The sequence below is a fragment of the Sesamum indicum genome, linkage group LG4, assembly GCF_026168435.1.
Source record: "Sesamum indicum cultivar Baizhima isolate 11 linkage group LG4, ASM2616843v1, whole genome shotgun sequence".
Taxonomy (NCBI): domain Eukaryota; kingdom Viridiplantae; phylum Streptophyta; class Magnoliopsida; order Lamiales; family Pedaliaceae; genus Sesamum; species Sesamum indicum.
In genome coordinates this window covers 3,205,864-3,277,952 of record NC_142660.1, presented here as the reverse complement: position 1 = coordinate 3,277,952, position 72,089 = coordinate 3,205,864, and the positions used below count along the sequence as shown (strand labels likewise).

Here is a 72,089-nt window from a genome sequence, read left to right as displayed (position 1 = left end):
CAAGACAAATTTGCTTGAAAAATCAACTAATTTAGATTAGAAACACAAAAATATTTATAATAAGTAGCATATAGGACCAAATTAGAATTTTAATTTAATTCAAAATGAAAGTTAAGACATTTTCAATTATTTACAAAACCTCACTCCACCACATCCCCATTGCACACTAATCTATTATGCTTTTCAGTCACATCGGAACCTCTGACGGCCTATCATTTATCTTGTTCCTTGTACATGACCCATTTAATGGGATCACCTATAAAATCAATGGCTAAAGCTACACAGAACCATGATGTACCGTTAAAGATTCTCAAAGGGTGATTCATCCATCCAACAACTTATGGATCGGCATTTTGTTATCAAAAGTGGTAGATCGTGAGTTTAAATCTCTGTTTGTCACTCAGGGAGAAGTGATCAACATTAACTCATTCCCCTTCTATCACTATGCCTTTGTGTACTTTAAAGAAATAGTGGGCACGAAGTTAGCGAGGCAGGGTCTGCAAGGCCACATTCTTCATGGGAAGCCTTTAATGATTAACTTCACTAAACTGATTAATAATTTATTAATTTTCTTATTTCATTATTTTCCTATTTCTTTTTTCTACTTCCCATGTCTGTAATGACAAATAAATTTCTTTAAAATAAATGTTGCATATCAAGTGAAAATTATTAAGCACTAATATATGAAAATACACAGAGAATGTTTATAAATATTTATGGACCAAAAGCTGAATGTATAGTTATCAAGTAATTCTAGATTAGAATCGTGTTACCTTTGGATAATAAGGTTAATTAGTGGCATCATTTTGATTTGAATATTATAAAGGCTCTATTGAAAACTTTTTGTCCTATGATTGGAGGTGCTTGGCGTTTTAGACCTTCAAAAGTGAAACTTACTATTTTATCTATCATCTTAGTAAATTTTTCAATTTGCTAACAAGTTTTGATAGAAATTTCTAAATTTGTCTAAAATTAGCACGTGCAATTTTTGTGTTGGCGTAAATTTAAGAATATACATGACTTGCACATGTGATTTTTCAACTAATTTCTAAATTTCTGGAAAAATATGTCATAGAATCATGAAATTTGACAAATTAATGGACCAAATCGCAAGTTCTAATATAGGACGAAAGTCACCATATTTTTAAATAATCCATAGTATAGTTGGAGGGCACCACACTAAATTAAATTCAAATAAATCCAAATTACAGTATCCATCACACCAATACAACCATCTACACTCGTGCCATCACCGTCCTTTAGCCGGTACGTACACAACATCTCTTTATAAGAAAAAATCTATATTTTTGGTACAATTATTAGCATTAAATTTCATCCTTTTTTTTATACATATAGCAATTTTAATCCATCAACTAGTGGAATTTAAAAATTGTCAAATACTGCAAAAATTGACTGAAAATATATCGATATTCAATTCATATATGAATATAAAGAATAATAAAATAGAATATAATAAACTCATATAAAGTGAGTCAAATACTCACACGTCTGATGGGATTTGAACCCATCATCTTACGAACCTAGATCACCTATAAGTGATAGGCTATGTTTAGAAGTTAGTTAGGAATTGGAAATTTTACATGATTTATGCTATAATAAGATATTTTATAAGGATTTTTAAGTGGCAAATTGCATAAAATCAATTAGACAATGAAGGATTTTAAGCAGTAAAATTGGTTGACTCTTGCAATTTATAAGAGTAATAATGATAGTAGAAAGTGTAATAAAATTATCATAATATATACAATCATAAAATGAGGACATAAACTTTATCATATCAATAGCACGGAATTAATAAATAATTTTAAATTTTCAAAGTATAAAATACAATGAAAAGAATAAAAAATGAACACTAAGTAATGCAAAAATAAAAGCATTAACATTAGTGTCTAACGAAATCCCAAGACAAAATTTTCTTGGCAAATCAACAAGTTAAGATTAATAACTCAAGAATATTTATAATAACGAAAGAGAAACGCACACAACCTTCTGTAAGTAATATAGAAAATGAACAAATTATTCTTTATGAAAAAAAATAGCAAAATACCTCCTATATTTTTTTAAACAAAGTAATTTATCTTTCTAGACAGGAATGCAAATATTGTTCTATTTAAAAAATATACGGAGGTAATTTGATTTTTTCCTCATACGGGATAATTTGACCAAGTACAATATCACATGAGGTAAATTGCATTAAACCCGATAATGTAAAGCCAAACTAATATTTCGTAGTGTTTATAGAAGAACACTCTAATAGATATATTATGTAATAGGACCAATCTAGAATTTTGATTTAATTCAAAGTGAAAGTTATAATATTTTCAAATAAAACATTTTATAACTAGGAGACACCAAATGCCATTAAATTCAGAGAAATTCAACAAAATACTATAGTAAGCACCCCGCCCATACACTTACAAAACCCCACTCCACCACAGCCCCATTGCACAAAAATCTATTTCTATTCAACTTTTCATTCATATTGGAACCTTTGACAACCCATCATTTATCTTGTTCTCTGTACTTAACCCGTTTAATGGTACCAAAAGTGACAAATTATAAGTTTAAAACTCTATTTGACGTTCATGGAGAAGATATCAGAATTAACTCATTCCCCTTTCATCACTATAACTTTGTGTACTTCAAAAAAATCGAGGGCTTGAAGTTGGCAAGGCCACATTCTTCACAGGAAACCGCTAATGATTAACTTCGCTAGACAGATAGGCGATGTATTAATCTTTTATTTTGAAATTTCTCTTTTTCTTGTTAGCATTAATACTATTTTTGAAGGCTTTAATATATTTCTTGTCCTACAAATTTGCTACTTTTCATGTTTGAAATGACACATAAACTTCTTTGAAAGGAATGTCGCATATCAAATGATATTATTAAATACTCACAACATTTTTAAAAATATTTGTGAACCACAAGCTAAATGTTTAGTTATCAAGCAATTTGAGATTAAGATTGTGTTGTTACCTTTCAATAATAAAGGTTGATTACTGGCATCATTTTGATGTGAAGAGTATAAAGGCTATATTGAAGATTTTTGTCCTATAATTGGAGGTATTTGGCTTTTTGGACGTTCAAAAAGTGAAAGTAACAATTTGATCTATTATCTTAGTAAGTTTTTCGATTCGCTAACACATTTTGATAGAAATTTCTAAGTTTATCCAAAATTAGCACGTGCAAGTTCTATGTTGACTCAAATTTAAGGATATACATGACCTGCACGTGTGATTTTTCAACTAATTTTTAAATTTCTGGCAAAATATGTCACAAATCATGAAATTTGCAAAACTAATGGACCAAATCGCAAGTTCTAATTTAGGACAAAAGTTATCATGATTTTAAATAATCCATAGTATAGTAAGAGGGAACCATACTCAATTAAATTCAAACAAATCCAAATTACAGTATCCAACGCACCAAAACAACCATCCACAGTCGTGCCATTACTGTCTTTCGGCCGGTGCGTGCACCAAATCTGTTTATAAGAAAAAAATCATATTTTTTGGTACAATTATTAGCATTAAATTTCATCCTTTATTTATACATATAGCAATCTTAATCCATCAATTTGTGAAATTTAAAAATTATCAAACAATGCAAATAATGACTGGAAATTAATTCATATTTTGAAAATTTCAGGGTTTATCTATTGTTTATATATATATATATTGAAATGATATATTACATGATAGTATCAATATCTTACTAAATTGATCGCAATGCATCAGTTTGACAATATATCGATATTCAACTCATATATGAATATAATAAAAAATAATATTGAAATAGATTATAATAAATTCATATAAAGTGAGTCAAATACTCATACGTCTGATGGAAGTTGAACCCATCACCTTACGCTTGTTCATGAAACCTAGCTCACCTATAAGTGATAGATTAAGTTTAGAAGTTAAGTAGGAATTGGAAATTTGATATGATTTTGGCTTTAATAAGAAATTTTTGGAGGATCTTTCAGTCAAATTGCTTAAAATCAATAAAACGATGAAGGATTTTAAGCAGTAAATTGCATAAAACTAGTCGCGAGTCTTGCAATATATAAGAGTTATAATGATAGTAGAAAGTATAATAAAATTATCATAATACAATCATAAAATGAGGACATAAACTTTATCATATCAATAGCACATAATTAATAAATAATTTTAAAATTTCAAAGTTTGATTTTATAAAATACAAGAAAAGAAAAAAAATGGAACACTAAGTAATGCAAAATGGAAGCATTAACTTTAGTGTCTAAAGATATCCCAAGATAAAATTGCTTGACAAATCAATAAATTAAGATTAATTACACACGAATATTAATGATTATGAAAAAAATGCACACAACCTACTGTAAGTAATATTGCAAATGAACAAATTATTCTTTATGAAAAAAATAGCAATATACCTTGCTACATTTTTTAAAATAAAGTAATTTACCTTTTCAGAAAGGAACGTAAAAATTGCTCTATTTTAAAAAAGTTATAGGAAGGTAATTTAAATTTTTTCTCTTAAGGAAGAATTTGATCAACTACAATATCACATGAGGTAAATTGCATGAAACCCTATAATGTAAAGCTAGACTAATATTTCTTAGTGTTTATAGAGAGCAAGTCTAGTAAATATCAATAAGTAGTAGGACCAATTTAGAAACTTAATTTAATTTCAGGGTGAAAGTTCTAATATTTTCAAATAATACATAGTATAACTAGGAGGCACCAATTGCTATTAAATTCAGACAAATTCAATAAAATTCTATAATAACCACCTTGCCATACACTTACAAAACCCCACTCCACCACAGCCCCATCTCACACAAATCTATTCCTATTCAACATTCATTCATATCGGAAACTCTGGCGACCTATCATTTATCTTGTTTCTGTACTTGACCCATTTAGTGATACCACATGTAAAATCAGCGGTGCAAGCTACACAGAACCACGATGCGGCCGCCAAAGATTTGCAGTGGGAGATTCATCAATCCAACAACTTGTGGATCGGCAATCTGTAACCAAAAGTAACAGATTCTGAGTTAAAACCTCTGTTTGCCTCTCCTGGAGAAGAGATCAGCACTAACTCGTTCCCCTTTCATCAGTACACCTTTGTCCACTTTAAAGAAATCGAGGGAGCGAAGTTGGCAAGGCAGAGTCTGCAAGGCCACATTCTTCACAGGAAACCTCTAATGATTAATTTCGCTAGGTAGGTGATTTTTTAATTTTTTATTTTGATATTTCTCTATGTTTTTGTTATTGTTAATACTAATTTTTAAGGCTTTAATGTAGTTTCTATCCTACAATTTCGCTACTTTTCATGTTTGAAATGACACATAAACTTCTTTAAAAGGAATGTATCATTTCAAATGAGATTATTAAACACACACAAACCTTTTAAAAATATTTAAAGACCAAGCTGATTGTTTAGTTATCAAGCAATTTGAGATCAAGATCGTGTTGTTACCTTTAGATAATAAGGTTGATTAATAGTATCATTTTCATTTAAAAATTATAAAGGCTATATCGAACTTTTTTTTATCCAATAATTAAAGGTATTTTGCGTTTTGGACGTTTAAAAAGTGAAACTAACAGTTTGATTTATTATCTTAGTAATTCGCGATTTGCTAACCCATTTTGATAGAAATTTTCAAATTTATCCAAAATTGGCACATGCAACTTATGTGCTGGTGTAAGTTTGAGGAAATCATTGACCGAAAGTTTAGAAGGTAGTCAGGAATTCGAAATTTGATATGATGTTGGCTATAATAAGAGATTTTAGGAGGATTTTTCAGGGCAAGTTGCATAAAATCAACAAAAAATGAAGAATTTTAAGTGATAAATTGTATAAAATTGGTCGACTTCTGCAATATATAACAAAAAAGAGTACAAATGAAAATAGAAAGAGTAATAAAATTATCATAATACGATCACAAAGTGAGGACACAAACATTATCATATTATTAGCATAGTTTGATTTTATAAAATATAATGATAAGAGAAAAATTGAAGACTAAGTAATGCAAAAATGAAAATTTTAACTATAGTGTCAAAGGAAGTTCCAGGACAAAATTGCTTGAAAAATCAATAAATTAAGATTAGAAACAGAAGAATGATTTTAATAAGTAATATATAGACCTACTTAGAATTTTAATTTAATTTAGGGTGAAAGTTATAGTATTATTAAATATTTACAAAACCTCACTCCACCACATCCCCATTGCACACAGATCTCTTTATATTCCGCTTTTCATTCACATTGGAACCTCCGACGACCCTTCATTTATCTTGTTCTCTATACACGACTCATTTAATGGCATCACCGATAAAATCAACGGCGGAAGCTACATAGAACCAGGATGCGGCGTTAAAAATTTTCAGAGGGTGATCCATCCATCCAACAACTTGTAGATCGGCATTTTGTCACAAAAGTGATAGATTTTGGGTTTTAATCTCTCTTTGCCGCTCAGGAAGAAGAGATTGGCATTAACTCATTCTCCTTCCATCACTACCCTTTGTGCACTTAAAGATATCGAGGGCACGAAGTTGGCGAGGCAGGGTCCGCAAGGCCACGTTATTTATGGAAAGCGTTTAATGATTAACTATGCTAAGCCGGTTAGTAATTTATTAATTTTCTTATTATATTTTTTTCCTACTTTTTTCTACTTTCCATGTCTAAAATGACACATATATTTTTTTAAAATAAATGTTTCATATCAAATGAAAATTATTAAGCACTAATATCTAAAAATACGCAGAGAATGTTTACAAATATTTGTGGACCAAGCTGAATGTTTAGTTATCAGGTAATTCTAGATTAGGATCATGTTACCTTTGGATAATAAGGTTGATTAGTGGCATCATTTTTATTTGAATATTATAAAGGCCCTATTGAAATTTTTGGTCCTATATTAAAGGTGTTTGGCGTTTTGGACCTTCATAAAGTGAAACTTACAATTTGATCTATTATCTTAGTTAATTTTTCGATTTTGTAACATATTTTGATACAAAGTTCTAAATTTGTCAAAAATTAGCACGTGCAAGTTCTGTTTTGGTGTAAATTTAAGGATGTATATGACTTGCACATGTGGTTTTCCAACTAAGTCTTAAAATTTTGAAAAATATGTCATAAAATCATGAAATTTGCAAAACTAATAGACCAAATTGCAAGTTTTAATTTTGGACGAAAGTTACCATATTTTTAAATAATCCATAGTATAGTCAAAGGGCACCATACTAAAAAATTTAAACAAATCCAAATTACAGTATCCAACGCACCCATACAACCATCCACACTCGTGCCATCACCATCCTCCGGCCGGTGCGTACATAAAATCACTTTATAAGAAAAAAAAACGATATTTTTGGTACAATTATTAGCATTAAATTTCATCCTTTATTATACATTTAGCATTTTTAATCCATCAATTAGTGAAATTTAAAAATTATCAAACAATGCAAATATTGACTGGAAATTAATTCATATCTTGAAAATTTCTAGGTGAATCTATTGTTTATATATATATGTATATTGAAATGATAATTACATGATAATATCAATATCTTACTAAATTGATTGCCCATGCATCAATTAGATATTATATCGATATCCAGTTCATATATGAATATAATAAAGAATAATATTGAAATAGATTATAATAAACTCATATAAAGTGAGTCAAATACTCACATAAGGTAAGTGTTGTACAATACGAAAATTTTATGCTTGGAGGTTGTCTTAATGATTCAAAAGCCTCATGGTTTGTTCTCTTGTTTCCATCTTACTACAAATTTGATAATAAAAGTATGGTCAATGATATTTGTCTTCACTTGTTCTCGTTATGTGCATATTTCATACTCTAAAATATTAGAACCTATAAAATGTTTGTCGTTCTTATATACACTAAAGGCATAGTCTGTTTTATATTGTTACTTTAATATATAAAAGTATTATTGTCATTAGTATATTTGTATATAGACATGTATGTATATATTTTTATATTTGTGTACAACAGATAAATGCGTATGAGTAACGCTAAATATTTCTTGCAGCTCTTAGTATGACTAAACTAACCTTATAGTTTATCTAATAATTGTATTGCATAGTTCCTTTTGAGTTTAGTTATTTGAGAGAGTTCTGGATGTAGTAAATTATGATAAAGTATGTGAATGTCATAGCTTGTTATTACTGACCTTTCCTATTTTGTGATTTGGATAAGCATGTGATTTGCTTTCGTCTAACAAATATGTTTGAATTTGATAAATTTTAACTTATTAGTTAGACGAGAATAAATCTTGAAGTTACTACACGTAATATTTTTATATTTAACAAATCTCAATTGTCTAAATACTTTGCTTAACAAAATTATCTTATTATTTTCTTTTACCAATTATGGGTAGGGAGTAGAAATTCTACCTTTTTAGTTATTTTGACTGTATAACATTTTGGCTATTTACTATTATGGTAGTATATGTCTATTATATTATATTATAATTGATTGATATTTTTAATTCATAATTATGATGCTGTTTAATTATCCTATTTATATGGTAATATTGCACTGTGTATATGGACTATCGTAATGGATAATTAGAAAAAGAAACAAAAGAGAAATTGATTTATTGTCTTTTTTTATAATAAGAGCATGAATATTATATTTTTTATGTCCCAACAATAGAAAATAATTTAGAGAACTTTTATTTACATTAATTATAATTTGTTGTCAAAGTTTACTAGAATATTTAATAAAAAGAAGGAAATATTAATCGCATGATTTATAATTTAAAAATTGCTATGTTATTATTTATTATATTTATTTTATTCCCTCTATTTTTTATTTCAATTATAATTATAATTTATTATTTTTTATTTCTAAAAATTAAAATTTCTCAATTTATTTTAATAATTTCATGTTGTTCAGCAAATGATTATTCAATGTCAGAAAGTAATAGAAAGAAGTTAATATTTCTCTCAAAGGGCTAAATACATACTTTAATTCTAAAGTAGTAGATAAAACAGTAGCTTCTGATTGGATAAAAACCTTTCAATGATAATATTATTATTAATATATTTTAGTATTTTGCACATTATATATATTTTTTTTATTAATATTACATTCAAAAGGTGAGGAGCTTAAATTAAAAGTGGTGAATTATTGTTTCTATTTATGAATTAATTTAAAGTTTTTACATATTCAAAATTAATTAATGAATGAGCGCAATCAACCTCAGGAAACTTTAGAGTAAATTTTTTATTAATTTTTAATAAATTTCAGTTAAGTATATATGTATATGTGAATTGTAGATTTCTTTTATTGGGATATTCGATGTGTACTTGTTTAATGTCTAAAATATTAAAATATATTGTGAAGAATATAATTATTCGCATATAAATTTTAATTTGATTCTTAGAAATAAATTTAGTAATTATAATATTTACAAAAAAACTAATATGTCATATTTAAAAAAATAATATGAAGGGGTTAAAAATATATCTCAATTGTTAATACTTATAATTATAATTTATTAATTATAAAACTAAAATTTCTCTTATTTTGTATTGAAAATGTCAGAAGAAGTTACACTCAAATAGAATTACGGATTCAAATTATAATTTATTATTAATATATTTTAAAAATGGTAAAATATATTTTTTAATCTTTTAATCCTAACAAATTATCATTAAGCATATATATATATATATTTACTGTCAATTTCTTTTCAATTTTATGTATAGAGTTCTTGGGATATTATACTAACATGTCTATTTAATGTTTAAAATATTACAACATATTGAGAATAATATTATTTTTCAAGTCGAGGGGTAAATTTATTCAACAAAGGATAAATTTAACATTTGATTGTTTAGGAAGTAAATGTTACTCATTTAAAAAAATACAGAGGGTAAAATTGTATTATTTAGATAAAGCTAAATTTTCTCTGATCTTGTAACATTAAAAGTAATCTTTATTTATCATAATTTATGATTGGTTTATTAAATATTTTAAAATCAAAAAATAATTCAATATCTATGTGAGATACAAGTAATTATATTTATTATCTAAGAATTATTATTCATACAAAAATAGATTATGTTTTTCCACTGGAATTTATGTTTTTCCAAATAAAAATGGTTGAAAAATAATTATAAAAAGCAAAGTGCAATATTTTGTAAAGTTGAGATGGTAAGTTACAAAAAAAAAAAAAAAAGAATAGATGTCAAAGTGTAAGAACAGTTATATTTTTAGATAATAAAATAGGACAAAATGCATAAAATTCCTCTGTATTTTAAAAAGTCTGCAAAATAAACCTTCTTGTTATGATAATAGGCTAAAGGCCCCTTGTGCTTTGTAAAACTCAACTCAATCGCCAATTCTCCGTTAAAAATTCAACTAACGATGTTAATTTTTAAAAATATGACCGTTATACCCTTATTTATTATATATTATTTCTTATATTAATGACCGCTTCCCCCATTCTCGTCGCCGGCGGCTAATATTTATTAAAATCATTGTATCTCCGTAAATTCTTTACCAAATTGAGTAAGATTGGTCTCGTTAGAATCGTCTTAAAGACGAGTCTGATGGCAGTGGTTTGAGACCTAGATTCGATCGGACATAGATGAATCAACGGCAAACATGTTCGGAGGTTGTGACTTGAGCCCACTCTCTATGATTGACGAAAACTCAAATTGAAAGTATGAATTCGTCTTGAAGAGAAGATTCGAATGATACCATTGGCCATCGAAATTCGTCCGGATGGCGTCAGAAATTTAAAAATAAGTTTCTGGCGAAAAATGGGCGAAAATAGCCGTTTTTTCCTTTTTTTTAATTTTTTAAAATTAATTTTAATTATATTAATTAGAATATGTTTTAGTTAATTAAGAATATTTTAAATAATTGTAATAATTAAATATTTTGGCTAATTAATAATAATTATTGTAATTAAATATATATTTTAATTAATTAAAAAATAATAGTTAGATTTAATAATTAATAATTATAAAATTATTTAAATTTAAATATAATTTAATTTATTTTTTAAGGTGAGAAATGCCAAAAGAAATACACAAAACAAGCCAAAAAGTTCTTTGTATATATATACCCATAGAGGGATATTTTAGTCCAAAGTGTCATTAAATATGAACCTAAACCGTAGAAAATGACTACCAAATGCAGTAGACACGCGTCTACTCCACTTTCCGTTAGTTGCTAACACAGAATTGGGATTTTTTGCTGACTAAAACAAAACTGGAGGAAAATTTTAACCTATTTTAAAAACGATGTTTAGTCAATTTATATGGTAATATTGCTTTGTGTATGGAGATGGATAAATAAACTAAAGAACTTGAAAGGATCTACCGAATTTATATTTATTTTATCCCCTTTATATGTCCCAAAACTAGTGGTAATAATAATTTTTAAAAAAATAATTTAGTATTACTATAAAAATAAAGTTCTTTAATTTATATTTACATAAATATTTTATTTATTATTTGAAATTTAATTATCAAAAACTAAATTTTTCGGTTTTAGTTAAAATTAAATTTTTCGGTTAAAGTTTATAATTAAACTAAATTATAGTTATAATTTTTATTTATCAATAAAAAGTATATCTCTACTTTTATTTAAAAATGTTGATAATTCAATTAAAAAAAAGAACAGAAAGAAGTTAACATTTTTCTCAAATAGAAATAAGTGCTAAATACCTTTTGTTCTGAATATCTTTGATGTAACATTAATTCTCTAAACTAACAAATATAGCATAGCTTTTTGGTTGGATGAAAATCTTTTAATGTATTTTAGTATTTTGCACATAAAATTGTTACTAAATTATTTTTAAACTACAATAAATTTTTAATAGGTGAGGAATTTAAATTAAAAGTGGAGTAATACAAAGTCTCAATAAAAAAGTTTTTCAAACAAATATTTTTTTTATTGACGTATAATAAAATTCAAAAAAATTATTTCATCGGGTCCCGACCCCACCCGATCGGATTCGGGTAAAACGGGGCGGTTTGCTCGGATTTTTATGGTGGGTTTGGATAAATCGAAACCCGCCTATTTTTAGTCGGATCAAGTTCGAGTTTTAAAACCCTACCCGATGAACCCAATCGGGTACCCGACATTCAAAAGGGGGAAAATTTTTAGAGGATTTATGATTGAACTCATATCTCTCTCTCTCTCAGATTCTCACTACCTGGTGCCTTCTCCCTCTCTCTCACTGCCTGCGTTCTCCCTCTCTCTCACTACTGACCCTTCCAAGCCAGAAGTAGCCATCACTCGCCGTCGCCATCGCACGTTCTTCAGTCTTTACCCTCTGGAATTTTTGCTGAAGCCACCACTCGCCGCCAGTCTCCATCGCGCGATAATGGCATCATTCTTTTTGTCAGTTCATTCATGTCTAAGTGGATTTACATGCTGATTATACTTTAGAGCATCATTTTTGCTATCAAACAACGATTATGTTTCCATCTGTGTATTTTTCATGGATGAGGAGGCACTAAAATTGAAGCTAAGTATCTTGAGTCACTTGTTAACTAGAATTCACCTAATGTTGAGGAACAATAGAGCATTTCAACCAACTGAAAGAGATATTGCTAATTATCAAGTGAATATCTACTTTAGTGGCTTTAGCTTGCAGTATATCGAAATTCTATGCACTTTCCAATTTCTTGTAATTTGTTTGACTAACTTTTATATATCCATAATTTTGAAGTGATTTTTTTGTTTGTTTTTTTGTAGAGCTGACAAAATTGAGAGTCGATTCAACCATAATTTATATTTGACTGGACTACTTTGGAGTTTGGACTTTGAACTATTTTGGATCTAGTACTCCACATATAATTGTAAATTGATGATCAGAATGTAATGACTTGATGGATTATTTTGTTCATGTTGTTTGCTAATGATGTTTGTTGAATGTCTCTTGTTGTCATTGCAATTTACTTTATGAATAAAATTTCATTGCTTCAAAATAAAAAAAAACTTGAGTAAATTACCCGAACCCAATTGTCGGGTACCCAACTAACCGGGTACCCATCCTACTCGAGTTCGGGATCAGGTAGTGTATAACACTACCCGACACGAACCCGAGGAACCCGAGCCAACGCCCACCCCTAATAGAACATTATAATAATAAAGAGAGTTATAATGGGAAAGCCTCTTAAACTACACAACACCTCCTTTGGAATAAAATTTTGACAAAGTATCCATTAAAATACTTTGAACCAATTAATTTTTATTAAAATATTTTCCAACCAATTCATAATTTTGGATATTAATTAATATTTTATATTTTAAAATAAATATGAATATAATATATAAAATTTCAACTTTTAAAATTTAAACTTTAAAAGATAAACTATTTCTAAATTACAATTAATTTAAATATTATAAGAAACATTTGTAAAAAATTATACAAATAATTTTGGAGTAATAAATGTATAAAGTTGTTTCACTCAAACTTAATTTTTTAAAATAAAAATTTATAGAATTTTTATATATACAATAATCTTTTTTTAATTATATAATTACTGCATTTGAGAACAATTTTGTTACTTTTCAAAACTATTCTAATAAACATCCACCAAAAACTATAACAAATAATGTCTATTTTTTTCAAAATAAAACTAGAGAAATTTAAATTTTTATACAAATAATAAATTAATTTCACAGCGACCTACTAGAAATTTGGTATAATTATACGAAGATTCCTGTGGTTTTATTAAAAAATATTTGTTCAACCTACAATAAATTAATAAAAAATTAATTGAGATCATCTAATTAATAGAAACAATAAATTTTATTTGCGAAAAAAGCATAACCAATACTACGTATAATTTTTCAAACTACAGAAAATACGCATATAATTATACCAAAACTTAGAACATGCAATACATTCGTCCCTTAGTTCGAAAAAACTTTGACCATAAATAAACACATAATAACTACTATAAATTAAAAAAATAAATTAATAATAGAACTTTTTTTATTTGCAGGTCAACATTAAAAAGTAAATAGAATATATTACTATTAATAAATTCGCTTAATTTTCATTAATTGAGGGATTTGTTATACGAAGATATCCAACAATGATGAGATTAAAATTTTTATACCAATAGTGATTGATAGAATGAAATAGGATCTATAATTTGAGGACCAAAAAATAAATAACTAGCCAATAATAATTCGTTATTAATAATAATATATAATTTTTTGTATAAAAAAGTTATTTGCATTCAAGTTAATTTAGAAAATTTATTTTTATACAAATAATAAATAAATTTCATATATTTTCACATAAATCCCAATGGTTTGAAATTATATCTAATCTCATCCATTTGTCAAGCAAAAGTCCAGCAATTACACCCATACTCGGCAGGTACTGCCCCGAACTCACCCCTAATGGGGTGGGTCTGGATTCAAAAAATATTAACCGCTGCAAGTCCATAGAGAACCGACCCGGATATATATAATATATAATTTATTATTTATTATTTATGTATATATGATATATATTTCTTTTATTAATAAATTATTTGACAAAAAATATTAATAAAATGCTATTTTTGTTAAGTACTTGTTCAATTGTTGAAAAGTTGTCCCAAAGAAAACTCTATATTTATTTTGATTTTGAGAATTTTTTTTGGATTTAAATATTTGAGGAAAAAACTTATTTGTAAATAATATGGAGATTTTTTTATATTTGTACAATAAATAATAAAATATAAAAATATAACCTAATCCACTGGTTAACTCACCCCGACGAGTTTTCTACTGGGGCGGGGCAAGATGTAAAAAAATGGGGTCCGGGGCGGGTCTCGATTCCGTCCCAGAGTTGATGAGGCAAATCCTAGGTCCCAGAGTTTTGTACTGGGGCAGGGCAGGATGTTTTAACCTATGAATAACAAATATAATAAATAATTTGTTAACAATAATAAATAATCTGATATGGTTAATAAAAGAATATGACAACTACTGATACTTTATCAGAAATAAAATCTAATTTTAAGAGAAAAGTTACATTTTGACCATAAACAGAGTTAATTACATAAATACCAGACGAAAAAATGGCGGATAATAATTAACAAAATCAATTAATAACTACACTATAAAATAAAATAATCTGATATGATTAATAGAAACAATATCTAATTTTTAGAATTAATTACTGGAGACCTATATGCAGTATTAATAAATTTTGGTATATATGATAACAACTAATATATCATATTTGTCATCCATAATAATTAAAAAGATAACCTGTCCACTTGATTACACAGCTATAATTCCAATAGATTAAAACATATTACTAGGAAATTATTGCGGCATGCTTAACATATTAGCAGACTCAACATAAATCACTTACTCATTTAACATAACATAATAAGTTAAACATTGGATAGGTTACTAATTTCTCCATCACTCTTTCAATTACTAGAGCAGAAATTATTCATTCAACAAATATGACAACAAGATTGAGGGCAATAAGATTCAACCTCAAAACCAATCAAGCTATAATAATCGCAAACTCAAAGAACTCCGTCAGCAATACCAGAACAAGGATAAAGATAAATGCCATCCCGCCTATTTCATTTCGCTACATGTCTTTAAATTTAGTTGAAGTTTCGATTCACTTTTTTAGTAGGGAACATAATTATTTACAGATCACAGGCAAAATCACAGTCGTAGTACAATGGCATATTTACAACGAGCAAATGAGGGATGATAAATATATAACAATTACCTCAAGCACTCTCTGAATTTCGGGGACATGAACTTGACAAAAAGAATTCACATAGTAGATTACAAGCTAAAATTTCCTACATAACGTTATAGACCATATTTGTAAACTAAGTTCAAGTTTTTTCACTTTATATGCAAATAAATAGAAGATAAAGTCGACAAATACTCAAAACTTATCAAAATACTTAACTAAGTCTATTAACAGAGAGAATTAACCTTTCAAACATAATGAGGCGTTGAAAATCCTTGAGACAATCACATCCCTTCGATTGCACATAACTACAATAAGTTTTTGGTAGGTTAAAGGAAATTACTTAGATGCAGTTCACCACATGAATTCCCCCGCGAAACAAAAGATTTTAACGAATACAAAATCAATTAATAACTCCAATTAACAAATGAATTCCCTAATTAGTAACTAACCGCATCAAATTATGAATTAGCTAGATCGATAAACTTCAGTATAAATACGGATATATTCGCATATTAGTAAATAGCTTAGAAATTAGGACACTGTGGAAAGAGATAGAAGTATACGATGGTATTGATTTTAAGTGCTATAATATGATATGAATAATGGAAGGTAATAAGTAGAAGTAATTATATCAAATAATAAAAATGAAAAGCAATAAATAAAATTCAATGAATTTGAGAAGTAATAATAGCAACTAATACATTATACGCTTAGTTTAGACCCACGAAATTTTTATTTAAAATTGTCTATAAATAAATTTATTATGAGCCTCGAATAAACCCAAAAACAATATCTATCCAGTGACCCCAAACCCATTTTTATGTATCAAGTACGCATTTATGTGTTGTATACAAATAGAAAATATATGCATATATATATCCGTACATATCATATATAAATAACAATAATATTTTTTAAATTAAAATACAGATATTAAATAGACTATGCTTTTAGTGTATATAGAAATAACAAATAATTTAATAATACTTTTTCATTGGCCCCCTCTTCCCTGGGGATTCTTAATGCATTTGCTGCCGCAATTAACGAAAAATTGGTCTCCCATGCTATCCATTTATCTAACGCACCATAAACCACCTCTTTTTTAATTGGAAGACTATAACAACCTGCTGAATTAGTTCACTTCATTATATGGTGTCATGTCAGCCAATAAAGTAATGAGTTTCAAAGAGAATCTAACAAGTAAAGGAAAACAAAACATACATCTCCAACAAGAATCATTGTCGTGAACCAATTTAATATCTTATGCATAGGTAGCCCTTGACTAGAGTAACACATAACTATTAGGATCTATGTGCACTTACCCTCGATTATTTCATAATAGAATCCATAAAGCTTGATCAAAGTTATCCACTCAGTAATCAACTCTAAGGTCATAAAAATAATCTTTTTGAATGCTTCTCTTGCAGACCTCCTCTATCCTAAGGAAAAAGATTTACTCAATCATGACACCAAGAGCATGAAATGCAAATGGTAAATGAACTTGATACCTTCTTAGAAGCACCAGAGAAAGCTGAAAAGGATAGGTATACAACAGATTGCTTCACTCTTATTGCCAAAATCTATATGGTTCATTGCCCATTCAAATCACCTTTTGTTCTTTGATTTGCCTGCAAAACTGCCACTATTTAGAAGTCCCCTGGAAGGAAGAGTTCATAGCTTCCTTCAAGAGCAAAAGGAGTTCTGGGGGTAAGAACTGGCAGGAAGATTTCCAAGATAATGGATTGGCAATCTTTATCCTGTCTCTACAATCACCTTATACTTACACTAGTTGACCAATATGTAATTCTGACTGCATTATCATGTGTGCGCAGACCCTTCTAAGTAAAGCCACCAAAATTTATCCACATTGCCAAGAGAAAATGATCGCAGAATTTCTATCAGTGCTTTTGGTCTAAAGATTGTAAGTACATTGATTGAAAAGTTACTCACAGTCATATCAAATATCAGAAGTTAAAAATAGGAAAGGTCAGTATTAACAAGCTATGACATTCACATATTTTATCATAATTTACTACATCTAGAACTTTCTCAAGTAACTCAACTAAAAAAGAACTATGTAATACAATTATTAAATAAACTATAAAGTTAGTTTAGTCAAACTAAGAACTGCAAGAAATATTTAGCGTTACTTATACGCATTTATCTGTTGTACACAAATATAAAAATATAACATACATATCTATATACAAATATAATAATGACAATAATACTTTTATATATTAAAGTAACAATATAAAACAGACTATGCCTTTAGTGTATATAAGAACAACAAACATTAAGATGGAAAGAAGATAACAAACCATGAGACCTTTGAATCATTAAGACAACCTCCATGTAGAAAATTCTCGTATTGCTCAATACTTACCTTATAAACCTCACATTCTTGTTATTTAGAAACATCCTCCATGTAGATTGCAAAATAGATAGACATGTAGGGTTATGCACAACACATACCTTACAAACCTCATATTCTTCTTGTTCCTTAGAAATGTCCTCTATGTAGATTAATAAATAGACATGTGGAGTTAAAACAAAACAAGGAGAGATCAATGATCATTAATAGAAAAGCTGACTGCAATAATATAGAACAACCCAACTTGTCTTTTGGCGCAAATATGATGTGTATCTAGCGCAGAAATACATACAATAAACAAATAATGTGGAAGAGAAAGAATCTAAACAATAAAACCAAAATAACAGTGACAACATAACTACAGACATGATAAAATGATATGTGGGGTTAGTGTAGGACCAAGGATATTTGGCCAGTAGCTGGTGCTTTTTTATCCATAATTTACTACATGTGGAACCTTCTTAAGTAACTCAACTCAAAAGGAGATCATTTTCTGTGTGATACAAGAAGAGGTTCACACATAAGAAGAAAAGAAAACAAACCTAGAACATAACAAGATTGCTAAATCAATCATAACTGGAAGTGAGACACCATTGGAGGACAATTAATAGTGCACTACGTATTGAAGCTTGTTTGGCAAAACTCAACCATTCAAGAGTAGCAATATCAGCAGCATCTCCATAATAAAATCCTAAACAAAATAAGCACTTTAATTGTCAGATATAACTTCTAGAGATAGATCAACATAAATATTGACAGGAATTCAGCCAGTAAAAGTGACTTACCAGGACTGAACCTCGAGTGATAAGCTTTTGGGAAGTGACAATAAATTCTCCAATAGCTCACCCTACCAATGAACTAATGAATGGGTTTAACATAAGAAACCAGCAACACACAATTGTGGGGGACAAATGATAAACATGATATGATAGAATATGAATAGTCACCTGCACCAGGAATACCAACACTAAGAAGCACTTCCCGCGACATCACCATGGTCTTCTCACCAAGTGTACAAATGTAACTGAAAGAAAATTATCTCATGAACTTCATTAGAAGAGTTAAAAGAAAAATGAAAGACCAAAAAGGACTCTGATTTTATTTTCAATTGTTAGTTAACAATGATTCCCAACCTCATATACCTGGATAAACTGCATTCATGGGTCAGTAAAGTTAAAAAGTTGTGATACTTCTCTATCCAGCATGAAAGATTTCTTTAACTCTTATATTCAAGCACAACCTGTACATTTTCCTTTTAAGTTTTACAGTTGGGGTGGGGGGAGGGGGGGGGAACCATGTAAGAAGCATCAACGCTGTATACTGATCTTGAACCTGCTGAGATGGCAATCTAAAAGAATAATTCATAAAACTAAAGAGAACTATAATAATATAAAATTTAAATGTAGTTACAATAATTATTTTCAGTTATATTGGTAAAATAATATCAAGGCAAAAATCTATCTCCTACTAACCAAAAATAATAGTCACATAAGAAAATGCATCTCTAAATAAATGATTTTTATACAGAAAAAATTTCATATAGCCACCAAGAAATAAATGTGATAATTTTTTTAATAAATCAAAAAAGAAAGAAAGGATTGTCGCAATGTCTTTAAAGTTATAGCCCCCCAGACAAAACGAAATATTATGTGCACATAATCTCAAAACACAAACGCAGCAATACGTTATACAAATGCTAACTTATCATAACGAGGGTAAGAGGCCAATCACATCACCGCACTTTGTTTTGCCAGGTAGAGAGCAGAACAATCAAGCTTCCACAAAATCTTCAGGTTTCTAAATGTTATCATTCCCGATGCTAGCACAATACCCTTTATCTCCTTATATCTACCTAAGTGGGGACGGATTTCACTTTTCTTTCTTTTCTTTCGGCCAATAATGAATTTTTTTCTTTTTTCTTCCCCTTGTATTTTGTCACGGCTCTTTTCTCCTTTTTTTTCCTTCATTTTTGCCCGTGACTTGTGTTCTTTAGGTCGTCTTTCGGTCTTTTAACGTGAATGACAACACTTGTGGTGAAGGCACCCGGTTACTCAACCAAAAAACGTCGCATTCTGGCCTTTTAACGCGAATGACAACACTTGTGGTGAAAGCACCCGGTTACTCAACCAAAACACATTTTACCTAAAGTGCTTTGCATACTCATAGCTCCGGCCACTGTTTTACGTGAATAACAACATTTGTGATGAAGTTACCCAGTTACTAAGTGACCTAAACCAGCGGAGTAGATGTAATTTCCTTTTTTTTCCTATTCTTTCTTTTTTTTCCCAAGGGGAAGGGCCTTTGAATTTTTTTTCAAAATGATGCATGTCCCATGTTAGGGATATAAGGATCAATCGGGTAGGATTTTAGCAAACAAATATGATGTCACAAGAATCCTAAGACTTAGTAGAAGCGAAGACATTCCAACTCTCTTTCAAAGCAATTCAAAATGCATGATATTATGCCTCAACTACTCCACATTTAATCAAAGCAACAATCACATAACGCTAGTGCACATTCATGTCTCAAGCTTATGACTTTCTAAAATCACATTTATTTATCAAATTACTAAGGATAAACTAGAAAAATAATATAAATGAAAGTAGTTTGATAATAACTAGCAAAAGAAAACCAAAAAAAAAAAAAGAGTAGTTTGATAATAACTAAAATCCGAACCCGAAAGATCCACAGAGAGTAGAGATGAACCCTGTGAAGAAACGAAGTCCATCCAATTGTCATTAAATCCTGGGTATTCTCCCAAATTAAGATCCTGCAAGAAACAGAAAAGTGAGCTCATGAGACCAGCTGTTGTTATCCTTTAGGCAGCCAAAGCAATTTGTGACCCATTTCTTCACTTAGCAAAGCTTGCAAACCTAAAGAGCACAATCCCGAAAAGCTTCAAGTACAGAATCAGTTTGACATTGGGAACACACAAAATCGTCAAAAATCTGTTGACTTATATCCCTTGGCAGCATGGAGAAGGTGCTATATTTGTTTATGTCCTTCAACAAAAGAAAATTGCTTGTCAATACACTTAAAACAGTGTGGCTATCCCTCTTATACAGTTAACTATAAACAGAGTAACCACGCCAAACATACTTGCCGAATTTTATATATACACAGATCCATAAGAGATGGGCAACTTCGTTTCCCTTGACCAGCGTCCATAGATGATCTAGAAAATGAGGTTCCAAGCCATTTTGACCTCCCACTTTTAGTATATCTACCAGAAACCCCACGGTTCAGGTTATCCTCGTTTACCGGCTGGTCTCGCTTCCTGGAACAAGCTCCCCCCACTTTTTATTGTATCCTATTCTATTTACATTAAGAAAACTGCAACAAAACCCAGCAATTGTCAACTTATCACCAATGCTGGGGGTACAAATTCAGCATCACCCTGCAAAACATAAAGAAATCAGATGATTCATCATGATTCTAGATGGATTACGAGTAGATATACAAGTCTAAGTCAAACTTTCCTCATCCTCTTTCAAGAAAGCGCCTAATTTTTCCATTAAATTATACATATGAAAACATATAGATGAGTTATTACATCCAGGACTTCCAATTACGGCATGCCAACAATACACTGGACAAGAGAAGAGACAAGTACATGACAAATACGGCATAAAAGCATATTTAGTAAATACAGAAGAACATAAATTAGCAGCTTCTACGAAAGAAAAGTATAATCCTCGTCCCCGTAACACAAGATTAATATAATATCAACTTTTCAGCTGCGTTGAAATATTTATCCTAAGTCATATTAGTTGCCAGAGCATCAAACTTTCCCTGAGTTCCGGAAGAAAGCTTCAACATAATAGACAAAAGGGAGCGCTATTCACAGGTTAACCATGGTAATATCAAACCAATCCCAGCATTACGTAAAACCCGGTATATCGATGCTAACTATTAGAACTTGAAAGGAGTGGAGGAAATATCTTGTTAATTAATGAGGACTAAAAAGCACTGACTTTATTTGCCATAGAAATTCCATAACTAATGCATAATCAGGCTTTATTTGTATATATATGCGGATGGCTGTAACTTAAAAAACCAGAAAGGTAAACCTCCTCTGCAGGTCCCAGTTTAAAATGGATGAAACCCAAAGAGAAAGAAGAATAGCCAAATTTTATCTAAGAACCGCATGATCTTCTTGGGGTGCATTTTTTTCGTTAATACAAAAATCTGCATTCTCACTCCAATTCTTACATCCTAAAGTTCAATAAAAACCATAAAGAAGATAATTGAAAAACTTGAATTCAATCAAGAACATCCCTGAGTGGCGCAGCAGTTAATAAACAACTAAACCCTGCCTTGGCAGGCCAACCAAATTCTTGAAAGAAATCAACCAAGAAACGAACAACCCACCATCTTTAAGGAAAACCCTAAAGAAACTAAAAACTGGAGGGGGGAAAAACGTGCTGTTCTCTAGACATCTTTTACCCAAGAAAAACAATAGAACACTTCTAAAACATGATTCCAGAAAAAACCAACCAAGAATTCAATCAAGAAGCCAAGAATTGAACTACTCTTCAACCCAATGATAAAACCAAAAGCGCAGTTCCATACAAGGCTGTCAATTTTTGGAGAATGATGAAAATGTAATTACACAACTGCACGATATATAAGAAACTAATGCATTTGACACACACAAACTACTCAATTAGTTGTTTTCTTTTTAATGATTAAATCAATATTCGACTTGAAAGTTTCCCTGTCGGCAGTGTATGCCTAAGGACCGTCACGACGGTGTGGTGGTAGTCCTCGTGGTCGCGGTGAGCGCGCTGTGCTGTCTCCCTCACTGTACGTCTGGGCACCCCGATCAGACTGCAAACCAATCCGACGAATGTAGTCAGTCCACGATCCAATCCCCCCACTTCTGAGCCCATTATCTTAAACTCATTCTATGTGGTATCAGCTCAGCTTCTCAGAAGAAATGGCTCTTCTACGGTTCAGAGGCTGTCCTGAATTCACTCATACATCTTAATCACTTCTCAGATTTTATCTGTTTATCTAACTGCAAAATGGAAGACCTTCTATATAGCTTATGATCTTTAGCCTTTAAAAGTTTCCTAATGGTTGGTGTTGGTTGTTACAGCTTATATGAAACCTGATACGGAGACATATAATTGGGTAATCCAAGCATATACAAGAGCTGAGTCATATGACAGGTATAAATTATCTTGTATACATAGCAACAAAATTTGATATCCTGATGGCTATAATGCTATCCTGAACCTGTATATTCTGTATTTCTATGATGTGATTCTACTTCTGATTTCAAAAACTCTTTTAGTGGCTTACACACAATACCACAGTGATTGGTATTATCACGGACCCCAGACGCTGTGCTGCTTTCACCTTAGCCAACTTTATTACCATCTGATCTATGCAGAATAAATGCATGGCCTGTATGTTGAGCTCATCCATTCTAACTTGTTCTGTCAAGAAATGGAGAATTACCATGTAGTTAGTTTATTTGGGTGCATAGGTTTAGTTTGATATCCCCAACGTGGGTGATGCTAGGAGGTTTAAGTATCCATATGGTGTTTGGTTGGTCAGGCATAATTCATCTATTGTTGCTTCTTACTCTTTTCCTTCATAACCTTAGCAATTGAAATTGCTTACCTTTTGTCAATAACAAGCCTTTCATTTCGAATATCTTGTTTGCTGGATATCTTTTGGCACCATAATCAGGCTTGATATTACTAGTTTGTAAGTGGTTTTGTCAAGGCAGAATACTGGGCTGGTTGCGGAGAAGGATAGAAGTAAGGATTAAGGGAAACAAAGTTAATTTCTGAGTTTTTTAAAAAGGGGAGAATGGAAAGAAAGCTAAATTGGTTTTGATTTCTCTTTAATTCACCTCACTGCAATTGGCATTTCTTATATTTCTGCAGTTCTTCTTTTCAATGTCGATACTGCGTCGTGCAGCTACTGAGGTACTGCGTGCTAGAACCGGGCCACTATCTCCACGAGCTACATGGTCCACTGCATCCCAACTGGCGACGTGCGTATGTGACTGTAACGATGGGGCAGTAGAATCCGATACAACAATAGGTGCATTCACGCTACCTCTCACCGGATTACGCACGATGTTACCACTTTCGTTATTTCCTGCTTCGCTTTGTGCCTCAATAGGAACACCTGGCAACATGATGGGCCCCCACACCTCTAACATGCTGGGATAATGTGGCTCTGGGTACTCATAGTACCGTCTAGCAAATGAAAAACCCTGTAAAAAGGGTCCAATTATAAATTTGTTAGCGTTGGAAATTACAATAGTATTTTCAAACGATGATTGTTAAGTAGCTATAATCATATTGGAACTAAAATGACGTACCCGTAATGCACGTGGTTGTAGCTCTACTGGAAACACCATAATAAATGTTTCAATATCATAATAAATCCCTGGTAGTTGAGTGATGCCGTGGAACTGTTGAAATCGATTTTTAAACTCGTAGAATTTATCACGGACTTGGTCTCGGGTATAAGGATATCCAAAATGTCTACGTAATGCGCGTGCCCAGTAACTCATCTGCGCCTCCGCAAGTGCATCGTCTCTCATAGGCGCCCGAGTGTTGTCGTCAAGTATCATCCACATGAAGCGCTGCTCAATATTTAAACTCCAGTGGTCGTCCTGTGGAAATCCAGCACTCTCCAGATATCTGCGGTATGCCATGGCTGCAAAGAATTACGGTCAGCAAAATAATTATTGTGCATATTCGTAGCACGTGTGCAGTTGAAAAATGTACAAAACTGTCAATTTGTTTAAAACTACTATCTAAACAGTTTCACAAACGTGAACAATCAAGCACATCTATAATTTTTCATGCAAATAGTACTAAACGATATTATAGCGTAACATAAACAAGACAAAGTTACATTAGGAAAGTAGTTTGAATAGTTTACATATGAATCAACACTGTCCACTACGTTCATTGCTAGTTTCGATGGTTGGCTGCCCACATTTGCATCGCTATGCTATCTCGAAGGTTGCGCTGGGCTTCTATCTCATAAGTGGTTGGATGTCCCCTATGGTAGAATGAATCCATGTCAGTCTGAATATCTTCATCTGGTTCGTTGAATATGATGTCATCGTTGCTGAACTTATGGATGAAGTTATGAAGGGCACAAGAGGCAATTACTATATCGACCTGGTGGTTCTGAAAGTAGCTCGGCATCCCCCACCATAGTATTGGAAAATGTTTTTTCAGTACACCGAAGCATCATTCAATTACGTTTCTCAACCTTGAATGTGCATGGTTAAACATGTCCTGTGGGGTATGATATCGACGACCTTGTCCCCTCCACTCAGGTAGGTGATACCTTGTTCCTTGATAAGGAGCCAGGAAACATTGGTAGTTTGCGAAACCCGCGTCTACCAAATAATACTTACCTGCATTGTCACAATGTATCATCATAAAGAGAACCGCTAGTGCCACTTAATTGGTCCTTAAACTAGAGGTTGGTGGAATCTAATTTATATATTACAATACTCACCGATTGGAGGGAAAGGAAAATTTCGATCCTGTGAAACTGCATGGTCCAGGACACGGGCATCGGCCGCACTTCCTTCCCACCCAGCATACACATAAGTGAAATTCATGTCGAAATCATATATTGCTAGTACATTCTGTGCTAGGCGGCCTTTCCGCGACCTGTATCGATTTTGGTCAACTTGGGGGACCCATGCAGGTACCAACGTTCCGTCCATCGCTCCGACGCAATCCTACAAGAATTTCAACAATTATGTATAGCTGCATGCATGAAATATTACGATAATGATAGATGTGGTACGTACCTTGAAGTATGGGTAGAATTCTGGGTTATTTGCCACTCTCGGATGTGTGTTTGTAAAATTCGGATGTGTTATTAGTTCTGGCGCCATAGCGCACAAGGCAGAAAGCACTCGGTGGAATCTACGATTAATAGTCTCCAATGAGTGTTGAAATCGCTCCATATTGTCGCGGTGCCTTTTATGCATGCCGACCGTTTGCATGAAAAGTGCAACCTCCTCAATTGAGGTAACTCTGGACGTCTGACCATGAGGCAATAAACCTCTACTAGTCAATGCATCAACCAAAGCATAAAAGCATGGCTTGGTCATGCGAATATTGTCAAAAACCCTTCCCTGGTGTGGGGTCGTCATAATCTCTGCAACCCATCCTGCTCCTTGTAGTGAAGATGTGTTACTTGGCACATTTTCCCTAAATAACTCTGGGCATATTAAATCTCTGAATGCGTAAAATTCCTCTGGAACATCAGATTCGTTACTTCCTGGAGTCCCTGGGGTCCCCGGACTCTCGTTTGCGGAGTTCGAATCTAGACCTCCACCAACTCCCGAGCTTGCCATATATCCGATCGTTGATGTATTGCTAAACATAAACAAGATAAATTAGTGTGTAAGTTACATGCATTAGATGTCTGTTGGCTGGGGACATGAAAATACTTAACGAGCATGGGTACTTGGATTGAGTGCAATATGATTAAATCGGTAATACATACATGCACGAATAGACATAATAAAATCAGTAACATTCCAAATTTCTAACAATCAAGCAATACAATCACTTGCCCAAAGAGTACAACCATTGGAGTTTATTCTCGTCATTAAGACGTAAGAAGATCGTGCGCGTGCTGTGACTGTGAAAACGCTCCAATGCGGTGGTGAAGATGATATCTGGCAAATCATTAAACTTTGTCAACTCGTCTACGCACCGCTCAATTGATTCAGTAGCTTTGGGCCCGGTTCGGTCAATCTTCCCTTGAAGTGATTCATTCAACTTATCCATCGTCTCACACTTCTTAGCTTGCAACTCACTAGCTACTCGTCGGAATCGACGCCCGCTGCCAGATGGACCAGCGGAAGCATGCGATGGTCCCGGGGAAGAAAAGTATTCGTCTGGGGACGTCATGGGAACAGATTGAGAGAATGCTGTATCTTCGTACTCATCTCGTGAACGACGGCTGCCCGAATGTGTGCCATCCATCTGTTCATCGTCTATGTGGTTGGTGCTGTGGATTGTCCGACGTTGTTGTGATGACGAACGCGCGAGCCCATCAGTTGCGGTGTTTCGTGAGAAGATTTCAGTACACAGGTCAAAGCGTTGAAGCCCATGCTCAACTATTTTTTTATATTCAGGATTTTCCTGCATTTATTTATAGTGTCAAGATATGTAATTAGTTTGCGACTCTGTAAGGACATTGCAATCAAGAAGGCAGCAGGAGTAGATTTTTACCCGATACAGCTCCTCCAAGCATCCTGCATCGTCTGTTATGGTATTCCTTTCTGAATCCCATCCCCACCCAGTCCCCCTATTCAATATTTCGTTTAACAAACGCCAAGCACGACGCAGCCTGTTAAGTTTGCCCTTAAGCTGTACCGTCGTAAGAAGACAACCCTAACTCATAACCGAGTTCATTCGCTCGGTTACACGAGCCCAGACTGACGGTGGAAATGTGGATGATTGGAGTCGGTGTGTGATGAACTCCTCATGCATTAACTCAATGAACACGCGTTCCATTTCCGTGGTCCACAATACTTTATCGTATCGAGATGAGTGGGAGGAACCAGCGTCATTTGGGTGTTGCATCTTTGTGGGTTGTCTTATATATCAAAGTTTCGTAACAATTAATTACAATCGTTTACATATCCATAAGGAAAAAAACTGCCGCACATCACAAAGGGTTGGAATTATAAACAAACAATAATCATCTCGCTAATGAGTTACTAGAACATAAAACCATATGGTACCACGAGATGATTGCTTGAATTTTTTCAAATAATAATCTGGTTAACACCATTATAAAAGATGAAATTATTTTTAGTTTTTCCATGTAGTAGTTCAGTAATGTTTTTTGGGGAATGAATGAAAACAAACTTCATTTGTCAATAATTGATAATTGTATCATTATTTATGCGAGTGTTACAATAATTCTGTATTCATTTTCTTGATAAGTTTGATAATAATTATACTGAAACATGCATTAAATCATTTATAATTATTTATACTGATTATTTAAATGGTCAGATTCGTTAATTGAATTTTTTTATTTTATTTAATATCTATATATATAATATAATTTGTATAATAAAAAATAATAATATATGGAAGACTTAAAAATAAAAATTCAATGAGATGAAAGTGAAGCAAAGTGCGACAAGCCATCTGAATTTCAACACAAATTATCGTTTATTACTCAACTTGCTCTCATTTTTTATTTTCTATGAGAAGTTTCGTTGGGCTAAGGATGCTATAAGCTATAACCTCGTCAAAGTCAAACAGCAACGTTTAGCTCTAATGATACCATATTCATTGATTTGGTTTAGCTCTAGTTTCTTATGTATTCCATTAATTTTTTTCCAAAAAAAATTATAATTACAGACAACATCAGCCCTATGTTCCCCACATTGTTTCCCAAAATGCATGCTAAATTGCATAAAAGCACGCACCATCATTTTTTACCCTTTTTCAGAGTATGGATCCAATTAAAGCCGAACCAAACTGATAAGCATTTCCAAAAAAAATCCAATTTTCACCTAAACCACTGAATTAAAGTAGTGTCTAGACAACATTGCTCAAACCTCACTGCAACACAACCATCAAACCAAATGAAAAAGAAGTTTGCTGTTTTAAGCACCAAAAGAAAATTTGACAAAAATATAATTCATCAAGAATTCCCTTTTTGAACAAGGCGTCCAGTAACTAAGACCACAAAACACTATCATCCATACAAATCTACAACAAATTCAGAAGCAGCAAACACTACAGTCAACACACACCATTGTTAAAATCCACTTCCCTACAGTTAAATCTCCTTATAAAACTATTTCAATCAAATAAAAGAAACTTTTCCAGAACAAGCGGAAACTATCATAAATTCTACTCTTTATGTAGTTAGACAAATACAAGAAGTATGAGCAAAAACCTCAAGCCGAACTCAAACTGATAAGCATTTCCAAGAAAATCCCTTAATTTTCATCGAAACTGCTGAATTAAAGTAGTGTCTAGACAACATTGCTCAAACCTCATTGCAACACCACCATCAAACCAAAGGAAAAAGAAGTTTGCTGTTTTAAGCACCAAAAGCTTGCATTTGACAAAAATATAATTCATGAAGAATTCCATTTTTAAACAAGGCGTCCAGTAACTAAGACCACAAAACACCATCATCCATACAAATCTACAACAAATCAAGTAGCAGCAAACACTGCAGTCAACACACGCCATTGTTAACATCCACATCCCTACAGTTAAATCTCCTTATAAAACCATTTCAATCAAATAAAAGAAACTTTTCCAGAACAAGATTGAACCATTAAATATGTTCAACACCTACAAAATTGAAAGTAACATAACATAGAAAGCAACTTAACCAAGTGATAACTGCATTAACAAACATAAATCATCACTACAGATCTCAAACATCAGATTGTTACGAAGCGAATAAGAACACATCATTGAATACAAATATAGGCATTCCGTTTTACTCACCGGAAAAAGGTAGCGAGATTTCGCTTTTACTGGCAGCTTCAAAAACTGAGTAAAATGAGATCTGAATTAACAGTGAAAGCTTCAATGTGGTGTTTTTATCGCACTATATATTGTATATATAGACATACACCTCGCTGTGCAGATTATTGTAGATGCATTATTGAATCACTATTCAATGTATGAATCAACAGGAACAGCAGGAAAAGGTGAAAATCTGACAACAATTTAAAGAAATAAAGCACTGTGCACATGTGAAATATCATATCACCGCAAACAATAATTTAAGGCAAATACTGTTGAACCGACAAACTTTTCAGTATGTATACATCCACACCCAACTCTGAAGACAACAGAAAATTCAGAAATCAGAATTTGAATGGAAGAAATCGTGCAATTAAAGTGAAAAAACAAGAAATTGTCGGCAAACTTAACCGAGGGAAATTCGCCCTTTCGCTTGTTGACGCACGGTGTTGAACGAGGACTAGGTAGCGCTTGAAAATCGATTCCAACAGCCCGCGGCACACCTTTGATGTGAACGGCCAGTGGCGGTGGACTCCAACGGAGTTTGTGGCTTCGTCATTGTAACACCGGCGTGGTGGGAGGACGCGGGTGATAGCGGCGCTGGGACTGTGCTGTCGATGAATTTCTTCTTATGACCAAACACAGTACGAACAACCTGATGGATCTACTGCTCCAAAGACATTATCGGGATTATAATAAATTTCAAGAAAACAAGCAAGAAGAGTAGCCTACCTGGCAAACCAATAAAGCAGTGGCTCGGGCACGATCCAAAGGCGAGGTGTAAATTGCATTAAACCTCACGCCTTGAGATTTCAAAAAGACGGCCAGTGCTCGAGCCTGGCGTTTGCCATTGGGAGTGAGCGCAGCATCAGGGCAGCGACCGGCGATCAAATCGGGCCTCAAATTCATGTGGCACTCGCCGTGGCTATTCAAGTAAACCTCGGTGAGGGCGCGATCTTCGTCGGCGGGGCCAACGAAGAAGGAACGGTGGAAGTGGGTGGGGGGTGGGGGAAGAGGGGGAGGGGGGGCGAGGACATTGTAGGGGAAAAGACCTTGATGGAAGGGCCCATGCATGGGGTGACATTGTCGTCATCTTCTTCTTCGGGTTCTTGGTGTTCGTCTTCGGAGGGAACTTGAGCAGATTGTGAAGCGCCCATGGGCTAATAGTTAATATTGAAGAAGATCTATATATGTATGGAGATTAGTTATTGGGGAATTGATGGAATGGTTGTTTGTTTATACATTTGAATTTGATGATGGAGAATTGAGTTAGTATGTGTGTGTGTGTGTGTTTTATTGTTGATTGGTAAGATCTACGGATGGATGGATGGATAATGGATATAGATAGATAGATCTGGGACTGGGACCTGGGGGAGTAGAGCAGAGTACCCAAGGAAGAAAGGTTGAAAACGATAACGTTGAAGATAATGACTGCAATTTTCAGATTAAAAAACCCTTTTACAGATTAAAAAACATGGGCTAGACCTATAAAATAAAAAAAAACAAAATAGGGTAGTAGCCCAATTTGTGTTTTACACCTAGTGAAGGTGTAAAAAGGAAAACCAAACATTGCTGTGTTTTTGGCCCATCTCGGGAATGGGCCAAAATTGGAATCCAAACACAGCGGATGATTTTTAGGGTTTTTACCCATGGATTTTTTCTTTTTTGGATTTTTCAGGCGGGATATCTTTAGTACAATTTCTCCCAAGAACTATGAAATCAAGATTCTAAGAAATCATCAAAAAATTACAAAAAAGGAAGAAGAAAAAAAGGAATTTGCATTTATCATCTTCGTACCGAAGTGAAGAGAGACAGAGACTTTGAGAAATATGAGAGAGAGAAATGTTCTGTGTTTCTTGGGTATGAAGATGATGATGACGACATCTATCACTTGTAATTCCCAAAGTTGCCACTAGCCCCCACACCCCACCCGCACCCTTTTTTTTATTAATTTCTTTTTGTAAAACAAAAAAACTCTTTATATGAATTTCTAATGTAAATCAACCCCAATTACATATGCCATCAAATGTCTTGAAACGATACCAATTTATAAATTTAGAGTTTACCCAAAAATTATTATTATTTTAAATAGTTTGTGCTCATAATCAATCTGCTAATCTGAATAATATTTTAATTTAATGATAAATAGAATTTCAAGATAAATAGAACTTCAAGATAAAAAAAAAAAAGAACAACTAATATATATATGGCGCACTTAAATGTGTGTGCGCTATTAATTTAAATTTAAAAAACTAATTATTATTTAAAAAATATATTAATTAGATTAATAAAAAATATAAAATAAATATAATGAGAAAATTCTTAAGAAAAGAGAGAGAGAGAGAGAGAGAGAGAATAAAAATTGATGTAGAAGTTGACAAGAGAGAGAGGATAGAAATAAATCTATGAACGTTTTTTTTTTCGTTCGAAATGTTTGAAAGTTACTAAATTAATCTGGACCGATTTTTTGAACAATTGGCTATACATTCTTATAAATGCGTTACAAATATTTAGGAACAGGTCATGCCTGACCGTTCCAATTTAGGACGGGCACCGTAATACATTGTTAGAAACTGCTCTTAATATTAAATTTTTCTAAAAAAATTTATTTTTTTAATTGGAATGGACTAGGCTAAATTTAGAACGGCTATATTATTTACTTCGATTTACTTTTAGAAATGTCTTTGTAATACTCGTGCCTGAATTTTGGAACTGTATTTATTTGTATTTGTGATAAATATATAAATAGTCTTTGTAATGGTTTGTTTGTCAATGTTTGCAATACTATTAGGCACGGTTATATTTTTGTTTGGAACAGTCTTCTGTAACTATTTTATGAACGATCAGTCATGTAAAATTGTTTTAATAATGGTATTAGGAATGGTCATTCTTATTTTGGAGCACGTACTTAAAACTTTATTAGCAATGGTATTAGGAACAGTCAGCCACTTTTTATGAACACGTATTTGAGATGATTTTAGCAATGGTATTTGAAATGGTCAATGTAATTTAGAAACACGTGATTAGAACTATTTTAGTAATGGTATTAGGAACAATCATTTATTTAGATTTGTAATATTTTCTTTATAATTATCAAAATGTTCCTAATTTTTTATTTTATAATTTATTATTTTTATGTAATATATTTTAATAAATAATTTAATTCATATATTTAATAAATAAATAAATTATTTGATTCATATATTTAATAAATTTAAATAAAAAAAATTTATATATATTTTAATAAATAATTTAAATAATTTAATTCATATATTTAATAAATAAATAAATTATTTAATTCATATATTTAATAAATTTAAATAAATAAAATTTTTTTATACATTTTAATAAATTTTAATTAAAAATTATATTAATTTAAGAAATTTTTAATTAATTATATTTATGAATTTAATTAATGGAATAAATATGAAATACTAGAATGTAATAAACATTATGAAACATTAATAATTAAGGAAAAATATTATATTAATATAAATATTATCTAATTAAAAAAAATCTAATCTATCACGTAATGTTAATCCCAAAAATTGTGATTTTAAGACTTTTTAGTCCCGATACCACAATGCCTTATACTCCCAAAATCACAACATACTTGACTTTTCGGAACTAAAAATGTGTGATTGTGAGTTTTATGGGACTGAAAGTAACATCTACCGTAGTTGTGGTATAAAAAACAAAATTATTCGGCCTTGTTTTTGGGACTAAAAAAGGCAGTTTGCTCTATATTTATCTTTTTCTTTCTAGTCATATATATGCCAGAATCTGAACGAAGGGCACAACAAATAAAGGCTGGTTTATACCCAGACGTGTGTTAGCTACATGAATTGGCAATTTAGAAGCTGAGGGTTGAAATGTTCATCGTTTTTTATTCAGTTTGGTTATATCATCGAGATTTAACCAACCCATTGGTTAACATCCCTATCCAATTTTCAATTTCAGCTAGACAATTATCAACAACTTCATCTAGTAGATTAAAGTCTTAACCAAGCAATAGAGATGGAGGTAGGGGTGGGCGTTGGATTGGGTTCGAGTATTTTGGATCGGATACCCGACAAGTTGGATAGTGTAAAAATTAACCCGATCCTGAACCCGATTGAACCAGGTACCCGAGTAATCTGGTATCGTTATGTTCAGGTACTCGATTCGAGTAATTTTCTTTTTTGGAATAAATAACTAAATATTTTTTTACATTAAAAAATAAAGTCCAATTAAATATATTAATGAGAATATATGAACATATTGTTATAGAAATGTAATTACAAATATGAAAACATTGAACAAAATTTTGGGGCAAAATCATGTTTTGGTACCATTAAAAAATGTCAGTTTTGTTTTCGGTATCACAAATTTACAAGTTCGGATTTTGGTACTATTAAACCAAAAATTAAATATTTTTGGTACCAACTTAATGGCAGAGCCTATGTGGGCCTTAACGGCCTTCGACCCTACCATTTTGGCGGAAAAAGTCACGTGAGTCTGAAAAAAAGAAGGAAAAATTGGTCTTCCAACATTCCATAGTGTTTTAGTACTATTAAATCTAAAAATATGCCTTTTTGGTCCCATAAAGTCATGTGCGTTGCAAAATAAGTAATAAACACATTCCAAAACAAAAGATACATTTCATAAACATAAAGCAAAATATATTGGTTATAAATACACGATTTGAACTAATTCAAACCTGGTTTGACAAAACCCACTTGACAAAATATATGCATTGCAATACACAATTTTTTGCTAATTGAAACGTACCAAAAGACTTCAACCTATATATTTAGTAGGATTAAAGGCAATTTTCGTCCCATAACTATTTAAAATTATCATATAATTTTATAAAGAATACGGTTCTACAGAGAAGAGAACTACCATATAGCATAATTCAAGAAACTTTATAAATTTACCCAAATTTTCAAAACTTCTGAAAATTAACAAGTATTATATATATATATCAGGTAATAAAACTTTATAAATAGTTTCATAACGAAAAGACATCTAGAAATAGGTTAAATACTTGTATAGGTTGAAGTAATTTGGCGGGTTTCAATTGGCGAAAAATTGTGCATTGCAATATATATTTTGTCAAGTGGGTTTTGTCAAACTTTTGTCAAACCAGGTTTCAATTAGCTCAAATCGTGTATTTATAACCAATATATTTTGCTTCATTTTATGGATACTATTTTTTATTTTGGAATGTGTTATATTACTTATTTTGCGCCGTACATGACTTTATGGGACCAAAAGGCTTATTTTTAGGTTTAATGGTACGAAAACAAATATTGGAAGATCAATTTTTCCTCCTTGTTCTCAGACTCATGTGACTTTTACCGCTAAGATTGTGAGGTTAACGGCCGTTAAGGCCCATATGCCTTTAAGTTGATACCAAAAATGCTTATTTTTTGGTTTAATGGTACCAAAATTTAAACTTGCAAAATTTGTGGTACCAAAAATAAAACTGACGTTTTTTAATGGTACCAAAACATGTTCTGCCCAAAATTTTGAAATATCTCTTCGAAAAGAAACTCAATTAATAGTAAGAAATCTAAGACCTACAGTTTGCATTCTTCTTCAAAAATAGAATCCGAACCTCATGACTTCATAAAATCAATGAGCAAATCAATGAAAACTAATAAGAACAAAAAAAGGAAAAAGACAATCATTTACAAAATTAACACTAATTTTACCAAACTAATAATTGACCATACTAAATTATAATCATAAAACCCCAACTACGATTTAATTACAAAAATCACATCAACAACATATTTAACATTCACCATATCTCATTAACAATTCACAGCTATATGATACTAAAACACAAAAAAAAATTCTATTGAATTGATTCGAGTGCGAAGAGTTGTTGTGCACAAAATAGAAATGAAGAATTGACATAACAAATATCGATAATTATTGAATCAACCCCCAACTTAGTTAATTCTACAATAAAATAGAAAATAATTAGCAACTAGAAAACAATTAGAGTACATAAAATTAAACAAGAAAAAATAAAAATTATCTTTTTCAATGACTTCAAGTTTACTCAAATCCTCCTCAATGCTAATTGGTTTGGAATATTTTCGAAGCCAATCTTAAGCACAAATAAGTGCTTAAAACTATTTTAGGAGACAAAGAGCTCCTAAAAGCATCAAGAACACTACCATCAGTACTAAATACCGCTTCTAAAGCAACAGTTGAGATCGGAACTGTCAATACATCTCGAGCCATTTTTGAGAGAATCGAAAATCTCTAAGTGTTTACTTTACACCAATTTAATATATCAAATTTTTCTCTATGTATTTCAACATTTTCACCAAAATATTTTCCCAATTTTGATTTCACACGACCACCTTTACCCCCTGTTTTATACATATTGAACTTTTATTCAATGGTAAACTTATGAGTCACCTCATGATTATGCTCAATCTCAACTGCAGAGGAAGATGGTTAATAAACAAGATTAGATGATGACCTAGGGCTTTCTGGTGTTCCTTAGTGAGTATGATCATATCTTAACTTATAATCATTAAACAACTCATAAAGACCATCTTTTGGGTGTCTTTTTATAGTATCACTTTTTCCAGTACCACATACAATTTATCAAGGGAAAATTCTATGTACTCCAATTATGACGTAGATCAAGAACCACAACATAATATAAAATCATATTCATCTTTTCAATTGATCCCCAATACTTGTCATATTTTTTGTTCCTTTTTCATACCATCTAACTTAATTCAATATTGTTACTACTTAACTACTATCTGAGAAGCAAGTCAACCCATATATTTCACAAAACACAAGATTAGATGTATATATAAGGCATCAGAAATGCGCAAAGTAAGATTGTAAACTGCCATAAAGATTTCACCAATAGTTTTGCCCTCTCCCAGTCATAGTCAATTGGCACACCATCAAATCATTTTTTCGAAAGATCGGTCTTATAGGCAAGATCAACATCTTCATAAGAATCAAATGCTCTCTTAAGGCGTATAGCAGTCTCCAACATCAAGTAGTTGGAGTTCCACCTAGTAGGTACATCAAGAGATAATAATTTTTTTGTTTCCACTTTTTTCAAATTCAACACACTTTTGAAATTTTTGTACTTTGTTGGAGAATCCCTAACATACCTAATGGCTCCTCTAATATGAGATATAGATTCATGCTCATCCTTGCCCTCTAAATCATCATGCACAACAAGGTTAATTACATGTGTTGTACACCTCACGTGCACATATTTCCCACCTAAGATTTTTGGATCCAATTTTCAAACTTCCTTTTCAAGTAAATAAAGTCCCATCATTAGAAGACGCATTATCAACTGTGATAGAGAAAATTCTATCAATACTCCAACCAAGCAAGTATTTTTCCACACATTTACCCACTTCTTCCCTTTTTTGCCCGATAATTGGACAAAAGTTCAAAATCCTTTTGTGTAAGTTGCAATCTCATCAATGAAATGAGCAATACGACATATATAATTAACTTTTTCAATAGATGTCCAAGTGTATGTAGTGATGCAAACCCATTGAGCATGATTTTTAATTAACAAAATTCAGTCTTGCTCTTTCATTCACGTATATATTGAAAATATCTTTTGTTATTGTCCTTCTCATGGAATACAAAATATCGAGCATGCAACATATAAGAAATTCCTAAAGTCGGGATTTTCAACTATTTTAAATGAAAGTTCATCCACAACCAACATGTAACACAAAGCTTCTTCAATTTGTCTTGATCAAATCTCCAATTAACAAGAGTGGTATCTCTATCTCCCATACAAGTTGGTTGAAAAGACAACTGTTTTGACTTGTTGCAACCTCGTAGGGTTTTTTCTTGCAAGATTCATAATGATTCTTCAAAGGTCTCGTTCAATGTACTTTTGGGTCAGCTTTGATCTCTCTACTACAGTATTTGCACCTACCCTTTTGGACGTTATTCTTTTAACAATGAAATTTAGATAAATGATCCCACCAAGGTGGTCTAGAAGTCACTACCCTCTTTTTTCTTTTTTTAAAATCACCTAAAATATCCTCCTGTTTCTCTCCCTCCATACTCCTATCAATATTCTCATCACAATCGTTCTCAAGATTTTCAAGACGATCACCACTAACTTGATTTTGCAATCCAACCATATTTATGGCTCGGGCATTTAATAATGGTGAGTCTACATTCGATGACGAGTGAGAATGAGAGTGACTTCCAAATTCGCTGTAGGTGGACATTTAAAAACTGAAATGAAAGAGAAAAGAATTCTTTTTAGATAAAAAAACACCTATAATAATAGTATAATTAAAAGAATGTAGTTGAGTGAGCAAATAATTAAAAACTCAACTCATTTCACATTTATTTTATGTCAACTTGCATATATAAAATTCTCAATCAAAGCCTTCAAAATTAACTTATTATATTTCAATTTAATACATTAACAATAAAACAAAAGGCTAAAGTCCAAACACCATCAACATTATTAAAATAATTATTTTATCTCAAAAAGCCAAAACAATTATATATAAAAATATATTATATATACCATTCAATACCAGGATATCACAACCAAGATAAATTTGAATATAACAACCATTGTTGAAACTATGTAAGGAAATGTAAAGATCAACAAATGATAATATAGGAATAAAAGTTCTAACAATTATGGAATAATAACAAAATATGAAACAAGAGTTGGAGGTAAGTATAGTTGAAGAAAAACTTACTGAATTTCTGAATTTGGATACACAATGAATTTTACAAAATAATTAGATGTACAAAGATATAAATTTTCAAAGACATCCGATTTCTGTATTCTTGAATATACAAAGAACTGAAAGACAGACTTGTAGCAAGAAGCAAATGCTAGAGAGTAGTGAGAGTGTGTGAAAAAATGCTCCAAAGTGAGTTGTGTGTTTCCTCCTCCAATTGCTTCAATTTATAGAAGTTGATAACCTTGGTATTCTTCATGCACTTGAGTGAATTTGCCAACTATGGTCGTCCATCATGGCCATCATTCAAGGTGCCAATAATGCAGCTAGTGGCCTGCAAAAGCTGATTTTTGAATTTTTTTATTTTTATTTTTGAAATTTTTTTACAAATAATTTTGAAAATGCAGTAACAAGAATTAACCTATTTCTAGAAATTTACATCAATAAAATTTTTACGGAATTTGGCTAAATATTCCAAAGCAATTATCTTCATTTTCATCTCTAAGATTGATGGGCGATGGAGAATCCTCTTTATCACAGTGAATTTCTTCTAGAAATTTTTACATTTCTTCTTTTGTAGTTGCTTTGGCTATTCTTGCAGATAAATTATTTTTCTCCAGTAGAATTTGCTCTTGCTGCGAATTGATTTCTTTTTCAAGAATTGTTGAAGTTTTGCACATTGTAGGATTTTGCTTGAACCATTCAAAAATTGCTCGCTGTTCAAAATTCTCTATATTCAAATTGTCCCATCATTTGACACAACATTTTTTTATGAGAGAAAATATAATTGTGTCTTCATCAATTTGAAGAGGTTTGAATAGTGGTTCAATTTTTAGTATTCAGGTGAGATTGAATTGGATGTAGAATTTGAGCAAAATAGGAAGATGTTGGCTCCTGAATACATTAAAGCAATAGCAATTAATTTGAAATTTTCAATAACTAGATTAATTTTTACATACCGTTTTTGGTAGTCAATTCTAGAGATAGAGTTGACAAAGAATTCTTCTTCTTCAAAAGTCTTAGATGGAGATGCTTTACTGGAATTTTCTCTAGAAATTTGATTCTGGAGTTTTATAATTAAAAACTTTTATTGTAATTGGTCATGATTCTCTTTTAGAATTTTGGCTTCTCTTTTTATTTGTCTAGCTTCATGCTTTAAATCTGATATTGAAACTTTAGAATTGGAGAAATGAAACATGTTCATGATTTCTGAAAAGTCTATTTTGGGAGAATGTTTTGTTTCTTGAGGAATTTCATTCAAGATAAATTCTTGGAGTTTATGAAGACAGGTTTTCTTGTCTTCTGGATTTTGAACTTTGTAATAAGGCCTAAGATTAAGGAAAATTGGTTGGTTAAAGTAGTTATTTGTTTATTGCAAAATAAAAATCTTGGAGGACATCCACTATATTCATTATTTTTTTCTAGGTTAGAATTTTGGGACTCTTCTTCTGAGTTAGTATTTCCTTCTTCTAGTTGGACTTGATCTAATTGTTCTTCTCGATTGGGGTTTTCCTATTCCATTTCAAATATTTTTAAATATTTTTCATCTAAGATATTTCACAATTGATTTTCCAAATCTTCTCCTAAACTTGATTCATGAATTCTTTGTCTCATTCCACAACTACTGGCATAATGACCAGGCTTTTGATACTTGTGACAAATAATGGAATTAGAGACTTTTGAGTATTTTTTTCTTGGGGAAACTCTTTCTTTGACAATTAGGCCTAGAAGGGGGTTTATAGGAATGAATTTTCTTTGAAAACTTGTATCTATGAGTGTTGTGGTATTTTGTTTTTTTATGAGGGTGATTGTAATTTTTGCAATCCAAATTGTTCACACCAACTTCCCACTTCTTTCCCAGTTGTAAGGTTTTGTTTCTTTAATTGGGGTTTTAAGGTAAAACATTACATAATTGTAATCCTACTGAATTAACATGGTTTATAATTTCTCTCTAATAAAGAGATGCAATATTTTCATTTTTTTTTAATTTTTTCACGGACTTTTTCTGCAAAAAATTTTGGTAAACTTGAAATTAATTCTTCTTTCTAGAAATAACTATCTGCATCACTTCTTTCATAAATTTTGGATAGGAAAACATCTTTATACCACCTAAAAATCATGGAGTTTTCTACACTTTCGGTTTTGCAAAAAAATCTTTAGTTTTTTCTTAGTATATTTAGGAATTTCCAATAAAATGAATGATAATAGTATATATTAAAGATATTGCATCAGAAATGGGCCTTCCTTCATCATTATTAATGATATTTCCTTCTGGACCTCTTTTAACACCTGAAAGAATTTGAGTTTTTGCTTCAGGAGTTATGGTGTTATCCCACTATTCTTTTGGTTTACCATTGAATCCAAAAATAAGATTTTATGCAGCATATTCATCTATTAGACCTACTCTTTCTTTATAAATATTTGACACCATAACCATTTATTTACACAAACTAAAAATTTGATATTTGGACAAGTTATCTAGATTCCATTCATATATTATGCTTTCATTAAAAGACCTAAAATTTTGGACTTTTTCTATTTTTAGATCAGGGGGTTGGTGTATAATCATTCCTATAAGGTGATAAGTGTTGGACATGATAAATTGAATAGGAATTTGTTCTTTATCAGAATCTTCAGGATTTTATTCAATTGTATTAATAACTTTGTCTTTCCCGAAATCTCTTAATCTTTCTTGGATTTCTAAAAGAATAGATTTTTCTAAATTTATTTTTGGTATATAATAAAAAATTTGAAAAGGAAGATTATCAACAGTAACATGAAAAGTTGGATCTTTAGAAGTTACTATAGAAGAAGATGAGGGATTTGAATCTCTTTTTTCTGAAACTTCTTCAATCCTATTTTCTGTTCGATCTAATTGTTTTCCTAGAATGGAGATTTACATTTGAAAAATTATCTTATTTGATTTGAACAGTACTTACCTCATTGGTGGTTTGCTCACTAACTGGGAGACATTTGATGACTTGGCCTTTTATGGAGATCCCAGATTTTTCTAATAGTAGATGCTCGCTGGAAATTATCGATACATCTATTTTGGTCCATTTTTTGAGGGTTTTTTGGATGACTATTAATTTATCCTCTCCATATGTTTGGAATAAATATGGGAAAAAAGGAATATTTTTCGTTTAATATATGACATGGATTCATACCATTCAACTCTGATGTTTGATCTTTGAGTCTTAGAGAAAGTACTCATAAACCATTCCTATCGGAAGTATTTTCTTCTGAAAGGAAATCTTTTCTAAGAAGATCTTATCAATTGAAAATTCTTTAGTAATTATAAGAATTTATGAGGGTGCCGACTTAGGAGATTCTATTTCCTCATAATCTTGATAAATTGGTTGCGCAAGGTTTTGATTTATTCTTATTCCTTGAAATTTTGAGGTAGTAAGTCCAATTATTTCTGAAGTTGACTGTATAGAAGGAGTAACAGGATGGGAGTAAAAGGTCCTATTTGTTTTTAATAATTTTTGTCTACAAAATTTGACTCTTGCAAATCCATCAGGATGTTGGGTAATTTGAACAATTTCTAAATTTTCTATAGGTTGAATAGGTGGTATTAACCTAGGAGGTAGGTTCCATGTTTCTGGTAAGGTGATATTTTTTCATTCTATGGTTTTAGGAACCATAAGATTAGATTTGCATCTATTTATTTCCCAAAATATTGTTTGTTCTGGTGACTTGGTGTGGGACATGCCTTGGATATCTAGACCAGTATTCATAATATTTTAATGAAGCCTATAAAATATGTCATAAATATGAGACCCTAACTGCATTTTATAATTGTAATATTTTTCATTTAAAGTAAGAATGTCAATAACATGGAGATCATTAAGACAAATGGTGAAATTTGGAAAAGAGTTGAAATAAATTGGACCATTACAAAGACTAATTTCTACTAATTCAAGTAAAGAGTCATAGAAATCCAAGTGTCTACAATCTCGCAAAGGGAGGAACACACTAGTATCTAATCCTTTTCTTGTTAAAGGTTTAATAGCAATTTGAACAAGACCAATATGCAGAAATTTATATCCATTCTTAATATGTTTGATAAATAAAGATTTTCAAAATAAATGTAAAGTTTTTGATCTTAAACCACTGGTAAGACTTGTTCTTCAGTCTTTATAGTATATGCAGACTTAAAATCAATAAATGACTTTTCATAAATTTCTTTACTACTAATCTTAGGAGGTTTTCAATCAAATAAATCTTTGTCTTGCCATAGTATTTTCCTTGTGGTAATTAAATTTGAATTTTCTTGGTTGTCCCCTAATGAGGAGGCTCCAAAATTCATGCTTTTTATGAATTTATCCATATTGTTAAATATTCATATTTTGCTCTTTTGGATTAGACAATGATCTATCGTAGCACAGATAATAGTTAAGTAAGGCGACTTACTACGTGCCAAAGTCCAATTCACAAATTATGAATTTATTTATATGAATATATATACATATATATATACATAAAGAACCACAACTTGTAGTCCACAGGTTCTCAAAAATCAAGATTCGCACACCCACCACAAGGAGTCAACTCTCAAGGACCACACAAGTCCACAAGTTTAAAAGGTTGAAAATGGATGGTTTTAACTTTTAACTATATATGAAGCTTCTTGGTTCTCACTTCTCTCCCTTTTGTTCTACATTCAAGTTTTCACGTCCTCCATTTTTTGTTCTCAGTTCTCCATTTTTTCTTTTTCAGTTCTCTACCTTTTCCTTTTTCATTTTCTAAAGTTGATTTTAAATATTGTGTAAAGAATCGTAACCCATGTTCTAAATTTGCTTTTAGTACATAAACAATATATATATATATGTGTGTGTATTTAGGACTTACTGTTACTTGAAGTCGAAGACAACGCGGCTGATGATGATGATGGCGATGGCGAGCGACAAACGAGGAATGGCCAGCGGCAACGGCGAACAATGAACAACAAGAATGGTGAAAGAAAATATTTTCTCTCTCTAGGGTAAAAAAGAGGGTGAAACTTGAAGTGAAAATTAAAGAAATAAAAAGGAGTAAAAGACTATTGGGCAGCCTAAGTGGAAGAGTGGAGACTACATAATTTATTTTCCTCTTTTTTTAATTTTTTATTGGGTACTTGACTGGGTATTCGAGTAACACTATCATACCCAATATTATTTAATCTGTTTTAAGATAAAATCGAATTCAACTAATTACCCAAAATATACGATCCACTAAATTCGAACCCGATTGGGCCGGGTCTGGACCCAAAAAATCCCGATCTGAATACCCACCCCTAGATGGAGGGTCGTCTCGGTTCTGGTAAACAGAAAGGTGATGCATCAAAGTGTTACACCAGTAGAACTTGAGGTATAAATTGCAAGAAAAAAAAAAAAAGAAGGTAAAAATTAAAACGGGCTAGGTAAAAATTACAACGTGCTCCCTTGAGGTTTGCTATAATTATAAATACCCTTTATTGCTTGAAAAATTATAAATATCTCCCTAAAATTATAAATATTCTAACAAGTACCTCATTGTGACAACTTATTGTATGGGGTATTTGTCCGGATATTTGTAATTTCAAGGGGTATTTTGTAATTTTTCAAACAATGAGGGGTTATTTGCAATTAGGGTAAACATGAGCCCCTTGTAATTTATCCAAAAAAATATAGAACATTGCAGAGGATTCAATATCTACCATGGTAGCTGCTCGGCAATCCCATCGATCACAACAAGCATTTCCTGCTAAACTAGAAAAGTTTGAGGGAACTTTAGGCAGTTGAAAGACTTGAAGACATGATTCAAGAACAAAAACCCACCTTGATTTTCCTTTGTGAAACTAAGTTTAAAATGGAGTTTGTTGAAAGGAATAGATAAAAGCATGAGTTTATTAGTTTGGCAATCGGCCGGCAACACATTTAAGATAGAATTTATGGCATCTTTTAAGTCATTTGTCTGTTCAATCATCAAGACAATAGCTGATCGGATGAGACTTTAACAAAATATTGCATCACAATGAGAAAACAACAAGGGCATAGAGGCAAGTTAGCTGATACATATATTTTGACAGCATAGTTGAATTGTGAGTTGCATGGTATTCGCCATTTACTTGGTGTAATAATCGAGAGGCTACCAAAGTTGTAAGGGGTGATTAGATAGAGCTTTTGCATCCGCCTCATCGCAGAATATTTTTTCCATGCATAATTACTAGACATTTACCTTTTGGAGCATCATAACATTGTTCGATTCTCGTCTATCTCCAATCATCGGCTTGTAGTGGAGTGCCTAAGATGTGTAGGCTTCAGGCTGGAGTGCGTTAGGCGAGCCATGTTGATCCTGGAGAGTCGATTGATTGGATATGGTACAGTTCAACTTCAAATGTAGGATAGAATAATCTTCTAGGAAGAATAGAATAATGCTGGGATGAGTTGATCGACTGGAGCAGGAGATAGGGGTTTACCGACACAAAAAATTAGAAAAATAGAGTGACAACATGCAACTATCCAATAAGCACCCATCATCCATAGTAAAGTTGATAGCATTGCCGATGGATAATGAAACTTATTAGAAACAAGACAGTAAGATGCATTGGTTGAAAGTAGGGAATTGTAACACTTTGTTTTTGCATGCAAAAGCGAGTGCTCGAAGATAAACAACCGAATCAATAAAATTGGAAATGACTTTGGGGAATGATGCAGAACAAGAAGGAAATCCAAAAGGCAACTACAAAATATTTCTCGGATTTGTTTGTCTCGATCAACCGGATGAGGATGAACTGAAAAAGATCTTGTATGCAATAACTGGGAGGGTTGACCAAAATATGAATCATGAGTTGTTGCGTCCATATTGTGATGATGAGGTTAATATCGTTGGAAAATGAAAGACTGTACTGTGGAAAACCACTGCCCTGAAAGCGAAATTTCGCTAATATCGTGGTGCAGATAGTATAGACCGATCGCTCCCCAAGGTTAACATAGCTATTACTTTATTACACCCGCACTCGTGGAAGAGAGCTTGGAACAACGAACAAAAATAATACTCAAAAGTGAAAGAAGAGGAAGGAGCTAGAAGAGAAGAAGCTCTCGATTTTGGTGTGTTTAGAGAAGCACACCTTGGTTGTTGTAAAAAATGACTCTATCCCATCCCCACATTTGCCAACTGATTTATTGATATTTAGGAGCAAAAGTTGGATTTTAGGAGTCTAGGTGATTAGGAGTCCAAAACAGTTAATCATTCCCAACAATCCCCCACAAATGACTAATGTAGATGAAGAATATGATTTCTGAGTGAAGGAAAAAATATATTTAAGCATTAACATCTTTCAATTGAATTAATGCGTAGTGAAGTGAGGCAATCAATTTGGATAACAAAAGTGATGTGACTCTTGAATTTTCGATAGCTCAAATTGAGACCCCCACAATCACGTATGAATTCCTTAGTGTTTGTTGTTTCACGGTAAAGTTCCGAGCCCTATTAATGGCCTTGCGCTTATACCTTGGGTTCTAATGAGTGCTCTGAAAAGAACTTTCATTTTTTTTTCATAGAAGGCAGCCCACCTCCACACTCATCTAGATAGTTTCATCAAGTCTTCTAGACCACTCAACAACTCAGCTATGAAACTATCTTCCTGAACAAAGTCAGGGTTATCCATTAAGTCCTTATTAGGACCACCCAAACACAGGGCTATGGATTCATATGGTCATTACTATATTCCATCAATTAAAGGGGTTTTAGCTTCATTGCTCTCGAAGACTCACAAATAATTCCCCTGATAAGTCCTTTTTTCAGAGGATCTGCCAAATTCCTCTTGAACCTTACATAATCCAAGGAGATGATCCTATTCTTTAGAAATTCTTTTAGTGCTTCATGTATGATATGAATATGTCTCCTTTTGCCATTGTAAGCATAGTTCTTGGCAATTCCAATAGCAGATTGGGAGTTACAGTGCAGAGATACTAGCGCAGTTAACCCCCACAAGGGCACATCTCCTAATAAGCTGCTCAGCCACCCTGCTTCTTGACCTACTAATTCAAGAGCTATAAATTCAGATTCCATATAGAGCGAGCTATACAAATTTGTTCTATAGATTTCCAGGAAATTACTCCCTGATATAACCCTCGTTCAGCCAAGTACAATGGTTAAGAATACTATGGATCCCCCAGATTTCTAATCACACAATGTTTTACCCACAGCTTTTAAGAGATACCACATAGCCATAAAATTGATTTGGACAATCTTTTTGAATTTAGCTTCAGCTGAAGACCTTGCATCTTTCCTGTTTCAGATAATTACAGGTTAATCCTCTTCTACATTCTACTTGCGGCTACATGAGCAACAAATAGATCAAAATATAAAACATGTAGTGCTTCCATTACCAATTCTCCACCAAAAGCTGGAGACCCTTCTTCATTGTTGACAAAACAGAATTTCAACATTAGAAAAATGAACTATCAAGGATTCCTTGAAATTTAAGAGAACATGCATTACCCACTAAAATTGATTTGTATATGAAGTATAAGAATGGGATTGAGACTGAGATAAAGGGGAGGTCATCTCCAGACCATTGTGATTATGATAATAAATAGCGCACTCCAAGAAGGCTGAGTCTGACATGAACATCGACTAAAAACATAAAGAATCTAGTATGGAGCTATAGAAACTGTAGTCAATAATAGAGACAGAGAAATAAAAAAAACAAAGATGCAAACATCTTTACAACCTCATAAGGAACAATAAAGCTCATGGGAAGAGACACAAATGGATACTAAGATTAAACTCAATAGCGTTATTTATTCTGTTACTTTTAAACTGGGAACTAGAAATCAATATTGCAAGTAAAAATATGCGAATTACTAAAAACACAGGCTCCATCAAATATTAAGAAGATTCTAATATCATGTAACTACATAAAACATCAAAATTAATAGCGTCACATAGCTGAAGCTGCTTGCCAGAGTGGGGACAGTGGGAGATACTAATAAGCATAACAAGGCTTCTGGACATAACCAACTTTATCATCTATCCCAAAGAGAATGAAAAATCTACAGCAATATATTTTCCTCATCCTAAAGCTCTCTTTCCACTGCTTCACGAGCAAAATGAGTTCCTTGACACATAAGCTTTAAATTGTCCGGCAAAATGAAATTACTCAAGTGGTTCTAAAAGAAAGGAGTGATGGAAGTGATCACTTTAGATAGTAAGACGATGTCAGATAATCTTTTTTTTTAACTAACAAACTACTAAGCACTCAGATAAATCTTTCTTTAAACTGCATCAAAAGTTGCTAAGCACATAAATTATCAGTCAAGAATTTTGAGTTCACTCATGAAAGCTCATGAAGACTTGTTATCGACCAGGGAATTTCATATGATATCCTACTACTTGTATTCAATTCTTAATTTTCGGACACCATTTATTTTTGGTATTACTCTGAAAATCTCAAAGATCGCCAGCCAATTCTCAAGTTTTTGAGCACGGAGATTTCACTTCGAGCTCAACTTACTTATGAATTGAGATTGAATAACTCGATCTCATGCTCAACCCTGATATACTACAAATTAACAGATTCAATGAAGGGCTAATCTGTCAGCATACCTTCACAGGAATAACAGTTGACGAAAGCATCCAAACTTCCTAAAATGCTCCTCACTTTCTCCACCGCTTCATCAAAAATCACTTCTCTTTCTTCTTCCATATCCAGACCCACCACCTCAATTGCTACAGCGCCGTTTAAGGACCCTTTGATCTTATCGGCTGCACTCCTCAAATTGTTCCTCGTTCCCCATCAAAACCAACCTTGGACAACACATGTAGTACCTGTAACAAATAAATTGTTAGAAAAAGATGATCAACTTCTGCTACCATCGATTGTAGTTGGTCCCATCAAGTGGCTCTAGCTTGGAGAGATCTGGTAGCATTTTCGTAACTAGAACAACCATTATAATATTTCGCTTTCAACTGTTGGAAAATAAAAGAGTGTGCCGTGGAAAACCACTGCTTTGAAAGAGAAATTTCGGTACTACTGTAGTGCAGATAGTATAGACCGATCACTCCCCAAGATTAAAATGGCTATTACGTGCGTGTGGAAGAAAGCTTGGAACAATGAACAAAAATAACACTCAAAAGTGAAAGAAGAGGAAGGAGTTAGAAGAGAAGAAGCTCTCGATTTTGCTGTGTCAAATGAAATGAACTTAAGCCCTATTTATAGAAGCATACCTTGGTTGTTGGGAAAAATGGGACTCTATCCCATTCACACATTTGCCAACGGATTTATTGATATTTAGGAGCAAAAATTAGATTTTAGGAGTCTAGATGATTAAGAGTCCAAAACAATTAGTCATTCCCAATAAAGATGACTATTTCCTATATGGCCCCTTTAAAAGCTCTGGGACCTAAGATATATCCCGTTCTTTTATAAAAAAATATTGGCATATTGTACGTTCAAATTGAAAGAACAGATATAAGCCCCTGACGTCACAATGCAACGAAAGCTAGTAAACAAAAAATAATACATAAACATAAAGGGATCAATATCCCACGTCAACTGGCCATTCATGCACTTCAATGAAGGTAAGTTAGTTGATGAAATTTGTAAGAGACACGTCCTTTCCTAATAAGAAACAATATGCTTCCAAAACTCGAGCACAGACACCTTTGTTGGTTCACACAAGAGTAAAGGGATGCTCTCACAAGACAATATTTGTGCCTCTTTGAGTATTGCTAGAACTCATGAGGAGGTTTGCTCTATATATATATATATATATATATATATATATAGAGAGAGAGAGAGAGAGAGAGAGAGGGAGAGGGAGGGAGGAGGGCCAATTTTCTTGGACCAAAAGAGCTCCAACAAATCGGATTGGCTCTAAGAAAATCAACGAACCTCCATTTGAACAAAAGATGACTTGTCCTAACATATCCTAGTGGGCCAAGTGAGTTCTTGGGCCTTGTTCCAAGCATTAAATAAAATTAAATACCCACAACTTTTATGCTAGGAATCATTTAATCCAATTAACTAATTCAAGCGCAATGTCAATATTCATTTTATTATTTGGACCTTATCCATCCATTAATTAAGGAAAAAATTGCATAAAATCCCCCTGTATTATCAAAATTCAATCTATGACATAAGATTGTTTCCAGTATAATCACTAATCGGCTCAGAGTCATTCTTGATAACATTATTTCTCTATCTTGTCAGGAATTTCATGTCCTCTATCTCGCTTTTCATTTATACGTGATCGAATACGATTTGGGTTTATCACACGCCCAAAAAAGTATCAAACAAGGAAATCCTGTGTCCCAATATTTCTTTTTGCTTTGTTTAGAGGTGCTTAGCTGCCTGATTCAAAGAGAACATAAACTGGGATGTTTGTTGTAATATCAATCTGTCATACACCCATTATCTCACACCTCCTTTTGTGGACGACATCATCCTCTTTGGGGAGGCGATTGACACTATAGCAGGCAGCATTTTAGGTGTTTTAGAACAATACTCTATAGTATTAAGTCAAGATATCAAATTGGTGAAATCAACTATCATCTTTAGTCTAAATATGGCAGCACAATTTAGCAAAGAATTTTTTAAATAGGTGACTAGAAAATCGATTAGATTGGCTATTTTGTGATCTATTTAAGTATTTTTTTTTATTTTATAATGTTGAATTAAATGAATAAGAGTAAGTATTCATTTAACTTTACTTTGTCGTTCTTACTTGTGTAAGTTTCTTAATTGCAATAAAATCCACAGATCACTAATCAACAAATAAAGTTAGGTTGCGCATTTGATGACAGTTGTAAAATCAACTTTCGAAGGTTGGATCTGAAATGTTCCAAACCGATAACTTCGAGAATGGGCATCTAGGGTTTTATTGAGAATTGCATTAAATTTTGCATCCATATGATGGGTGTCGTGTTTTATAGGCGACAGACATATGAAGTATATGCAATTTTAGTGGGTGGTTGACAAAGTCTATCAAATCGATTGAACTGACTCGTGGGGAGTCATCATATGGAAGCCTGTGAGGCTTGATCTGTATGATTTGAATTCCTTAACTCTAATAGTATAGGGTTTAGTCCTCCGACTTGAGGATCCACGCAATCTCGTATATGGGACGACTGTATCTAGGGCTTGGTAAAAGATTACCATGTTCTGATGTGGTTATTATAAACCTTGTTCCCGTGTAGTCAGAATATATATGAAGACTGGTGAGTTCCAAGAGATGATCCATCGCCTATCATGAGATGATAGCGATCTGCTATGCGGTCTGATGTATGTTGTGGTCCCGGGAGTCTGTGCCGCAGTAGGTGATCAAATAGCAAAGTGTTTTTCTATGTTGATCAAGTGGAAGAACATAATCATAATATTAAGCATAGATGTTTAGTTCAAAATGAGAACCGATAACCAATTTCATGCCCTAAACTAAGACTTGGAGATGGCCGATGGAGAGATCATACATGTACGACACTCGGTAGTCTCAAGGTTCACGCTATTTTCACATATTTTCTAGTTTCATGGACCATTGCTAGACTGTCACCCATGGTGACGGGTGCTTTTGGGTTAAGTGTTAATCAAAAGCGATAAATAAAATATGATTTAATTAATCTAGCAGAAAAATATTTGTCAATTAAATTGTGCGTTGACACAAACTCAAGTCTAGCTGGGGGTGAACCTACAGAATCATACAAAACACCACTCAAGAAGTAGTAGTTAATAATGAATTAATTCTAAAAGAATGAATTAATTTAAAGAGTTTAAATTAATTCGAGAGGTTAACTGATATGATCATTAAAATGGGAGACACTTAATTAATATGATCAATTAATTAGAGTTTTTGACTTGGTAATTTAATGAGATTAAATCAATCGAATTAGGCTAAATTATTTGATAGATTAATTAATTGAGTATGGGATGGGATATATTAATAAGATTAAATAAATTCCATTTGGGGTTTTAAAAATTGATTGGACTAATTCTATGAATTTAACTTTTTTTAATTATCTAAGTTTAAAAATTTTAAATTTATTTCCTAAATTTATAAAAACTTAAAAACTTTATACACTATAAAAAATAAATTTATTAATAAAAATAAATTTACTAAAATTAACCCCTACCTACCCACCCGGCCAGCAGACATCCTCCCCCACCCGCACTTCCCTCCACTGCGGTCTCGCAAACTTTGATGCAGGGTGGCGAGATAGAGGTCTGGTTGCGAGGGTGGATGGATGGTTTTAATTTTAATGTTTTATAGTTTATATGTAATATCCATAATTTTTTAAAATATAATTATGGGATTAATTGATAAATATTTTAAAAAATTTAATTTAATTACAAATATAAATTGAAATTGAAGTATATTAATGATTGAATAGAGTAGATTGAAGCTTTATAAAATATTTGAAATTCAGTTATATTAATTAAAAAAATTAAAAAGAACGTAATAAATATTTTGTTAAAAAATAAACAAAATAAAAAAATATATATAAAGGGAAAGGAGGCAAAAGCACGTGGCCACCCCCATGACCACCCCAACTTCAATATATGTAATATTGCAACACAAATTTACACACAAACTCACATATTTGCCTACACCTTTGCGATAATAAGGTACGAAATTTTTGGATTTTAATTTATATTAATTTATATAATTATATAATTTAATTAATTCATTTATTAAGTATAGTTTTTATTGATGGATGTAATATTTAATGAAAACATTTTATGAGTTTGACCATTTTAAATCAATATTGAATTAAATATTCCATTTGACTTAGAAACATTATAATTGGTTAATTAAATTACTAGATTTATTACATCTAATTATTTTTATAGTTAATTTACTTAATTACATCAACCTATTGACCAAATACTTAATTATATGTATTGGAATTTAATTATATTATATAGTAGCGAGAAATTGATAGAAAATTAATAAAAATATTAGAAAATTATATTTAAGGAATATTAGGATGTTATATTTAAGAAATGTTATGATTATCGAAAGAGAATATGAGATTTGTATAATAATTTAAGTTAGAAGTATTAGTAAGAACGATACGTATAAAGATATGAGGGATTTGATAAAATGAATTCTTATGAGTTAGTCGATAAATTAAATATATACTTGTGAAAGTGAGAAAGTTTAGTTATGTAAAAGAAAATGAAACGGGGGGTTGGATTTTGATATAAATGGAATATTAAAGATTTATGGGAAGTATACGAATATTATATAATATTTCATTTAGAAATTTCAATGTTTACAATGTATTGATTATATATATTATAATTGTTATACGGAAGTCAGATGAATGATTATGTGATAGTATAATTGATTGTTGAATAAAATTGAATGAGAAAGTTAATAATGAGGAAATAACTATTAAATGAAATTAAATGATAAAGTTAATGATATTGTTGTTGTAAGATTGAAATAGAATATGGCTTACCTAACTGGAAAGAGGTATACTGCAATAGCTTATGAAGATATAATTAATAACGAGTTGTGTGCTGTCAGTGATCCAAGGAGATGATGTGGCATATCATACGAGTTGTGTACTGTGTGATATGAGTGGTTATCGGATGTCATACGAGTTGTGTGAAATTAGTGATAATGGCGTATTATACGAGTTGTGTGTTGTGTAATATTAGGGAAAAAAGAAAAAAAAGAAGAAGAAGTATTGTGATTGAGATGATAATGACGATAGCCAGCAAAGGCCATTGAGTGATGAACTCCAATTTAGTTAAGCAGAGCCCTAGGAAAATAAATTATAAAGTGAAATATTATGTCGTTGCCTGAATTATGATTGTGAGCATGTGTTATTTATAACATATGTGGTTGTTATATGGTGAATGTTTGTTGGTTGGTGTGAATGCATTATACTTGATTTACTACATATGTATATATATAGACTGATTAGCTATACTTATTGAGTAGGCAACTTATTCCTTGCTGTACATTTTTGTTTTTTTCAGGAAATAAATCACAGGATAACTATCTAAATTGGATCATAAGTTGATCATCAGTATCACTTGGTGTGTTGTCAGTCTTCTTTTGAGTAGAGAGTTTTAGCTAAATAATTGGATAAACATTAAACTTTCAGTGGATTTATATTTTAAGTTTTGTAACAACTAAAAATTGAATTTTCTCCTTTTCCTACACTTATAAATACTAAGATTAAAGATAAAATACAAAATCTTGACAGCGTATGTCATTATGTGATGTCTACATGTATATCAAGTAAAAATATGGTTATCTTATCGGGTTAAAATATGAAATTATATTTCTGAAGTTTTAAGAAATATGAGATTTGAAACTTAAAAATAATTAAACGAAAGTATTAAATTTTCATTTTAAATATTATAATAGTAATTTAATTTTAAATATTATTTAGAATAAATAATATAAATTATTTAAATATATTTAAATTAAATAATATTATATTATAATAGATTAAGATTTATATTCATATAGATATTAAATTTAGAAAATGAACTTTAGTATATATGCGATGTTAATTTAATTTTTTAATTTAAATTCTAAAAAAGTAAAATTTGATGTACTTTTGTAGTATTTTTATATTTAAATAAATCTATATAAAAAATAATATTTATTTTTTTAGGAGAGAAAAAAATACAAAAAGAAAAATCACCTAAAATAATCCTTAAATAAAAGAAACAAAGGAGGGTGATTTTATAAAATTTAAAAGGTATTTTAGTCAAAATTGAATTCAAAAAGAAATATTTTAAAATAGGGAAGGCTTTTTAACCTATTTTTTATAAACACACTGGGGGACGAAATTAAAATGGAATTTGGGCATTAATTAGTAAGGTCAATATCACTGATTAACTACATATGACCCTTTGTAGTTAATATTTAATGGCACAGGATTAATAGTGTCAAAATTTTTAAACTTTTGGACTAGAGTTATCGATCCTATTAGCGGTGGAACAAAAGATAAAATGTCTCCATCTAATGAGACCAAAAGTGTAATTTTGCCAAAAAAACACAATTCCTACTCCATCAATCCAATTCAATTGTACTATTAGAGTTGGGGTAGTGATAATGCCTCCCTCAATTATTTTTCAAAAGACCAAAGCAAAGGATGTGGGCCTCAATTTTGCAGCCCAGTCGAACGAACTTTGATGTATCATGAGTAAGGTATTAAACTCATTGATTAAATATTCACAACTAATATGAAAAACAACTTAAGTCCAGCAAGGTGACTAAGCAAACAACAAGAATTCCAAGTCACATGGACTCCTAACACCTTGGGACACGTCACATTAAAAAATATCTAACTAATGCCATCTAAACCGGTTGAAGTCAACTTGTCAAGTAACAGGTGAACAAATTTCGTGATTTTCGAGTTGACTCGTTCAGAAGGTCATATCTTCATCCAAATAAGTCCAAATATCAATCCAATTTTTTTTTTAGATAGCTAATACGTGTATCTTTCCAATATGTATGAGTTGCTCTAACTACCTCTCAAATACTGCTCTACGTCCATTTATAAATAGAGTCCCTTGTGCAGTTATCTTTGTACTAAGTATGTTTTACGGGATAAATTCAAATTACCCCCCTGAAATATTAGAAAAGGGCAAAACCAACTCTAAAAGAAGGGGGGCAAAGAGCCTACCCAACCTTTTAATAAAGAAGCCTATTACCACCCCTCCGTTGGACAATGTATTTCACTCGCCCATTTTTGCGACCGGTTTAGCTATTTTAGTGTGTAACTAGTTACTTTTGCCCCTAACTACTAAATAAACTGGACATATTTCCCTAAAAATTACATAGAATCCATAGAATAAAACATTCAAAAGAAAAGAGAAGCGTGCTGCAATATAAAGAATGAGAAAGTGATAATATTTTGCAACTTTTATATTTAGTAATTAGGGATAAAAGTGACAATTTACAAACAAAAATAGCTAAAACCAGTCGCAAAAATGGGCGAGTAACCTATACTGTCTAGTGGAAGGAGGTAATATATATTTTTTTATTAAAAGGTTAGGGAAGCTCTTCGCGCCCCCTGCCCCCCCCCCCCCCCCAACCATTTTTTAAGGGGATTTTTTTGCTCTTTTTCAATTTTTCAGGGGGGTAATTTGCATTTATCCTTATTTTTTACTCTCACTCTCATTTCTTTCTCAATTTTCAGCAGACTTTTCGCATTTTTTGCACGCGACACTATTGTTATCACTTCATCACCATATTATATCGCTCCAACTCTGTTATTGCACTATTATTTTCACTATATTTCAAGTTTCTCAATCACTTCTTCAGTTAATCAATTACTGACTTAAGTATTGGAAGTGTTAACTCCTATTTTGCTGGTTAGTCCTCCTCTGATCTTAAAATTTTTGTTAAGATCTTTCAACTATTATGGTGTGGCTGGACCCACTATGCATCATCCCTAAGTAGATTATATTAAAAATTAATTGTAATTGTTACATTTTCTTTTTCATAAAAGTGAGTCTACATCATTTTAACATCACACTACACCAATTCTTTTATTGTATCGGCAACACCTTAAGTTGGTTTTTTCCTCTTTCTTTTTCTCTCTTTTCTTTATGAAATGTGATTTATTAATTTATATATTTTATTATTATTTAAAATTCAAAAATATTATTTATATGTGTAGTAAAGTTGGTCGTCAACATGTTACTAACTAGAATTCACTTATAATAAGAATCCTAAGACAACCAAAGGAGTTGGGCACTGCTGTTTTTGCATTTGTATCAGTTGTTTTGTAAGAATTAAGTAGTAATTAAACAGAATTTAGTAATTAGTCGTCCTCTAATTATTATCATAGTTATTAGCACATAGAATGCATTATGTTATTCAAAGAAACGAGATGGAATTCATAATAGGGATATAACTCTACACTCCTAAGAAGACTGAGAGTCCAAGATTTTTCCTTATCCTAATTTGTATTTGTGATGGGTTCAAACTCTTGCGTTATAAAAGCTGGTACTCTTCTGTTTAGCATCTACGATTCAAAGCAAGAAAAAGAGAGAATATCAGAGATGGCGTGGATGAGGGTTATCGTTTCTTGCATTCTTGTTTCACTGTTTTGTTTGTCATATGCTGATGAAGTGAAGTTGACAGTGAAAGGAGTTACTTCCATAGGCAAGACTGATGACAACTTCGTTTGTGCTACGTTGGACTGGTGGCCTGAGACTAAGTGCAACTACAATCAGTGCCCATGGGGAAAAGCTGGCATCTTCAATCTGGTACAGAAACCTGTTGAATTTTAGTTTTGCAGGAAACTATGTTGAATTCTGTTGTTATTATGGATGTTTTGCTTCTTGCAGGATTTGAACAACAAGATTCTTGCAAACGCCATCAGAGCATTCAACCCTCTTCGGTTGAGAATTGGAGGCTCATTGCAAGATCAGGTTGTGTATGATGTTGGAAAACCGGTGAAGAAGTGCCAACCTTTCAAACAACAAGATGATGGCCTGTTTGGATTTTCCAAAGGTTGTCTTCCCATGGAAAGATGGGATCAGCTGAACAAGTTGTTCAGTGACACGGGGTACGGTTGCGATTTAGTCTTGGAGTTTGGTCTTATGATTGCTCTTGGTTTATGTTTACAATTTGAGTTGATCAACTGTTTGCAGGGCTAAAATCACTTTTGGCTTGAATGCCCTCTCTGGAAGGAAGAAATCCTATGGAGATGCCACACTTATGATTGGAAAGTGGCATCATGGGAACGCCCGTGATTTCATGAACTACACAGCCCAAAAAGGATACAAGATCGATTCGTATGAACTAGGTAAAATCAAACCTCAGACAGCCAATCTGTTTTAGTTTTACATCTGGTTATTTCTTACATAACTGTCTTGATTTCTCTCCAGGAAATGAGCTATGTGGTAGTGGGGTTTCTGCAAGAATACTTCCTGAACAATATGGAAAAGATATTATTACACTCAAAACAGTGCTCAGGAAGTTGTACCCTGACCCTTCTTCACGACCCAAGATCCTGGGCCCAGGCGGGTTTTATGACGAGCAATGGTTCAAAACCTTCCTCCAGGTCTCAGGACCAGACGTTGTTGACGGCTTGACACACCATATCTACAACCTTGGTGCAGGTTTGTACTTTGTACAGACACAAAACATAGTTATTGTGTATGATTTTCAAGATTTCTATGTTTTTATTCTATTCTTGGACTTGCATTGAATCTCTTTGTTGTGTAGGTGTTGATCCAAATCTAATCAAGAAAATTCAAGATCCCTTTTTACTAGATGAAATAGCTCAGACCCACAAGGATGTTTCCACCACGGTGAAGTTGTTCGGGCCATGGTCAGGAGCCTGGGTTGGGGAAGCTGGTGGCGCTTACAACAGTGGTGGCAAAGATGTTTCCCACACTTTTGTTAATGGATTCTGGTTTGTTATTCTTTCGTTCTCCATAACAATCTCTCTTTCAGCATGGATTACTACACGGGACACGAATGATAACGATGGTTATTGCATTATGGTTTTGACTGAACAGGTACTTGGATCAATTGGGCATGACATCAACATTCAACCACAAGGTTTTCTGCAGACAGGCCTTGATTGGAGGAAACTATGCTCTACTTAACACAACGTCATTCATTCCTAATCCTGACTATTATGGGTGAGTATTCAATGAAAATTGTGTCTGTACAAAGTGAAATATAAGCTGAAAGTCCTGTCTGTTGCTATTTATACACCCCAGAAGGTTAAGTATTCCATTGTTTTTTCATTCACAGCGCTCTCTTATGGCATCGTTTGATGGGAAAGCAAGTTCTCTCTGCAACTCACAATGGCTCTCCTTACTTGCGTGCCTATTCCCACTGCTCAAAGAAAACAGTAAGCTGATCTCCATCATTACAACTAATGAACTTATACAGTGTCTGAATTCTTGAAAATTCTTGTGTGTTTTTTCAGTCTGGAATCTCAGTTCTTCTGATCAACATGTCAAATTCGACAACCTTTGAAGTCTCAGTAATGGATGACTTGAACTTGTACCCTGAGGATTATAGCCTGTCGTCAGGATACAGTAAATATGTATGGCAAAGGGAAGAGTATCATTTGACTCCAAAGGATGGGAACATACAGAGTGATGTTGTGCTGCTGAATGGGACACCACTAAAACTCACAGAATCATCTGATATTCCAGCAATGAATCCACAGGTTGTTGATGCTGCTTCACCCATTACCGTCCAGCCTGATTCCATAGTTTTTGCCACACTGAGAGGGTTTGCAGCCCCTGCTTGTGCTTAGATAGGAGTTTACATACAATTTCTTTTCATAGTTTGCTTTTTCTTCTTTTAGTCTTAGGAATTTTCACGGGAAGGAGTCGTCTCCTTCTCATTCAGGAGTTTTAGGATATTTTTACACTATTATTAATACTATCTGAATTTATTTCCTTGCTACATTCTTTGCATGATATTGCTTAAACTAATACTTCACATCTCAGAAAAGGTCCCCAGAAAAGTAATACATTGGTAAAGTTCATGAGCAAGGAATAACTTCTGACCAATCACTTATCCAACATGTAGGCTACTTCTTTTTGTAACTTTAAAAAAATTGGAGAGAAACATTTATGGATAGAAAGATACCAAGCCTTCAAAGGAATAAAGAGGAGCCCAGAAGGATGCACAGGATTTTTATGCAACATAACAGAGCAGCAAGTTAAAGAAAAGTATGCTTTTCAATCAAGTTTTAAAGATACAAAACCAGGCCTTGCATGCAAAGCATGAATATGGACAAGTTTCCCATGCTTATACTGCTTCCCCTTCAAATAAGCATCAAAATCATGGGAACAAACAGTTCTTTGTTGCTCTGAAGAAAGTTTTGGAGCAGCAGAGGGTTGCTAAATAATGGAGAGCCTGATTAGGCAAACGAGGTAAGCTCATGTGTTATTATGTTCTTTCTACTACACATTGCATGAATGAGATAACTAAATGCAAGTAAAGATTATCGTTGCATCTGCTAAGGCATGGCCACTGATCCCCTTTCAGAGTGAAATTTTCTGGTACACGGCAGGATAATAAAGAGGCCGATGGGAGCAGTGCAAAAGATAGAAAAATACCACCCCAGAAAACACAGTCGTTTGCAGGTATGCTATAGTTCTTCTAGCTTTTCTTCTCAGGTTAAATATCGAATACAGACTTGAAGGAAACAATGAATCATTGGAAGATCATCCACCTAATGGGAAGTTTGTGTCTTGCAGAGAAAAGAAGAAGCAAGAGCTGGATAAGAAGACAGTGGTCGAGACAGATGAGTTGGGATTATGATTTCAGTGGTTCTGATTACCCTGCTGCAGTTGCAGCAGCAGCTTATGCCATTCAATCACTCGAAGAATCAAAAACTAGGGATCAAAAGGAGACAACTTACGGCCCTGATAAGTCCGTTAACAAGACGAAAAGCAAAGTAGAAGATACCGGAGTTCCTCCTGAACCGCTTAAAAGTGCACTTAAGTCCTCAGGTAAGAGATAAATCCTGATATTCTAATAGTGTTGCATTCTTGATTTCAGTTTGTTATCTTTGATACTTCATATCAGATGGAACAAAGACAAGTTCTGAAGATCCTGATGACAAGTTGTCAACAAGCACCTCCAGCAGTAAAAGGCCACCTGAAAAGGCACCATCCATCAAGAAGAGAATAAGTTTTGCTGATACTGATGAAACAAAAAGTAACAAACCTGAAAAGCCAGCACTCCAGAAGGCCCCTGAACCTGCCCCATCCATGAAAAAGCCTCCAACTTTTACGGATAAGCAATTGAATATAATTGAAGGCAAAAGGACAGACACCACAGTGCCAAAGCCTGATCGTCCAGCCCCTGGATTGTCCACAACTCAACCTGTAGAGACAAGAAGGCAGAGTGCAACAAAACCTGGACCTGGAGACTCTAAGGCTGATGATTGGGAAAAAGAAGAGCTGGAAAGCATTAGAGAGCGGTAGGAAGTTTTTCTACTCAGACGGTGGGAGATTCAATTGTTCAACAGCACGTATATGATATAAATATGTGTATCTATGTCTGCATGTCGAAATGCTTTTTACAAATTTCTGTTATAACTTTCTACCTGTCCTGTAATTCAGGTATGAGAAGCTGAGGGCCACAATTGAAAACTGGGAGACTAAGAAGAAGAAGAAGGCAAAACGTAAACTAGAAAGGATAGAGGTTCTTATCATTAGTCCCCTTCTCTCTGAACCATAGAATTTGAATTATTCAAAGCTCAATTTCAAGATAATGCATTTTCAGGCTGAATTGGACAAGAGAAGAGCGAAAGTCGTGCAGAGCTACCACAGTGACATCAAAAGAATTGAAGGGATTGCAGGAGGAGCGAGGGCGCAGGCAGAGAAGAATCGCAAAAATGAGGAGCTCAAAGTGAAAGAGAAAACAAACAAAATCAGATTAACTGGAAAACTGCCAGCAACTTGCCTTTGCTTTTGAATTCCAGCAACACTATCTTCGATCAAAACATTGTGAAATTGTGAATATGTATGGTTTTCTAACAAAATTATTAGAAACTAGAGCAGTGAAATTCTTAAATTTGCACGAAAGGGAAGAACTTAAACAGAGCCGCTTGCTTTCTCTTCGCAAGATTTCACTGCACGGAACAATCTTCAAAATGCCCATAATGCACCAGAATGGATAAAACCAATAATGGGACCAGTAGAAGCATCCTTTTGTTTATCCTTTTAGCAAATATAAATATGGAATTACCAAAGACACTTAGAAAACAGTACTACTTCAGAATGCACAAAAAGATGAAATGCAAAAGCAATTATGAGATACCAGACCATGATAGTTTATCTATTCCGGGTAAAGAAATTCTGAACTCAGAATAACATTAGATCAAAAAAAATTAAGCTACAGAAAGGAACAGAAAATTTTAACAGCAGGCCGATCCAGAACACTGCATATACCATGAAATATTCTAGAGAATTAAAAATAACGGTAGCGGCAAGATGCGATCCAGGCTTCACAGATTTAGGTCATCAACATGACCACAAAGGTAGGTTACCGCTCAAATCTACTTCAAGTTTTGGATCAAAGAAGAACAAGAGACAAAAATGAAAATAAGTCAGACTATCACTGGATTAGATTCAAGTCTCCACCAAATATCAAAGTCACTACACACACCCCTAGAGTCTCAAAGCCTTCAAAATGTCTAGAGCATAATAGTTACAGAATTCAACAAATTGCACCAAGGACAAGAAACAAAAAGAGGAATCTGGAACACTTCAGAGCAGCCCACTGGAGCCCCAGAACAAATTCTTGCATAGCGTGTGGCCACACCATAAAACATATGGAATGTACTCAACGATGTTAAATGATTCCCAGCATATCTGATGAACCATCGCAAGCTCTGGCAAGCTCAGCAAGTGCACGTCCAAAATTTCTGGGGTCACATGAACCCTCTATTTCTACATTTACACTACATAACAGGCTTACTCTTTGGCAACTGTGAACTAAATCTTGTTATTTAGTGCAATTGACTTCTGATTCAGAAAAACTGATGGCAATCATACAGGCAGTGTTGATTATGACCAAGTGCACTAAATAGAAGGGTTAAAATTCCTTCATCCCCGAGTATCCCTGTGCATATTTTCCAACTAGATTTTGGCCGACCAACACGTTTTGTAGCCAACTTGACTAATCCAGAAACAAGCTTTAGCACTCAATAATTGCAAACTCTTAACTCGTTAACCAGAATCAAATGACAAAAGTGAACAGTCACAGAAAATTGGAAAACATTGCAATGTATACAGCAATTCCAATTTTCACAATCCTAATCCCCACTTCCTTATACTACCACGTATCCAAAACCTTTCATCTCATCCTAAAATCTCTTCGCATAATCAGAATAGCATTCAATCACAATAGAATCAGATCTTCCTTATTTTTAAAATTTTATATATCTAATTTCATATTCAATACTTTATCAATTTTATACTCAAATTCATCATATATTATAATTTTAATCAATATCATACATTCTATTTTGGATAATAATAAATTATGGTGATAGGTGTAATAGCCCCCATATGAACAAAAAGACAGAAATGCCCCTCAATCTAAGGAAAATCATAAAAGAACGACAAGATCCGAATGGAAATCAATGGGCCGGGGTCGGCTTGCCCGATCCAACCCGAAACAAAGACCTGAATTATTGATCATTGGATCTTCAGTTTTGACATGTGGACCCATCTTATATAGTATGAAAAACTATAAATATCCCCATTATTATTTATGGTACGTGCATTTAATGATATTTCGACCATATTAACCTTCTAGATCGTATTTGAACCCACTTTTCTAACTTAAGCATTGGAAGACCGTAGTTGGGGGCTTCCTAACAAGCCTAACGTGTTTCTCTATTCTAATGATCCACTTTACAGGGAGCTTTTTGGGAGAGCCGCGACCCGACCTACATCAATCCAAGGTCACAACCTGATCCATCATTTAGCAACCTACATCATTTTCAGCGCCGTCTGTGGAAAACTGAGAACAAGTCGACCGATATGGAGGGATCATCTAGGAGAGATCGCCAATATGAGGATGAGACACCCATGCGGGAGGAGGATCAAATCATGCATTTAACCCAAGCTGATATTCAACGTATGATGGAGGAAGCTAGTTGAAAAGCCATAGTGGAATGAAAGGAGAACGGTAACTCCCGCTAAGGAGGGAGCAAGGAGGCAATTGTTCAAGGGAAATGAAGTTGAAGTTGAAATATGATAGAATAACACCAAGAGGATTTGAGAAAGGTCCCGAAAGAACGATGTCAAATGAGGTGACCAATAAGAGCGTGGTCTCGAGACAGCCAGGCATTTCAAGAGTGGAGGTTGACAATGTTAACAGATAGATCGAGAAGTTGGGCCAACAAATTGAGGAATTAAAGAAGCGAGGAGAGATTGTATCACATAATAGAAACTCACCATTCTCCAATAGGATATTGACGGAGGTCGTGGATAGTGTTTTCAGGTTTCTCTACCTGTTTAAGTATGATGGAACTAAAGATTCTTGCAAGCATATGACTGCATTTGAATTAGTGATGAATTTGTATGGCCAAACAGATTCGATTAAAACTAAACTATTCGTGACCACCTTGAAAGGAAAGGCTCAAGAGTGGTTTACAAACTTGGCCAGTGGGTTGATCGACTCATTTGAGCAACTGGTGTAAAAGATTTCTTTTCATTTTACTAGTAAGAGAAAAGCGAAGAGGTCGGCAACTTACCTATTTACTATACGCAAAAGGGAAGAGGAGATGTTGAAAATCTTTATGGGAAGATTCAATAACGAAATATTGGAGGTTCAAGACCTCAGAATCGATATGATGGTTAGTATACTTATCCATGGCCTTAAGAAGGGACGCTTTGCATCCGCGTTAGCTCGAGATTCACCAGAAGGGGTAGAACAACTGATGGAATTGGCTCAGAAGTACATCAATGAGGAGGAGATCAACGCTATAAAAGATAACGTATGGTCAAGGGAGCAAGGTCGCATTAAATGAGGAGAGAGATCGAAGGAAAGATAGTACCGATCTGAGAAAGATTGAGAAAAAATGGTATCGTACCAAACTAGATACCTTAAATACACTCTTTTAAGTACTACAAGGGAGAGGGCGATGATGATGGTAGAAAGGGATGGACTCTTCCAATGGCTAGGTATGACTAGAGATACTCTTTCAAAAAGATTTTCTAACAAAAATTGCAGATTCCACAAGGATAAGGGCCATGATACGGAGGAGTGTTATCAATTGAAGGACGAGATCGAGAGGTTGATACGATAGGGATACTTCAAAGACTTAATAGTTGAAAGGAAGAACGAAACAGAAAATAATCAAAAAAGGGGACAAGGATTAGGTAGCGAAGTCGAGATAGAACCAAGAAAAACGACTTGGAAAGGGAAGGAGCTTGGGATAACGCACTTACAAAAAGGGTCATCCATACCATATCAGGAGAACCCACAGGTGAAGACTCTTCTAGAGCTCGCAAAAGATATGCGTGTAGTTATAGGTATAACCAAAGAGAGCATATATTATACGTAGAGCAACAAGAAGATATTGTGTTTGGTGATAGAGACGTGAGCTCGGGATCGGGGGAGCAAAACGATCCCATGGTGATTAAAATGGATATTGCTAGCTACTAGGTACACAAAGTGTTGATTGATAATGGTAGTTCTGTTGATATTATATTTACTAACGTTCCAAGGAAGATGGATTTGAGAGAGCTGAAGTTAAAACCCGTGAGAACTCCTCTAATCAGATATGGGAGGAGCGAAGTCATGCCGGAAGGTCTGATTAATCTCCCAGTATCTATTGGAGAAGAGCCTAGAAGGAAGATATGTATAATTCAATTTTTGTGGTCGATAGCCCCTTCGCGTACAATGTGGTACTCGGACGACCGGGGTTGAATATGTTCAGAGCAGTAGTTTTAACCTATTATTTGAAGATGAAATTTCCCACCAAGTCTAGGGTGGAAGAGGTCAGGTGCGATCGGAGAGCAACTCGGCAATGCTATAACTTGGCAATAAAACAGGTTGATCTTGGAAAGAGAGAAAAAAAGGAAGGAGGAACAGGGACAATGCGAGGAAGTGAAGAAAGGAAGAAGTGAGAGAATGGACCTGGCGGAGGAATACAAGGAGATCGAGCTCGTAGTTGGAAAATTCAACAAAATGACCAGAATTGGATCGCGAATGACGCCTGAGCTGGAGATCATAACCATTGATTTCTTAAAGAGGAATAATGACATGTTCACATGGAGTCCATCTGACTTCAAGGGTATTAACCCTGAGGTCATAGTGCATCGACTTAATGTAGATCCTCAAAGCAGAAGAAAAGGGTCTTGTTTTGGAGATTCAGTACATAGTGCATCGAAAGGAATAAGATTATTGAAGAAGAGGTGAATAAGTCGTTGCAGGTTAGTTTTGTTTCGGAGATTCAGTACACAACTTGGTTGTCAAACATCGTGATCATGCCTAACGCCTTTGAAAAATAGCGCATGTGTATAGAATTTATGGATTTAAACAAGGCAAACCCTAAAAATCCCTACCCTCTACCTCGGATAGATCTGCTAGTAGATTCCACGACAAGATGCACATTATTTAGCATAATGGATGCTAAACAAGGTTACCATTAGATCTTCATGTCTAAGGAAGATAAGGAGAAAACTGCCTTTGTAACTGAAAAGGGAGTTTATTGTTATAACGTTATACCTTTTGGTCTTAAAATGCAGGGGCAACCTATCAAAGACTGGTGAACAAAATGTTCAAAGATCTTATTGGGAGTACGATGGAGGTCTACATGGACGATATGTTGGTGAAAAGCAAGCTCGAAAGTGATCACCTGAAGCATTTGGAAAGTCCCTTCGCAATCATGCAATCATATGGTATGAAGCTCAACACTTCCAAATGCACGTTCGACGGGCGAGGTGGCAATTTTCCTGGGTATATGGTTAGTGAGAAGGGAATAGAGGCCAACCCTGAAAAGATTAAGATTATTGTACAGTTGGGGTCACCCAAGTCGGTAAAAGATGTTCAGAAACTCACAGGAAAGATAGCTGCCCTAAATCACTTCATAGCCAGGTCAGTAGATCATAACCTTCCTTTCTTTAAGGTTTTAAGAAAGGTGAAAGATTTTGAATGGACTAAGGAATATGAGAAGGCTTTACAAGAGTAAAAAACATATTTAGTGACCCCACCCTTGCTTGTTAATCCTCTGCCTGGGGAGAGATTGTATATTTATTTGGCAGTTTTAAAGAACGTTGTAAGCTCAATACTGGTACGTGGCGAGAAGGGGGCGCAAAACTTAGTATATTATGTTAGTAGGATATTGCAGGGAGTTGAGAAGAAATACATACAAATTGAGAAACTGGCTCTCTCCTTAGTGATAACAGCTCGAAAACTGCAATCCTACTTTCAGTCACACCCTATAGTCGTATTTACCAACCATCCATTAAAGCAAATAATGCCAATGCCTGTTCTATCAGGAAGGATAGTCAAATGGGCAGTAGAGTTGGGTGAGTTTGATATCGAATTCCAGACTCAAAATGCGATCAAAGCCCAAGTGTTCGCGGATTTTATCGTGGAGCTCGTGGAAGAACCGCAGGAGGAGGAAGAAAGATGGTTGCTACATGTGGATAGGTCTTCAAATGCGAACAATGGAGGAGCAGGAATATTCTTAAAAGAACCCAAACGTGTTGAGATCGAGATCATGATGAGGTTGTCCTTCCCATTAACAAATAACGAGACCGAATATGAAGCCCTCATTCAAGGATTGCAAACAACATGTGGGGGGTGAAACAGCTAGATGTGTACACAAATTCTCAGTTGGTCGCAATGCAAGTAAAAAAATCCTATGAGACCAGAGAATGGTCAATGACGCAATATTTGAAGAAAGTTAAGGAAATGATGGAGAATTTTGATAAGTGTTTGATATATCAGATTCCAAGGGACGACAATGCGACGGGAGATGCTCTATCTAAATTCAAAGCCATGGTATCAAGAGTAAAAGAAAGGAAGATTGTTGTGGTGATTAAGGAAACCCCGATAATAGAGGAGAATGTGATCAACATGGTTGAAGAAATGAGATCGTGGAAGACACCCCTTCTGCAATATTTGAAAAATCGGATCCTGCCAGACAACCCCACTGCAGCAAGACAAGACAAACAGATTCACATTGTTGGGAGAAGAATTGTATAAGAGGACTCCTAAAAGAATACTACTCAAATGCTTGGATGATGAAAGGGCTCAGTATGTGATGAAGAAAATACATGAAGGGAGTTGTGGAAACCAACTTAGGGGGATGATCTTTGGAGCAAAAGATCTTGAGGCAGGGTTATTTTTTGCCCACTATGGTCGAAGATGAAAAAGAAGTTCACTAAAAGTGCGAGATATTTTGTCAAAAATTTGCAGGACTGTTGCACGCGCCAGCGACCCCACTTGAAACTATCAAGATCGTGTGTCCTTTTGATCAGTAGGGAATTGATATTGTAGGACCATTTCCTCAAGCAGCAGCACAAAAAATGTTCTTGATCGTGGCCGTAGAATACTTCTCAAATGGGTAGAGGCAAAAGCACTGGCGAAGATCTCTGAGGAAGAGATAATAAGTTTTATTTGAAAAAATGTTATTTGCAGGTTCGACATACCTAGAGTGCTAATCTTGGACAATGAAGCACAATTCTAAGGGCAGAAGATCATGGCTAGGTGTGAGGAGCTCAAAATTCAACAAAACTTCACTATGGTCGAGAACCCCTAAGCGAATGGACAGGTCGAGGTCATGAACAAGATCTTACTTCAGCATTTAAAAACTAGACTAGAAGGGTAAAAAGGATCTTGATTTGAAGAATTGCCAGGAGTGTTATGGGCTTATAGAATCACTCCAAGGATCGCAACAGGAGAAACCTCATTCTGTCTGGTTTATGGAACTGAAACGATCATACCAGCGGAGATAGGGGAAGAAACATTAAGAGTAAGCCGGTATGATCCACAAGAAAATGCACAAGGGAGATCTTTCTACCTCAGCGTCATCGAAGAAAATAGGGATAACGCGTATGCAAAAATTTTGCGATACAAGAGTCTCATGACGAAGGGTTACAATAGTGTTAATATATCTATGGCCCATGACCCAAACATGTATTGGTAGGCCCATATGCTCGACCCATTTGTACCTCGGCCCACTCGGATGGCCCTCGCCCGACCCAGTGCTTGACCCACTAACCCGACCCAGGTTCTTACACTTATAACCTATCTATCCCTAAACCTAATCAGTCTTCTTCTCCCCCCTTCTTTAGCGCCGCTGCCAAAACCTCTCTCTCTCTCTCGACTATGGAAACGATCTCTTTCCATGTCCACCACCGATAATGGTGGTGGCTTTCCTTAGCCAACTCAATGGCTTAAGGAAAGCCACCCCTTAAACCCGTTGCCTAAACGGCTCTCGGATTCCCCTTTATATTTGTGTTAACCCACTTGCAAGTGGCGTGAGAGAGAAAAACCGAGCAACTTCTGTGATATCTTCTTTGTGTTTGATAAAAGTTCTGAGTGAACTCAGTGAGCGTGTGTGCCGGTTTCTGTTGGGTTCGGACTTTGTGGTTCAATCACTCTTAGTGAGGAGCAACCGTGGGCCGAAGGTTTCTGTGGGTGCGGTGCCTGGTGACCGTGTCCCTTTTCTGACTGAATCTGGCTTGTTCCTGAGCCACCTTCAAATATTACGGTTTTATTCTTCTATTCCATTATCCTTGTGTAATTTATTTACTATTATAATCTGGTCTGTAAGCTTAAAGGAGTTGAGTACCCCATATCTCGTGTAATAGTTGGTTAGGCATTATTGTTATTAAAGTTTACCACCGTGGGTTTCGTACCTTACAATGGTATCAGAGCACTGTTTTGATCCTCTCCGCGCCGTGGTGGTGGTAACTCGCTTAAACCCCTCATCTATTTACTGCATTTTTAAATTTTCAGCACTACATACCTTGTTCGATAACTGAGGTGCTTATCCCCCTAACTACCCTCCTGGCCGGACCCCTGAGGTCGTCGGGTATCTGGACTGGGCGTTAAGCTGGAAAGGCCTTGGTCCTGTTTTTATCTCATTCTCTCTGTGATTTTTTGAGATTTACTGCGATAACTGCTATATCTCGTTCTCGTCATTTTTCGGATTTAGTATCTTGATCTATGATTTGAAATCGTGATCTATGATCATTATCTTGACCTGTGATAATCTGAGTTTTTTGTTGACACTATTGACTGTCTGATATCGTGATTGGCTGATTAGTTTTTATCAATTCTGATATATACTGATCTTGTGTGATTTTTCCTAATTTTGTGATCACTGTTTTCTAAAGCTTTTACTTAAAATCAAAACCTCTGTTTTTCTTAAAAACCGTGACCTCTACTTCAAATTACTTTCAAAATGGCCGGATATAGTTTACAACCCTTTGACGGGAAAAGTGATTTTTCTATTTGGCAACAAAAATGAAAGGCATTTTAATCCAACAAAAAGTGTTTAAAGCGATTGAAGGAAAATACACTGAAAATGTTTCCGAAGAAAAACAATTGGAAAATGATGAGTTTGCCTACTCATCCATTATTTTAAACCTTTCAGATAATGTTCTTAGAAAAGTGGGAAAACAAAAAACCTCTAAAGAACTTTGGAGAAAATTGGAGGATTTATATACTGAAACATCTTTGTCCAGTAAGCTTTTTCTCTTAGAAAAGTTTTTCTGTTATAAATTGGATCTTTCCAAAAACATTGATGAAAACCTTGATGATTTTACCAAGTTGATACAAGACATCAAACTTACTGGTGATGAAAACATTGATGATTACACTCCTATTGTGCTCTTGAATGCAATTCCTGAATCTTATTCTAACGTGAAAGCTGCTATTAAGTATGGTAGAGATAGCATCAACCTAGATACTGTGGTTAATGGTCTTAAGAGCAAAGAAATGGACCTAAAAATTGCTAGACCTAGTCAGAATAATCATGAGGTCAATCTTGCTAGAAGTAGGCCTAATTTCAGGAACAATGGCTTTAAAAACAGAGGTAGAAGTCACAGCAGGGGTAAAAGTAGAAATGGCAGTAGTAAATCCAGAACTAGGGATGATAAAACCAAGGAAAGACGTTGTTATAACTGTGGCATTAAAGGTCATTACATCAAAGACTGCAGAAAGCCCAAACGTGACAATAGGGATAGAAACTTTGATGATCAGGAAAAGGTGAATAATGTTTCTGATGAAAACGGTGAAGTCTTTATGGTTTATGAAGCAAATTCTGTGCATTCTGTAAACAAATCTGAATGGCTTATTGACTCTGGTTGTACTTTTCATATGAGCCCTGTCAAAGAAGTTTTCTCAAACTTTCGTTATGAAAAGTCTGGTTTTGTTTCTATGGCAAACGAAAAGAAATGTGAAATTTTGGGTCTTGGTGACGTCTCTTTAAATTTCAAAGAAGGTTATAAGTTAACCCTGAAAAATGTGAGATATGTTCCTGATTTGAGTCACAATTTGATATCTTGTGCTGCCTTAGAAGAGGATGGTTTAGAAGGTAGATGGGGCAAAGGCCTCATGAAAATCATGAAAGGTTCACTTATTGTTTTTAAGGCTGAAAAGAAACGAAACCTTTATTTATGTTCTGTTACCTATGACTCTATGACTGACTCTGTGAATGAATGTGATATGACTACATTATGGCATAAACGACTAGGGCATATAAGTCTAAAAGGTCTTGAATTTCTGAAAAAGGATGGGATTTTGAATGATAAAATAGAAAAATTGGATTTTTGTGATGATTGCGTTTTGGGTAAACACCATAAAGTGCATTTTCCAACGTTATCTCATTCACCTCCTTCCATGTCCTCATGCATCTTAGATTACGTACATGCTGATGTTTGGGGTCCATCTAGTGTTCCTACGCATGGGGGTAACCGTTATTTCTTGTCCATCATTGATAATTACTCTAGGAAGGTGTTTTTTTTTCTTATGAAACACAAGTCCGAAGCTTTTGAGAAATTTGCAAAATGGAAAGTTCTTGTGGAAAATCAAAGTGGAAAGAAACTGAAAACCCTTCAGACTGATAATGGCCTTGAATTCTGCAATAAAGAATTTTCAAGTCTCTGTGACAAATTTGGTATAAAAAGGCATAAAACAAACCCCTATACCCCCCAACAGAACGGTGTGGCTGAACGTATGAATCGAACCTTGCTTGATAAAGTTAGATGCATGCTTATTAGTTCTGGATTGCCTAAGTTTTTTTGGGGTGAAGCTATACTTATTGTTATTCATTTGATAAACTTGTCTCCATCTGTGCCATTATCTGGTAAAACCCCTGATGTTGTGTGGAATGGTAGAAAATCTGATATCTCTTACCTGCGCATTTTTGGATGTTCTGCGTTTGTTCACCAAAACATAGACAAACTAGAACCTAGGTCTGTTAAGTGTGTATTTATTGGTTATCTTGAGGGGACAAAAGGGTATAGACTTTAGGTTCGCAGTCAACCGGGTTTTAAAGTACTTATAAGTAAGGATGTCACTTTTAACGAGAATGAGTTTCCTTGCCTTGATAAAACTCAACTTAGAGAAAAAGAACCTACTCTCAATAAGGTGGAGAATCACTTAGGGGATAACCAAGAGGGGGAAGGGAATAATGAAAATATAGCTGAACAAATGACCGAAAATGAGGATGTAACCACTGATAATGAGACCACAACTACTGAAAACCCCCTAAATGACTACCAACTCACTAGAGATCGAGTTAGAAGAGAAACTAGGATCCCTACCAAACTCAGAGATTTCGACACTGCTTTGAACATTGAACTGTCTGAACCCACAAATGTCGAGGAAGCTATGAAATCAGAAAAATGGCTTAGTGCCATGAAAGAAGAGATGAGCTCATTAAAACAGAACAATACATGGACATTAGTTCCTAGGCCCAAGAACTCCTCCGTAGTTGATTGCAAATGGCTTTTTAAGATTAAACAAGAAAACCCCATTAAGTATAAAGCTAGATTGGTAGCAAAAGGGTTTACTCAAAAAGAAGGCATAGATTATAATGAGATATTTTCTCCCGTTGTGAAGTACACCACTGTTCGTATTATTCTTGCACTCACTGCACACTACAATTGGAATCTGAAACAAATGGATGTTAAGACTGCGTTCTTACACGGTGATTTAGATGAGCATATTTACATGAATCAACCTGTTGGCTTTATTGACAAAATCAAATCTGATTATGTGTGCCTTCTCAATAAATCTCTGTATGGCTTAAAGCAGTCCCCTAGACAATGGAACAA

The 72,089-nt window shown here is 33.5% G+C and overlaps 2 protein-coding genes and 2 long non-coding RNA genes across 4 annotated transcripts; 2 read left to right on the top strand and 2 right to left on the bottom strand.

The window, feature by feature from the left end:
* Positions 1-47,181: 47,181 nt before the first annotated feature.
* LOC148788257 (uncharacterized) lies at positions 47,182-48,489 on the bottom strand. The gene is made up of 2 exons (XR_016065115.1): positions 47,927-48,489; positions 47,182-47,490 (listed from the first exon to the last, which is right to left on the bottom strand). It is a non-coding gene; the product is annotated as an uncharacterized LOC148788257 (long non-coding RNA).
* Positions 48,490-56,351: 7,862 nt separating this feature from the next.
* On the top strand, positions 56,352-58,573 carry LOC105160089 (heparanase-like protein 2). The gene is made up of 8 exons (XM_011077352.3): positions 56,352-56,558; positions 56,640-56,860; positions 56,946-57,100; positions 57,183-57,416; positions 57,523-57,712; positions 57,819-57,944; positions 58,060-58,159; positions 58,238-58,573. The coding sequence occupies exons 1-8, from the start codon at positions 56,352-56,354 to the stop codon at positions 58,571-58,573; spliced, it is 1,569 nt and encodes a 522-aa protein (XP_011075654.1).
* Positions 58,030-60,139, bottom strand: LOC148788256 (uncharacterized). Its single transcript, XR_016065388.1, has 3 exons — positions 59,998-60,139; positions 58,407-59,928; positions 58,030-58,319 (listed from the first exon to the last, which is right to left on the bottom strand). It is a non-coding gene; the product is annotated as an uncharacterized LOC148788256 (long non-coding RNA).
* On the top strand, positions 59,065-60,849 carry LOC105160018 (Remorin family protein). Its single transcript, XM_088880165.1, has 6 exons — positions 59,065-59,198; positions 59,314-59,411; positions 59,526-59,780; positions 59,857-60,253; positions 60,396-60,477; positions 60,559-60,849. The coding sequence occupies exons 1-6, from the start codon at positions 59,173-59,175 to the stop codon at positions 60,748-60,750; spliced, it is 1,050 nt and encodes a 349-aa protein (XP_088736291.1). The 5' UTR covers positions 59,065-59,172; the 3' UTR covers positions 60,751-60,849.
* Positions 60,850-72,089: the final 11,240 nt, after the last annotated feature.

What these genes read in the sequence shown, in the direction of transcription:
- LOC105160089 (XM_011077352.3), top strand. Translation starts at nt 56,352, where the DNA reads ATGGCGTGGATGAGGGTTATCGTTTCTTGCATTCTTGTTTCACTGTTT. An exon ending in AAGCTGGCATCTTCAATCTG is followed by an intron (nt 56,559 to 56,639) that starts GTACAGAAACCT and finishes TGCTTCTTGCAG; the next exon opens with GATTTGAACAACAAGATTCT. An exon ending in ACTTTTGTTAATGGATTCTG is followed by an intron (nt 57,713 to 57,818) that starts GTTTGTTATTCT and finishes TTGACTGAACAG; the next exon opens with GTACTTGGATCAATTGGGCA.
- LOC105160018 (XM_088880165.1), top strand. Translation starts at nt 59,173, where the DNA reads ATGGAGAGCCTGATTAGGCAAACGAG. An exon ending in GAAAACACAGTCGTTTGCAG is followed by an intron (nt 59,412 to 59,525) that starts GTATGCTATAGT and finishes TGTGTCTTGCAG; the next exon opens with AGAAAAGAAGAAGCAAGAGC. An exon ending in GTAAACTAGAAAGGATAGAG is followed by an intron (nt 60,478 to 60,558) that starts GTTCTTATCATT and finishes ATGCATTTTCAG; the next exon opens with GCTGAATTGGACAAGAGAAG.